Here is a 72089-nt window from a genome sequence, read left to right on the forward strand (position 1 = left end):
ATTAAATAAATGAGATTTTTATAAATGTGTTGTGAGAATTATATGATCTTAAATGAAAATTTTGTTTTAAAATTTACGTTGTTACACACACACATACACACACACTCTCTCTCTCTCTCCCTCTCTTTATATATATATATATATATATATATATATATATATATATATATATATATATATATATATATAATGGATGTCAAAACACTTTAACCAAAATTCATTTAAAATCTAATATTTCAAATGCTTTTTAATAATGATTGTAAAAATTTCAACATGTGTTACTTAATTGATTGATTAATAAAAGTATTCATGTTTTGAAACTCCTAACTCTTAAACTAATATTGATTAATTGGTTAGTTAAATCAAATAATTTTCTTACATAAAGATAATATTTTTATGTTTGGTTAATCATATTTGTTTATGTAATTAGAAAACAAGGTATATATAGAATGATTACGTCAATTTCACATAGGAATCGATACCACTAGAGATGTATGTTGTCTTTAATCGGTGGTAGGAGATTCATATACTTTTTTTAATTATTTATATTGATGCTTAGTAATATCTATTTTATATTCCTATTCATCTTAATTTTTTAGGTATAAATTAATGAAGAGGATTTTCGGCGCACCAACATAAAGTCAAACGTACGCTTTTCAAAATTTGTAATTAAAATTAAATATGATGTATACTAATTGACTTATTTTAAAACTCTTGATGATATTTATGTATAATGATATATTTTGTATGACTTCATTCTTAATTTTAGTGTTTAATCTTTGAAAGTTCATATATGAAACCTTGGATGTTTTGGTGTAATATAAATAGTGTAATACAAAGTTTATTAGTTCAATATTATTTATTAATAGCTCATTCAAAACAACTTATTTCTTATTTTATCCAAAAAATATTATTGGACATAAGAAAAGTAGATTATATTAATGTTATACAAAAACTTATAATATATATTGGATATTATAAAAGTAAAAGTAAAGTTTATAAGGTATAGACTATATTAAATAGTATCAAAATATAAGTTGATGAATTTTTATGTTATTTGCTAATTCGGTTAATGCCCAAAACATAACTAAAAACGTAAATTTCAACATATTTCAATTTTTCCCATAATTATTTTAACCACTTAAATGCATTCTTGCACAATGTGCGAGGTTACGCCTAATTATAAATTGGTTGATAGCGTTAAATTAATGTAAAAACTAATTTTTAATCATAAATTAACTAAACTACAATATTAAAATATCATAATTTACTTCTATTTATAAAATTATGACCTTAATTATGACTTTAAGTTTTTAACATATTATGGTTGACTTATTAGTTTAAATGTATTGTCATATGTGAGCAATTGTCATTTTAAAATCATTATTTTTGTATGATTTATGATTTTATGCAAAATAGGTAAATTATTAATTTCAATATAATGTTAAACGGTTAACATAAATAAAAAAACTAAGTTAAACCTGAAAAAAATCGAGTGACTATTAATCGATAAAAGTTATAAATTATAGTGTTAATATTAATTTCAATATAATGTTAAACGGTTCACAAAAAAAAAACACAGAATTATTTTTTATAATTATTAAGACTTTACAATTAAGTAACTTAAAATAAGAATAGTTAAAAGTAATATTATATAAAAAATATATAATGTTATCTTTAAGAACAAAAACAATGTTTGTTGTATTAAATAATTACAATATAATAAAAAAAATTAATAATATTAATCAAATAAATTTAAAAAAAGTTAAACTTCTGAAATCAAACAAAAATAATTAAGAGTTTAAAATATGTTATTTTAGATAACTTACAACAAAAATAGTTAAATGTAGCATTATGTACAAAAATTATATTTTTACCATTAAAAACAAAGAAAATCTTTGATGTTTTATATAATTATAACGATAGAAATTAAAATCTTAAGAAAATAAACTTTTAAAAATTAATTAATCATAAAAACAACTATATATATTATTAAATGATATATTATATTTGATTTTATTCATGAGTAACAAGTAGGTAGATGACATTGAGACAATTATTAATATAGAATTTTAAAATATATCTACATTATCATATAATTAAAATAGCAATGTTTATACCAACTTATCGTAAGATTTATTATATAAGAGTTAACAACAACTTCATTGATATATTACAAAAACATATAATTTTAAAGATTTTAAATATATTATTGTATTATGTGCAACACACAGGTATACATCTAGTATACACACATACATACATACACACACACATATATATATATATATATATATATATATATATATATATATATATATATATATATATATATATATATATATATATATATATATATATATATATATATATATATATATATATATATATATATATATATATATATATACAGAGAGAGAGAGGCAAGATCCATTGAAAATTAACTTAAAGGAGAGAACCAACAAACTTTTTATCACAATAACTTTTGGTGACAAAACATTTACATGTACATATGCATATCTAAGAGAATTATATAAAAACAAATTATAAGAAAAAAAAAACAAAAATCCTTATATACATATACATATGTTTTTTAAAAATGTACATATGCACAAAAAAAAAAATAATGAGTATGCATTAAAATGCATTTTTTTGAGTTTTTTTTTAAACCTTAATTTTTAAATATAAGGCATATTTTCGTTTATTTGACAAAAAATTATTATTTTTTTATTTTTAATTCTGTGTTTTTTATTTTTATAATTTAGCGAAAATATTTCTTAAATTTTGTAATTAATATTTAAAAAAAACTAATACATTTTTAATGCATATTTATATTTTTAATGTATATACATATAGTTTTAAAAAGTGTATATATGCATATGCACATTAAAAAAAATATTTTTAATGTATCTATATGCATAAGAGTAAGCATAGATATATACATATGAATAAATGAACGCATATGCGTATGAATAAATATATTTATATGCATAAGACAATTAAAGATGTGATTATGTTGGTGGGTATATTTTTCCAACCGTTTTGTTTTCTGGCCATAACTGCTATTTTTGAAAAAAAATCTAAAAGAAAGTTCTTAAAATTTAATTATCTACAAAATAGCATAATCATGAAATTTTGATTATATTTATTTATTTTTTTGTAAAATTTTTTTTAAACAAATCTCCAAAAATCATGAAAATTTAGGGATACTTCTTGAAGATAAAAGAGCTTTTCTTTTTCTTTTTGTTTATTTGATTTTTTTTTCAATAAAAAAATCAATTTTTTAAATAGATATATGCTCGGTTTAACGTTTTTAAATTTGTTTTTTGTTTTTTTTCGTTTATTTAAAAAGTAATTTTTTTTGTTTTTTTTTTTAAATATCTTTACTACATACTTGAAGATAGTAAGTTTTTTTTTTTTTTTTAAATTTTTCATCTTTATTTTTTGATTTTTTTTTAAAAACTAAATATCTGTTTGAGTTTTAATGTTTAACAATTATAAATTTTTAAATAAGAAGAATATTAAGCATCATAATATTTTCCGTTCATTTTTTTTAATCGTAAAATTTTGAATCATAACAGCCATTATGCAACATACATTTTTTGAACATATTAATTTGAATCAAAATATATTGAATGATATAAAGTTTTTTGTTTTTAATAAAACATTTGGATCATTAAATTTTTTGAATCATTTACTTTTGAATCATAAAAAATATAATAATTAAGGATCATTAAGTATTTGAATCAAAATATTTTAGATCATAACAAGTTAAGTATCATAAACATATTGAATCAAAAATATTTTTTAATCATAAATATTTTGAATTATCTATATTTTGATCATACTATGTTAAATATTTTTTTAAAAAACTTTTAATCTTTTAAAATCAAGTTTGGTATCTAAAACACATTATTTTTTAAAAATTCTTTTTACAAAGTTATTAGAATAGTGAGTAGAAATATTCCTTAAATTTTATACTTTTTGGAGAATTTTTTTTTTCTGGGTTTTTTATAAATATAAAAAATAGAAAATAAAAAATAAAAAATAAAACTTTTTCATGATTGTTCTCATTTTGTAGACAAATGAATTTAAGAACTTTCATTTTTTCAGGTTTTTTTCTTCAAAAAAAATGAAAAGGTAACGACCGAAAAACTAAGCGGGTGAGAAAAAAGAACAATTAATTTTTTTGTTTATGTCATTTGTATCCACCAAACAATTAATTTTCCTAAAAGTAATAAAAATCTCATAATTAATTATGAAACTATCATATCATCTCGCGAGATTTTAACGATAAATAAAATTAAATCCTGACCATTTATTTTATCAATCTTAATGTCAAAATTATATATATATATATATATATATATATATATATATATATATATATATATATATATATATATATATATAGGGTTAGATTCATTTGAGACCACTTATATTTTGTGAGACCGTGAGACGCATTTTTTTTATTTATTTTTTTTTTATTTTTTTATTTTTTTTAGTTAATTCATGTTCCGAAAATAATATTTAAAAAAAGATTTTTTTTGATTTTTCCATTTATTTTGCATTTTAAAATTATTTTTAGAATATGTACAATGTAATATTCTATTTAGAATATTTCACGTATTTTTCTAGTTAATTCAAGTTCTGAAAATAATATTTAAAAAAAGAATTTTTAGATTTTTCCATTTATTTTGCATTTTAAAATTATTTTTTAGAATATATCAGTATAATATTCTATTTAGAATATTTCACGTATTTTTCAAAAAAAAAAAGAAAAAACGGATTTTTTTAAAAATTTTTTTTATATTTTTTTTAGTTAATTCAAGTTCCGAAAATAATATTTAAAATTTTTTTTTTTGGATTTTTCCATTTATTTTGCATTTTAAAATTATTTTTAGATTTGGTCTCACGGTCTCACAAAATTAGAATGGTCTCAAATGAACCTTAACCTCTATATATATATATATATATATATATATATATATATATATATATATATATATATATATATATATATATATATATATATATATATATATATATATATATATATATATATATATATATATATACACACCCCATGTGTGACGTATGATAAAACAAATAAACTTGATTGGAACATGATTGATATGAAACGAACAATTGAGAAAAAACAACAGATATAAACTAATAGAAAATCGATGATTAAAATGATTATATATATATATATATATATATATATATATATATATATATATATATATATATATATATATATATATATATATATATATATATATATATATATATATATATATATATATATATATATATATATATATATATATATAACTTAAAACAAAAAAAATCCCCCATCTCATATCCACGCATTTCATCCCTATATTCACATGACTCTCCATGTTTGCCCATATCCCATTCATTTCTCTCATTAATATTCCTTATTTGAACCACGTGAGTTGATAGTAGTACAAGAATAATGAAAAAAAATCTACGAAATCTATTAATTATATTTGTCTAATAAACAACTTTGCTTCTGATCCGAATCTATTGCACAAATGGGAATGGAAATGGAAAACTAACACTTGGATTTATCGAATTACTAGCGGATTTTTATTTTTCAAATATGACGGAGCATGTTGAAGATTATCATATACAACATGTTTATTTTGATTCAAATGTTGAAAAAAGTGCAATTATAATCATATACCGAAACTAAAATTTCAAAACAAAATTCATATAATCATTCGTCACAAATATTTAATAAATTGATGCAATAAATCAACACAACAAAGGTAATCAAATTGAATATATAAGCTTAAAAAACCTAATAAGAAGTTAGAAATGAAAGTTCAACCAACGATTATAATAAAGAATGAGAAACTATGTTATCGAAAATAAGACTTATTTTTGGAAGGTCCTTACAAAAAAATGGTTTTATTTCTAAACATCCAAATATACCACAGAAAAAAAAAACACCTTAAAAACCCTTGATTTTTCTTCTTCAATTTGGTAGAATCAAACTATGCATTCCGGTAAAAGAAAATCTTTTAGAGCCGTAAAAGAAAAACAAAACAAACTAATAAATATATTATAATTACAACATTTTGAAGGTAGGTGATTAACAAGTCTTCCCTTAAGATTGTGTTTTTGGAAGAGTGCACCATTATCTTTTTCGATCCAAAAAAATAAAAAAAATATATATTTCTCAACCCATTCAAATCACTTGTCATATTACTATTTATAATTTACTTTAATAAAAAAATATAAAATTAAATAAGACATAACACTTCCTTAATTAAAAAATAATAATACATATAAAAAATACATGAAAATTAAAAGATGGAAGCGAAAAAAAAAAAAAGACAAGACAATAAAAATAACTATACGATAATAAAAATATGAAAAACCCTCATAAAAGGATCATATGGTTTTCTGAAATCCGGAATATAATCCGCAAGTTTAAAAAATATCACAAATGGTCCATGTAGTTTCAAAAAAATTAACAAATGGTCGTTATGGTTTCAAAACTTTTAACAAATAGTTCATCAACTACATGAAAGACTTATATACCATTTTTAATATATTTTTGTTTTTGTTTTTCTAAATCTATTTTAGAACAAAAAGAAAAAAATTAAATAACTTTGGCCCACATCTCTTTCTCCAGACAAACACAAACACAAACACACACACACGCTAGATCGTTAGCTTACATCATCTTCCTTTTAACTACTATCATCCATACATCATGAATGATGAACCCAAACTTCCTTCTTCAGCCACCGAACCTGCACCACCTTTCAACCACCAAATCGACATTCATCACAAGCCCCACAATATGAATTAACCCAACACCATCATATGCCACTTCCTATCATAACCTTCATCATCTTCCTTATGTGACCATCTCCATCGCGTGGTCTTCATCTCGCCATCACAGAACTACAACTTGAGACCTAGAAGGAGAAAGAGGGAAATCAATACCCATTATGAAATCGAATCTCAAGGAAATCAAACCTTGCCACCATTACATACCTGCAACTACAACTGCAACTTTAGACTTATTCATAAATTTTACACAAGAAGAAGAAAGAGAAATCAGATCTCCATCTTTGTCCAATATTCTTATTTGTTTATTACCACGCACCTACAGATTTGAGGAAGGCAGAACACGCACATAAAAACTCACCTTTTCATCACACTACTAGATTGTGTTCGTCATTATCATCTCTCATATCCTCTCGTTTAACATTGAATGAGAAGAAAATGATCATTGAGAGTTACGATCGAAAACACATACATATACACACACCTATTAATTGAGCCATCTAAGATAAACAAAAGACATTCATGGTTCGATTTCACCCATAAAATTGATTTCATACTGCATTAGGGTTTACCAAGTTTGAATCTTGAGAGATATCTTCAAACCAGAGACTAAATAGAAACAATAGAGAATTGCAACCATATTAATCATGTTAGCTTTATTCCAATCTCCAAGGATAATCTTCTTCCGCATAAAACAAATGTGACAAATTGGAATGAAGACCATCAATATGAGCTCCTTTAAACATATCACCGCCAATAGCATCTTGTATAGCCACATGAAAACCCTTCATTGCCAAAATGAATATGAATGGGAAAAGAGGGTCACCTTAGACCTCTTTGAAGTTGAAATTCATCTCACGGACTTCCATTAAGAAGGACAAATGCTCTAGCAGAAATCAAACAACAAAACCCCAACATTTAAGCCGTAGAGACAAACTTATCAAAGATCCAATATGGTGATCAAAAAGCATCATCTTCATTTATTTTTATTTAATTTAATTGGTTCAACCAAATTCTTATAGAAACATATTGGTATGTTCCATTCTTAAAAATAAGAGTAAATTACTGAAATCGTCTCTATGGTTTGATCAAAATTGAATTTTTTTTTTTTTTTTTTTTTTGCATTCGGATCTTCAATGTAGACGATTTGAGTAATTTACTCTAAAAATAAACATAAAGGTGATATTAAACCAATCCTCTCTCTAAATTGTCACAACCGACCAACTTGAACCTATTCATAAAACATTATATAATATCCATGTTCTCTCTTTCTCTATTTTCTCTTCGTACTATATTATGCGGCTTGGATGAGTAACGTATCAAAACAGGTCAACAATGGACTAACTCTTCAAAGATCAATTTTCTTTTTTTTGGGAAAAAGGTTATACATTTCTCAATATAAAGTAAAAAAAAATGTAAATGCGTTCATTATTTGAGATAGGTCGGTGTGATGGATATAAGTGGGGCCAATGGGAGAATTAATATTTTGTATATATATGTGGATGAGGGGGACAAGGTGACACCATGGGTCATCCCTCGGTGTAAAATCCACCTCACCCTACATGCTAACATGCACCAACCAACACTTGACCAAAACCCAAGACTCTTTTCGTTTCACTCGGTCTTTTCAATCTTATATATTAACTCACCTTACCCGGGAATGACAAAATAGTCAAGTGTAATGTAATAGACAACATGTCAAATTATATTTGATTCATAACGAATAATCAATTGACATAAACACATATGTCGTGTTTGATTTGAAGAATTATAATGCAAATAATACGATTAATATCGTTCATGTAATGAGGATGAAGATAAAAATGTTCTCAAAATATAAAATATTTGTCCAAACCGCAAGAGGAAAGTGGGTTTTGTTCATATTATTGTTTTTCATTTCTATCTCCATTAATACCATTTTGTTTTCCTCAATGTTGCCTCCTTTGTCAGCTTCGTTTTCATCATCAAAGGTGCATGAAGCCTCGAAGGTTTAGAATGGTTCCTAGAAAATCCAGGTGCGTAATAAAACCGATTATATGAGTTATATCCGGATCCGATCCAAATCCATATTGAATGAAACCAGTTTTTTTGGAAAATTGTTAGGTTTGGATTGATGTGACCAGATTTAACAGGATCACATTCAGACAATGGAAACTGACTTATGGTCAGATAATTGGTATCAATTATGAATCGAACCGGTAAAAAACTGAAAAAATAAAATGTTGAAAACCGGATTAGACTATTTACAAGCCAGTTATACCGGTTCATAATTTTATTCCGAAAACCGATTTGAAAGAAAATAAAATTTACATTTTAATTTTATCCAAAAAAACCAACGGCCCATTCTGAAATCCCATATGTTATTGTTGGTTATTTAAAAAAGATGGGTTTCCTAGTGGCCCAATAAGCCCAACCTGGTTGCCAGGCTCAAGAGAGTCTATTTTCTTTTTTTCAAAATTTTACTTATGTAATATTAAGGAAAAAAGAAAGGGTTTTATAAAAAAACCTCTTGTTATTTTAGGAAAGTTTTTTAATAAAATATTTTAAAAAATGGAACAGAAAGTCTCGATTATTTAATATTTTGCTTAAATAAACGAAAAAGTTTTTTTTTTTTTTTTTTTTTTTTTTTTTTTTTTTTTTTTAATTTTAACAGAAAATAACAGATTATGTGATTTTTCTAAAATAATAAGACTTTTCTGATCAAAAAAACATTTAAGAATTTATAAAAAAAAATCCCAAAATAATAGGATTTTTCTATATAAAAACAAAAAAAAAATCTTTAAATTATTCATCATAAAAGTAGTTTAAATTTAAAACAAAAAACCTGAAAATGTAAATTTTAACAGTATGGTATGAAAATTATAACAAAACCAATTATATATAATAAATTGTATAAGCTTTACAAAAATAAATACATCCTATTACATTACATAATAACTGGATAAATACAATTTATCTAAGTAATAAAAAATAAAATTGATTAAAAATTATATGTTTAAGTACAGGTATATGACCTAGTTTTGGCACTCTTATAAATGGGTTTAAAGTAGATTATTTATAGCGTAAAATTTTATTCGGTTCGTTTTAAAATTTATAAACTCAACTTAGTTTAATAGCATTGGTCAGTGTTGCACTGTTACCATCTTTATGTGATCGAGATAAACCATAACTCGACCTGAAAATATTAATATTAATATATAAATAAATCAAAAAATCGTCACACTTTGCATGTTATTATGTTGAATAGTAAAGTAATTATTGATCATTAAAATTTTAAATACAACAACCATATTCGACGGTAGCTAGCGAATGTTTGAGCTCAATATTTCCTATGGAGGGCGGGTGGACTGAAGTTCGCCGGAAAAGAAAATCGGCGGCCAATAACGCAAAGATAATTACGTACTTCGTCACAAATGTGCCTGGAGAAACGAGGAAAGGAGAGCTTAGGAAAACATTCGAGAGATTTGGCAACCTTACAGACATCTATATGGGACAAAAACTAGGAAAGAATGGCAAACATTATGCATTTGTCCGATTCAGAGGAGTTGGAGACATTAAAGATCTAGAAAGAAGATTGGATGGACTGAAGTTAATAGGGGAGACCCTCAGGATAAACATTGCCCTACATGAGAGGAAAGAACCGCCCAGGCAGCATTGAGATAATGAAACAGGAAACAGAGTGATGGGAGGGCATCCATACGGGAACAACAAAGGTGAAAAGGTAACAAGAATAGGAAGCTGGAACCGGGACCACCGAACGTATGCAGACCTGCTGAGACCAAGATATGAAGCTAAAAGTGTCAACTACACAACAGAACCACCTGGTCCTCCTTTGCCAGTCCCTATCACCTTACAACAGGAGCAGGTTACACTCAGCTGGTTGAGAAAGGTAACTTTAATTGGAGAAGCCACGACAATAACTCATCTGGGGCACCTTCCAAAACTCATTCTCAACAAAAGAGATACTACCATAGAGATAAAATACATCGGGGGTTTAAAGGTGCTCATACTCTTCGACAACTCCAAGGCAGCAAAAGAATTCAGGGACAATGTTAGCAGATGGAAAGAACACCTAAAATGGGTGGAATGGGGGGATAAACACAAAGTATATGACGATCGGGTGGCTTGGATACGAATTGTGGGACTTCCATTACACTTATGGGGCCAGAGTAACTTTGAGAGTATCACGCATGAATTTGGGAAGACCATTGCACCATTTGAAGACATTCCTAATAGAGTTGATTTATCCCATGTCAAGATTGGAATACTCACGAACAGAAAGTCACAGATTAATGAGGAGATTCATGTTGCCTTCGAAAGTAAGGTTTATAGACTGGGCATAATTAAGTTTGATGAAGATTGGTTCCCTTTCAATTTTGACCCGTCAGAAGATGTTTATGAAGAAAGCAATGCTATAGAAGAGGAGATGGAAGAAGGGGAATTTCGAATCGAAACACAACGGATAGATGGTGACATGGGAAACGATACAGAAAATCCACCGGAGAATAATATGGTTCCGGCGACGGCAGCCGGGACGTCGAACCTGGAAGATGAACAGTCACATGGGGAAGGAACGAGGATGACTGAACCATCGATGATGGAAGATGTAGCGACTCCTAGAAACATGGACACATTAACTCCTGACGGCTCCAACCACAATGCAGGCCATGTGATAACAAACCCAGGTGCACCGACTACAACCGATCCAACTTTAAAAAATATGGAACCTTCTAATGGGTTCCCCTGTGTGGGCTGTTTTGGGCTTTTTTCACCCATACTGGAACCGAGTAATCCATCTCAACATTTTAGAACCGGTGAGTCTAATGGAAAAAGACGGAGAGTACTATCCGGAGAGAATGGAATCAAAATTCCTTCTATACCCCCAATGCCCAGTCTATCAGATCAAGACCTGCCCCCGCTCCCAGCATCACCGCCTGCAGAACGCTCCAATAGCCTAATCGATCTCAACACCCCTCCGGCAAATCAAGCTATGGTAATGGAAGTTGAAGATGCTGAATCTACCCAGGTATCAGAAAGAATAAAAACTGCAAGAATTGGTAATGAGTTGGGGTTCGATATTGACCCTGATGACCCCATTCTGAGAGAGGTAATGGGAGAAGATGGTGAGAACCTAGTTCCACAATGAACTGTCTTAGCCTTAATGTCAGGGGAATCGGCGAAGTGACCAAAGTAAAATGGGTAAAGAGGCTTAAAACTGCACACAGGATCTCGTTCCTAGGGATCCAAGAAACGCAATTAGCTAACACAGATGAAATAGATGTCGAAGGCTGCTGGGACTCGGACGAATTTGGCTTCTCCACAATTCAATCTTCAGGCAGATCAGGTGGACTTCTAAGTATGTGGGATTCAAACTTGTATGTTGTATCAGACACCATTAAATCAAGACACTTCCTGATTACAATTGGGAAGTGGGAAGGTATTCCGGGCGACACAATATTCGCAAATATCTATGGGCCCCATGATTCAATAGAGAAGAAGCAACTATGGGATAAACTACTCCAAATCAAAAACGAGAAATCAGGTACCTGGGTAATGTTCGGAGACTTTAACACAGTAAGGAGAAGGGAAGAGCGTATCAAGTCTCAATTTTGCCCATCCTCTGCATTCCATTTTAACCGTTTCATATCGGAGGCTGGCCTTCATGACATCAGAATGGGTGGTAACAGATTCACATATCTATGCCAGTCGAATTTCAAGCTCAGCAAACTGGATAGATTTTTGGTTTGCAATAATTTCATAGCTGCATTTCCTTCCCCCTCAGTCACCGCTCATCCAAGAGAGTTATCAGATCACTGCCCGATAGTACTGCAAACAACATTCCTGGATTTTGGAAAACCCCCATTCCGGTTCTTTAATTCATGGCTTAAACGAGATGGCCTCGATATCATTGTAAGAAAGACGTGGGAGGAATTCAGAGGATTTGGTGCTCCTGATTCGTATTTGAAGGCTAAATTGAAGTTCCTAAAAAACGAGATTAAGAAATGGCGAGCCAGTGACTACCCCAAAGAAGTAAAGGAACTGCATGATATGAAAAAGAGAGTATATGATATTGATCTGGCGGCGGAAGAACGCGAACTCACTGAATCCGAGATAGCAGAAAGAAGGGCAGGATTTCAAAGAATACTTGAATTGGAAAAAATGGCTGTCTTGGATATCAAACAACGGGCAAAAATTAAATGGATTATTGATGGTGACGAAAACACAGCCTTCTTTCACGGATACGTAAACAACAAGAGGAGGAAAAGCAAAATTTCAGGCTTATTAATTGATGGAGTATGGGTTACTGAGCCTGAAGCAATAAAATCAGGGATTTTTAGTTTTTACCAGGAAAAGTTCCAAGAAAGATGGGCCTCTAGACCCAAGTTCAGCAGCAGTAAATTTTCTTCTATTGATCCAACCACACGAGATAGTCTTGAAAGTCCATTCACGATAGAAGAGATAAAAGAGGCAATATGGGCTTGTGGGAATGAAAAAGCTCTAGGGCCGGATGGATATACGTTCAAGTTCATTAAAAGGTATTGGGACATCTTAAAAGATGACATTGTGAAAGCATTCAAATATTTTGAACGTTTCGGTGTAATTAGCAGAGGATGCAATGCCTCATTTCTCACCATCATCCCTAAGATAAAGGACCCTATAAAAATCGGCGACTACAGACCAATTAGCCTCATTGGCAGCTTATATAAAATCATTGCAAAATCTCTCTCTGCTAGACTAGCAAGGATCATTGGTTTATGTATCGGAGAAGAACAATCTGCATTTGTGGCGGGAAGTAATATCCTAGACGGCCCCCTAATAATAAGTGAAATGTGTTCCTGGGCTAAGAAGGTAAATGAAAAAATGCTTCTCTTCAAAGCTGATTTCATCAAAGCCTTTGACACTGTAAATTGGGAATATCTTGATCATGTTCAAATGCAAATGGGATTTGGACAAAGATGGAGAGGGTGGATTCAAGGTTGCTTAAGATCCTCACGTGCGTCGATTCTAGTCAATGGTTCACCTACCGATGAATTCGAATTTGGCCGTGGAATAAGACAAGGTGATCCTCTCTCACCATTCTTATTCATAATAGCCATGGAAGGGCTTAACATCGCGATGAAAGAGGCCACAGGAAAAGGAATTTTCAATGGAAAAAACATCCCAAATAGTGCCCTATGTGTGTCGCATCTGTTCTACGCAGACGATGCACTCTTTGTGGGGGAATGGAGTGAGGAAAACATCAAGAACCTGGCTAGAATCCTCCGGTGCTTCCATGTGTCTTCTGGGCTTCAAGTGAACTTCTCTAAATCGAGAGTGTTTGGCATCGGGGTTGACCATCGCGAAGTTGAAATCCTTGCAAAACCCCTCGGATGTGAGCCAGCCAAGCTTCCATTTACTTACCTTGGAGTTCCTATAGGGGCAAATATGAAACTATTAAAGAATTGGAAACCGGTAATCGAAAAATTACAAGCTAGACTGTCTACATGGAAATCGAGATCCTTATCACTTGGGGGTCGGCTAACACTAGCGAAAATTGTCCTTGGCAGCATTCCAACTTTCTATTTTTCCTTGTTTGTTGCTCCTGCAGGTGTTATCAAGACTTTGGAGAAGATAAGGCGAAGATTCATATGGGGGGGGGGAGCAGATGAGAAAAAACATATCAACTGGGTGGCATGGGACAAAGTGATCGCTCCCAAGAAGAATGGCGGGCTGGGATTAGGCTCGCTTAAAGCTTTCAACCTGTCCCTAATTGTAAAGTGGTGGTGGAGGCTGAGATTCGAAAAAGCAAGTTTATGGTCCAAAGTCATAGAAGGGATCCACAACCTTCATAATAAACCTGCTGCCACCATGTCTAAAAAAACTTTACCTGGAGTATGGAAAAACATCACCGGGGTTCAAGAAGAATTGGCAAATCTGGGAATTGATATAAACGATATAATCTTAAAAAAAATTGGTAACGGAGATGACACCATGTTCTGGCAAGACAGATGGATTGGAGATGCAACATTAAAGGAATCCTTCCCAGAATTATATAAGTTGGAATGAAAGAAGCGGTGCAAAATCAGTGAGCGTATCAAACAAGGAGACACCAGCTGGGATTGGAAAGCAAGCCCGACCCTCACGGTGCAGCTAAGCGAGGTTGACACACTCCTCGACTTGGTCTGCAACTTTCAACTAAATTCTCGGAGAGATGAGTGGATATGCAGCATCTCAAATGATAAGGTATTTCATGTAGAAGCACTTAGATCAAAAATTGATGGGAGGAATACATTGACACCAGCAGGGGAAGGTCTAATCAATTGGATTCATGAAGTCCCGTTAAAGGTAACTTGTTTTATGTGGAGGGCATCTATGGACCGTATACCAACTACCACCGCCCTGCTTAAACGAGGGGTGCAAACCGTGACTTCCATATGTTCCTACTGCGAATTGGAAGATAAAGATGTCAACCATGTAATTCTAAGATGCCCAATAGCTGTCAAGGTATGGGAATGGGTATTCATATGGTGTGGGCTTGGTGAAAGAAAATTTGCGACAGTCGAGGAGCTTGAGAAATTTCTATCACAGTGGGGAACATGTCCAGTTAAACGAAAAAACTTAATTACAATATGTTATGGAACGGCTTGGCTCATTTGGAAAACAAGGTGCGATTGGATCTTCAAGAAGATTCGTACCTCCCCCACCAAAGTGGCGGATATGGTGATATCCATAGTATATTCATGGATAAAACACAGGAGAGTCAATTGTAATTATAATTGGGTTGAATGGTGTACTAACCCATTTCTCTGTATATAATTCTCTTGTCTAAAACCTTGTAATTACCCCTATAGCACCTTGCTAGGGGTTTTTTCTTTTATTAATAATATTTGCCGGTTCCAAAAAAAAAATTAAAATTTTAAATTTTAACAGTCCATTCATTTTTCTTATTACGTTTCTATGATTATTTGTTACACTAAAGACAAATATATTAAATATTGACAAATCCTTTTGGTCCCAGTAAGTAGATTTTGGAATTTGAAAGTTGGAACGAAATCCGGAAAAGCATCATTCTCAAAGTCTTTGTCATAGTTATGAAGATGTAAAAAAGCATCATCCTCAAGGTCTTTTTCATAACTGTGAAGATGCGAGAAAGCATCATCATCAATGTCTTTTACCGGTGAACAAAAGAGACATGACAAGACCCCTAGATGTGCGTGGGAAGGATCATTTATTTTTAGGTTGGTTAAGACCGAACGAAGTGGTAGTATTTTTGACATGTTGTCATATCAGATCTTTTCATGCCACATAAGTTAGAGAGTGGTAGTGTGTTAGTTCAATAAAAAGAAACAAGAACTAGCCAATCAAAACTTACTATTTCATTTTCTTTCTCCTCTCTTCTCTGGTATGCAGGTAACGGGTTTTTCTTAACACTCCCCTTAGCACATGGTAGGGGGCGGTGTATCAAGTGCTAAGAATGCTTTGGCGAGAGCTCTTAGCGAGCCCACTCCCTATACCCTAAAAAAACATTCCATTTTTTCATATGAAAACATCCAAAAGGACCAAAACCAAACAACCTTCACGAAAACATCCAAAACCAAACAATATGCATGAAAGCAGTCAAACCAAACAATAAGTACGAAAGTAGCCCAAACCAAACAATTTGCATGAAAGCAAGCAAAACAAAAAAAATGCATGAAAGCAGCCAAAACCAAACAATCTGCATGAAAGCGGCCAAAACAATCAGTTTGCATAAAAACAACCAAAACCAAACAATCTACATGAAAGCAGCCAAAACAAACCAATCTGTATTATTACAACAAATGAATAAGAAATCATGGGATGATAAATAAAGATTAGATATTAGAAAAAATGAAAAACCTCGGATTAACAAATCAAATAGGATGGATTCATATCAGGGAGCTAGAAGGAAAATGGAGTTATAAACATGATCCTTGTAGATAGAGATGTGTTATGTGTTATATCTCATGTTTCATTTGTCATGTGTGTAGACGTTATTACATGAAATGCTTCTGGATCTTGTTTGGCATGGGTGTCTATGACTAGGTCGTGTCGATCAATCTAGATACCAAATGGAAGAAGGTTGTAACCAAATAAACTTGGTTCTATAAAGTACTAAATTTTAGATTGATTTTAGGCTGAATTTGGTATACGAACCTAATTGCATAGGACTTCAAAAAAATTAAGGTTATTTTAAGTTTTTTAGATAGATTATCTTACACATCACTGTTTGACTCTTAAACGTGCATCTTTTGTCTCCAACAAACCCACAACTTTGGTGGCTAATATTTTTAGTAATAAGGATAACGAGGGTAATCATCATTAAAAAATTTATATTCTATCTTTTTGTTTTGGAAAAAATTCAAATTTTTATCTTTTGACATCAATTGTCAGTGTTGAAAAAACAACTCAACTTCACGCATTAGAGGTGTAACATCACATTTTCGCATTCCAATAGAAGTCAATATAAACCGTCATTTATAAAATTTGAAGTATATATATTACTTTTTATACAAAGTAATCATCTTAAACATGTTGGAAACGTCAATACGATTTCCGTAGATATAAAACGCCTGAAACCGACTTTGTATTGAGAAGTTATGCTTCTTCGAAGCTTTGCAATTAAACCGACACAGTTCAGCGTATCCTAAAATTTTTAGATGGGTTGATTATTATCCTGATCAATCAAAATGAAAGTCATAGTAGTTATAAAACCGAGAGCATGCATATAGAGAACGTCCAAATTTAACTTTACATGAGGAAGTTACGATTTTTAGAAGTTTCAGGGTACTAGTGTGGGACACAGAAACCGAAACCAAGATTGGTCGACTGTGAAGAAAAACAATCTAAATGAGAGTTAAAGATCTCATTAATAAGATCCAATCAATATAAAGACAATCGGGAATGGGATTCGTAAGGACAAGTTAATATTTTTAAACGGAGTTTAGCAGTCTAAGCATGTTAAAATATAGTTTTAAAAATAAAGTGATAATTAGATGACAAAGTCTAAATAAAAGTTATAGATATCGTCGATAGCTACGCGTGGATATAAAGAATATCGATAACGGAGCTTGTGTAGAGAAGATGTGAATTTTTAAAGAAATCAACATATTTGATGCACAGCCGCGCGCCCAGAAAAGAGGCGCAACGCGCTTCTGACGCACCATAGGATTCTGACATGTGTAACTACCCAGACAATGCCACATCAGCACCCTTGACCAAGTGCGTAGCGCACACCAGACCATTTGCGCGGCGTGTATCCTGAATTTGCCTATATAAACCACCAAATTCAACCATTTCTCACATCCCTTTCCTCTAGAACATCTCTAGAACTCCTTCGTGTCTCTTGACCATTTTCTCTCTAATTTCCCAACTACTTTAGTGAGGCTTTGCGACATCAGAGAGTTGGAGAAATAGAAGTGTACTCGGTATCGAATTTCTACCAGCGTAATTCCCTATTTTCGCTAGAAACTCTCTGTAAGTTAGGCTACACTTACTACGCTTAAAGTGTGACTTATATTTTTACTCATAGTCATTGTTATGAATATATAAATAAGATTTATCATTAATTCTAGTTATAATGATAATTGATCTACTTACAAGAGATGTGTCTAGAATGGTCATGTTGGCTTGGTTGTTGGATTTCAGAAAGGCTATATGCCGAAATAGTCTTGCCTTCCAACTTCCCGGCCTTGATGATCCTTATTAGATAGAACTCGCGGTATTCTTTGGGATTAGTGATAGAGATCTAGCTTTCATTATTAGATTGTCATAGGAAATGATAAGCTATAGTATTCTAGGTTGATATATGGTAGAAGTGTTACCCGTTACGCCAGAGGGATATCTGTCAGTTGTCAGTGTAATTGTCTAAGTGAGTTCTTCTCACTATATTGTATACTCCAGTATGTATCATCTGTATGTTAGGATATAGTTACCTTGTTGTATGCACCTAGGCAATTAGACTAGGATGGTTAGTTGTCTATTATGTAGATTGTTGTTATATGTGTGTTGATATATATGGAGTTGAGAGCGGGCCAGCCTTGTGTTGAAGGCCAATAGACTCAGGCAGACTAGCTTTATGTTAAAGGACAAGGACAAGCGGACCATCCACGTGTTGAAGGTTGTGTAGGGAGGACCTGTTATATGTTGAAGGCCAAGGTGTGGACTAATTATAAGCTGAAGGCCACTATGTGTATGCATTGTATATATGTATTATGGGGTATGATATTTTGAGGAACTCACTAAGCCTAACGCTTACCCAGTTGATATTAAATGTTTTCAAGTACTCCATCTGATAATAAGAAGCGCGAAGCTCGACTGTACACACGCATTGGAAACCTATTTTCCATGTATTCCAAAATAAGATAAATGACTTTTAAATGTAAAACATTGGTGATTGTCTCGAATAAATGAAATGTTGTTTTATAAAAATGAAAAAAAAATGTTATGAAAAATTGGGATGTTACAAGAGGTTAATAAAGAACGTGATCTTCCTCCTTAGACATTTTATAGATAAATATAAAGAAATAAATAGGGATACCCATATTATGTTCATCAACCTACAGAAGACGTATAATAGTCTTGAGAAGAGACATAAAGGACCTTGGAGCCTATAAGGGTCCTCAATAGCTATATCATGGATATTCATGATATGTAATGTCGATCTACAACCAGTGTTCGGATCTTTGTTAGAGACAAGATGTCATTTTCAGTTGAAATCATGCTTCTTCAGGGCTTGGCTCTCACCCCTTATATCTTTACCTTGATCTTAGACAACATTTTTTTCCAAGATCCAAGGGAAGAGCCTTAGTGTATGCTTTTTTCCAATGACATTGCCTTAGTGGCCAAGTATAGAGTTGAATTAAATGTTTGTTTAGGCATATGGAGAGAGAAATTAGATGAGAAAGAGTTATAGATTAACATTGTTAAAATGAGGTATCTTTGGTGTAATTTTAATAGGGAATCAAATAATAAAGGAGTATATGTAAGTTAAAGGGATCAAGCTCTTATCATGTAGGAGAGGTTCTAGTATATGGGGTCTATCATCCATTAGGGATGGGTGTAAAAGTAGACATCACCTATCACACAAAGACAGGTTGTGCAAAGTAGGAGATGACATTGATAGTCTTGAGTGATAGGAAGGTCCCTTTCAAAATGAAGGATAAATTTTAAAAGGTAGTTAATAGGTCTATCATGTTATACAAATATGAATATTTCCCAACAAAGAAGGACTACGAGAGGAAGATGGAAGTAGAATAAATAAGGATATCGAGGTAGAGTTGTGGTATAACTTTATTGGAGCGACATGGATCATTAAAATTTTAAGGGAAATCAATTAAGGTGTTATGGACATATCCATATGAGGTCACCACCATCTCGGTAAAAAGGGTAAAGTCAATGGTCATTCCTAGTTTGAGGAAGAGATAACATCCTTAAAGGAAGTGATGTGATAGTGCAAGGCTTGACATGGAAGAGCCTGCTCTAAGTCTCAGGTATGAGGGTGTAGATGCTAAACATTGGGTTAGCTGAGTAGTCTCACCCATTTAATATTTTGTATTATGGTATTTATTCCTCATTTCTTGTTTCTTGCTCTCTCTCTCTCTCTCTCTCTCTCTCTATATATATATATATATATATATATATATATATATATATATATATATATATATATATATATATATATACTGTACCTGATTTAGTCTTGTTTTTTACTGCTCCCATTAACTTATTCCCCCATTGTTTTTCTCGTTTGCATCTTCTTGAATCGTTATTTATGTATTATGATTTTTCTCATATTTGTGTCTTACTTGTCACTTTGACTAACATTCACCTTGTTCATATGATTTACAATCTATCGTTGGAATATATCAGATGTTATCAATGTGAAGTAGTCATTTGACCCTCTATAGATGCATAATTATCGACATCTACCTCCCTTAACCCATTGTTATTGTTGATGACGATATTGTTATTTAATATATAACTGATCTATGTTAATGTTTCAAACATGTTAGCAAATTAAAAACATGAATAACAAGGTCACATTGAAAGTGAACGGGAATTGCTTAAGCATGACAGTATTATATTGTATAATTATGAATATTTTCCAGTAAAGGGGTATCGGATAAAGATGTAAGTTAGGTAAATTAGGATGTTATTATTGATATACAATAAAACATTGTTGAATGGATTTTAAATTTGATAATAGGAAGTTCATTGGGAGTGGGGTTGATTACTAAAAAAACAGAGGGAAGTAAGATTGGAAATGGACAAGTGTAAATTATCTATGAACGTCTCTAATTAAGATTGTGGAGATGAGTAATGTGGATGGTACATGGAGAAGATAACATCCTAGAACGAATTGGAAATGATGAAGTTACACAAAACGGAAGGGATTGAGACTTACAATCATAAAAGTAGGCATCCTAAGTCCTCGTTCCTCTTTTTTGTAAGATTGTTCCTTTCGTTTAACGTTTGCACCCCCTTTATTAATTATATTTATTTTAAATAGTTTTGTATCTATCTCCATTCCGCTATATTATCCATATATGTTTTATTTACAAGCATTTTGTATAGTGCTTGCATTGACTTACCCTTTCTCCATCATTTTAGAACATGTTCTCATTGTTTTCATGTCGAAAAATTCCTATAAAATAATCGCTATGAAATGGATATGGGATTTGACACATGTTATTGTTGTTGTTGATGGACATCAACATCAACAATGGTACCTTCAAAAAATTTCTACTTCGAAACCGAGTTACATCATCATGTTACTTTCACCCACATTTGTATATATATATATATATATATATATATATATATATATATATATATATATATGTGTGTGTGTGTGTGTGTGTGTGTGCTTGTATTTTATAGCAATCGACCCATACTGTTGATAGCCTAAACTCTATTTGTGTTTTGTGAATAAATATTTCCATATGGAATGAGAAAGGATTCATGGAAAATTATTTTGTATCTTAGTATCAGATCTACTTTCTTGAAAAAAAAATCTTATATCTTTTCTAATCTCGTAACCCTAAATCCTTTCATAGTCTTTGACCATAATCTCTCTGTAAGAACCCAAAATTTAGATAGATTTGACTTTGAGTCAAATATTGACCAAAAGGGCAATTTGGTCATTATTAAGAATTTTATTAGTTTATGAAGTTGTGACTTCATGAAATTAACCAAGATAAGCTTGAGTCACATTTATAAGATAAACTAAGTGAGTTCAAGGAATAAAAATGCAAGAGATGATGCATTTTGGCCATAAAGGGTAAAATGAGAATTTTAATCTTTTGGGCCAAGTTTGTAACTTAACAAAATAAGACCCATATTAAGTGACTTAATGGATTTGTAGAACTCATCTCCATATTTTCATGGATATAAAGATCAGAGAAAATGGGTTTAAGATGAAGAAGTTATGAGGGTTAGAAGTTGGAAGAAAAGTGTCCCTAAAGTTGGAATGGAATCAACAATGAAGGCTATTGTCATACAACCACCGTTGCGTGGTGAAGAACTTGCCATCGCATAGTGAGGTGAAGCAGTAATTCATACGAGAGTCTCTTCATAAGTAGATGACAATATACTTTGCACCACAACATGGTATATGGGTACCACAGCGTGGTGGCGAAATTAGGATGCTATTTGGGAGAAGCATCGCGGCTCATCAAGAGGCAGACCGCGACCTTTTTAGATGCACCACAGCTCAGTGAACAGATTACCTTGGCACATTTACAAGGTCAACACAAAACTTATAACCTGTTAAAAGCTCATTTTCGATCATTTCTTTAGGGAATCGATTGGAGAGCTTGGAGATGACGCTTTTAATGCCAAAGTTGTGCCAAGAGAAGACAAAGAATGTGGATTGCTATGATTATCATCCTCTCCACATTAAGGTAAAATTTATCCATTTTATTAAGCTTTGAGCATTAATGGTGAATTTATTAGTTTGGTTAGAATTGTTGAGTTGACCAACCTATAACTTGATTATAATGTTATTGGGAGTGTTTAAAAGCTTTGAACAAGCTTTGTATGTGATTTTCATTGTGAAATCCATATATGTGAAGTTAGGTTTGAAATCCTAACTAATGAGAGTGGTAAATTGATGCAGTAGATTAGAGTGTAATGAATTATGTAATATGGGATGCTCAATTAATTGGGTGGAATAGATTTAGACACAGAAAGTGAGTTGTTGGACTTATGATCATCTAAGTGATCATTTTGACATAGAGAGTAGATTATCTCTTAATAGGCTAAGAAAAGCTTTAAGAAACTTGATGTGTTGTATGAATACGCCTTGAACAAAGAAGAAGGATCAAGATCCCATCAATTAAAGATTGTAGCTAAGGGTAGTTAGCTTTCACTAAATAACAAAGTGAGTTATAATTCACTCTTTCTCTAGATTATGTATGCATGTCTTTATGCCTTTATGTTATTATGTATGCATGCTTGTATGTTTATGGTATCGTGTCAAATACCCACAAGACAAGATAGCAGGTGAAGATAGAATGTGATTATATAAGTTGTAATCTTGTATATAATTAAGTATGCATGATTAGATGTTAAAGGTATTATCTTTAATACCTATAGATTCATATATCAAGATAGAGTCTGATTATATGTACTAAACCTTACACGTGATTATGTGTGTATAAGTAGATGTAGAAGGTATTATGTTAAATATCCAAGGTATACTAAGTGTAGATAAAATGTGAATGGTATGATTAAATGTAGAAGGTATTATGTTAAATACCTTCAAAAAGTTAGATGGGGATAGATTATATGTATGCTTAGAGTGTGTATGTATCGTTGAGAATACAATATGTATGTGGGATGGAAGATATAGTATATATGTTTAGTTGAGAATAAAGTAGGTATGTGGGCTGGAAGATACAATATGTATGTGTGGTTAAGAATAGAGTATGTAAGTATGGTTAGATATTGATGGTATTGTGTTAGATAACCATCATAGATTAGATGAAGATTGAGTTTGGAGGTATGGTTAGATGTCACGGGTATTGTGTGAATACCTATATGTAGTATATAAAGATTTAAAGTACTTACTGAGTTAAGTACTAAGTTATAGTTGAAGATCTCTTAGTGAAGACATGAGATAGATTGTTATGAGACATGTTATAGCATTCACATGAAAGATTATTATAAAGTAGAAAAATGATTCATTCAGGAATGATGATTGATGAATTCCTTTGGAGAATGTAGATAGATGATTCCTGCAAAAATCCGTGAGGGATTAAGTGTAGAGGATCCGCAAGGGATCAAAAATAAGAAGTTTCTTTAAACGAGAACATTTTCAATTTCCAACATTATATTATACATCTACATCTGTTACTGCAAACTAAACAATTAATACTCACACAAATCAATATTTACAATTGCTAGAACATGATTTCTAATCTAAGCTATATTTGACTTCAACCAATATCTTCTCCAAATGTCATTGTAAACCCTTCTTCGGAGAACCTCTGTAATACGCCGGCAAACTAGCCGGAAAAAACATTTGCCTCACTCCTTCCGCTTTAATAATCGGAAAAATAATCCCACATGCACTCTATTTTCCCAAAAAAAAAATCCTTTCATTAAAAAAAAAAATTGTCTTAAACATATGTCAAATTTCCAATAATAATTACTCACCAAAATCAACCTGGCTGCGATCCATAGCCTGTTAGGTGAGGGTAGAGGTAGTAAAAGACGAAAAACCCCATATACAGCTACACCAAAGAAATGAAGGACCAATTGAACCGGACTCGGGTTTAACCCAGAAAGTAACCCGACCGGCCCACTTGCACATCCACCTCCAAGGCTCAAATACTCAAAACAAGCTTCCCTCATTTCCTTCATCGCTTCATCTGAAGAAGCACAAAACACCCTATACAAAGCCCCCGCTAACGTATTTATCGTAGACGCCACCGGCTACATAAATATATACATAAAGTAAAAAATTACAATAATACCCTTCTTCTCCTTCACTAATTACAAATATTAATCGTCTTACCTTACGTAACGTGTAGAACGATTCGATGTTTTTGGAAAGTGAGTCAGCATCGGTAAAATCACGTGACGATTTAAGAAGGTCACGTAACACAACAATATCAGAAAGTGCAACAGTCATCCCGCCACCTGTCAACGGATGACGCATGTTGAAAGCATCACCCATTAGAAGTGCGCCACGTGTAAGAACGGGAACAGCTGGCATGGTCCTGTTTGGCATTGTTTTTATGTTCCCTTTGTTAACAGCACCCACAAAAGCGTTATGGAGTTGAGTGGGTAGCTGAGGGGCAACAATGGAATTTAAGTATTTTGCCATGTCACCATTTGCAAGAGAAGGAAGCTTTTTCCCCGGTATATCAACTAAACAACGAACTTCGGTTTTGCTGATTGGATACAAGAGGATAGGGGAAGGGTTTGCTAAGATGACATGGCCATGATTTGGATATGGAAGATCACAGTTCTCCAATACAAGACCCACAAAGCAAGAAGGAACATCAACCTACACTTAATGGAACTTAGAAGGGTAGAAATGTAATTTGACAAAATGTAAACACTGGTAAAAAGTCAAAAAGTCAAAACATACCTGTGGTTTGCAAAGTGATCGGCGCAAGTTAGAGAAACAGCCATCACAGACGATTGTAAGAGGTGCGAATGCTTTGATTACGTCACCGGATTTGGTTTTGTATTGAATGCCTCTAATGGTTCCTTCATCTTCAAGAAGAGATGTTACTGTGCCTTGTTCCAGTTTTACACTGAATGTTTAATGAAAATGTTGATGTACAGAAAGAAAAAATTAAAAAATTAAAGAAAATTGATACTGACTTTGGGAGAGTGGCAGCTTTGTGTCGCATTTTTTGTATGAAGCGTCCATTGTGAAAGCTTCGACCAGATACGTCTGAATGAAAGTTCTGTAAGGGGTAAGATAGTTTGGTGCTTTTTCCATCTTTGAAAAGTGCATATCCATGTATTCTTTGAGCGTCTATTTCCTCCACACAATCTGCATTTGCAATAAGAAAATTGAGTCGTTTTCTTTGAGTTTATATTGTGATAGATGAATGGTAGGTAGAGAATATATGTATTACCTTGGAGACCTAGTTCAATTAGCTTAAGGTATCCCCCTGGTTGTAGCAATTCACCTACGATTCTGTCTGGCTCTGTTAAATCTCTCTCAATTACTACAACTTTGCGTCCTTCCTGTTATAGCCAGTTGAAGAAGATATGTTTAGACTAATAGTAGTGATGTTAATTAGTGATTAAATAATTCATCCAATTCAATGGTCAGAAGTTGCACGAAGTTTCTGTGTGCTTCAAAGATCAATAACTTTGATATCAATAGTTATAATATTGAAGATTGTGTCATGGTTTTCCTCCAAAATTTGATAATATATATATGTATATACATGGTTGGATCATAGAAATTACAAGTTGGATAAAGTAGATGTTGAAACTTATTAGTGTTTGAAGGTAAGATTGATTTAGGAACTTCTTTCTCAGCCTTATCGAATGCACCAAGATTCAAACAGCAAAATATAGGGAATATCACAATCGGCTGATGGCTTGTGAGCTTGAAATTTGTTCATGAACCGAATGTAACAGCTAATTAACTTTTGTATCGGAAAATGTTCATTGGAAGTATCACCGATTTTCGAGAAAATTATGAATAAATTATTTTCTACCCTCGTCATACCCATCCAAAATCCAAAATCCAAAATAGATAATAAATTAAGAATCATCTCTCCAAATCACATCAGGATCAGCAGCAAAGAAACAAATAGCTACGTAAAATTAAATATTAATATTCAATAAAGTGAAAATCGAATCTCACCTTGCCAAGGGTATGAGCAAGGGCGGCACCGGCGACACCAGCTCCGACGATTATGACGTCAGCATCTGCAGATCCATATCGGTGATGGAACTCTCCACGCGTCAGATCACTCCGATTCTTAAAACTGTTGTTATTACCAGAAACATTCTTCTTAGAGTAAGGTACTGAGTAGCTGATACGGCGCCTTAGAACCGATAGACCAACAAAACCTAAAAAGGAAACGAAGAAAGTGCCAACAATGTAGCTGTTATCAATCGTATTCTCCATGATCTTCCTCTTACTTCTCAACACCCTTGTTGACGATGTCAATTGAGGCGCCGACGAAGATGAGATCAACGGCGGCGGTTCCTGACTGTGGTGGTTGATTGATCGGTAACTTGCGGTGGTTAAGATGTTCTTGTGGTTTTTATGTGTGTAATGAGTGACGTGAGGACGATGACCGGAGAAAACCAGGGAGATGATGGGGAATGTGGCGGGTTTTATAGGAACCATCTGTTAGTTGTAGTTCCGTTCCGATCTGAGTTGACAGCCGTTAAGTGTTGTGGCAACATTTTGAGTTTGCTAAATTACAAATTAGGTCCCTGTACTATTCGATAAAGACAATTACGTCACTCATTTAATAATCTTTTATGCTTAGCCTATGGACGTTCAACAAGATGGTCCATGCATTTTGCATGAAGGTACAAGAGTGAGAGGTGTGTTAATTTATTTTAATCTATTTCTTTTTCATTTTAAGTACAAACTTGCCCCTAGCATTATAAATTTTGTGATTTACATCTAAAATCCATAATATTTATTTTAAGGATGTTATATATGAACATTATATTAGCATAATGTCATAATGATTACGCATGGGTATAGGTGGGGGTTATTGTTTATCTTTTTGTGATCAAGACTCTATATCTCACTTTTGGATTTACTAATATTGTGAGCGTATAGTACTTCGCCTAATGTTGTTGTGCATGAGACTATAAGTGCTACACGATCTTTTTAATGTTTTGGACTATTTAAATTTTATTAACCACTAACAATGAGCTAGAAATAAAATGTTGCAAAGTAAAAAAATAACTCAACTTGAGTTTTGTAAACAACTACTACGATTGAGCGTTCATCTTAGAGCTTCTATTTTCCAACAAAAACTAAGATCGAATCACAATCTTATCAAAAACATAATTAATTTTTGGTTATTTAGTTATCGAAGCAATTAGTCCCACCTTTCACTGATTAATTTCCAGCATGTAAAGAGATAAAAGCATAAAATATAAAATGACTCTTTTCACAATGTACAATTTCAAAGATCATTCAAAATCATCGAACTTTGTAAATTATGGTGTTTTTGTTATTTTCACAAGCAAATTAATTAGTCAAACACGAAAAACCAATTTTGTTTTTAGAACCATAATAAATAACGTTTACTGCTTCAAGGTAAACGTATACGATATCTAAGATATTATTATCTTCTATTGCTAATGTCGTCAAAGCCAGAAGTGGAAGAAATGGGTAGAGCAAATGCGAAGACAAGTGTCCCTTTAAAGGTTAGATTCCAATTAAACGTGAAAGCTATTTTAAAGAAGACCCTAGTTTTACAACTCGTTAAAAACATTTCAAATTTGAACCTCCAAATTCAAAATTTCACGCATGCTTTTTAATATTATTATCAAGATTAATTCATTTACAAGTAATTTGAATTGTTTGATATAGTTTCTTAGTTTGACTTGATCTATAACGTATCCTTTATTGCAAATAAAATTATTATTATAAACAATCCCATATCTATATGATCAATTTCATTAAATAATAACAAGTTTCACCAAACGAAATGATATAAGTAGGAAATGCAACTTACGATGATCATATGCATAACTCATACCAAGTGAATCAAATATCAAATCATGAAAATTACTTTTAAATTATTTATTATTACATGATGTACTAGAAATGTATTATTTATTGTTAAGTGTTGAATTTTCATGTTTTAGAATATTTATTTTGAATTGAATAGTTAATAGATGGATTAAAATATATTTTTCATGTTTTAAACTATTTTGGGGCTAATGTCATAAAAACCCTTAAGTTTTCAGGTTTTTCTCGGTTTTGTCCAAAGTTGAATTTTATGTCCGTTTTTACCCTAACATTTTCCAAAAAATGTTCGGTTTTACCCTTTTACCGATGATAACAGGTTACCATTATATTAACTTCGTAAATAAAAATAAAAAAAAAAAAAAAAAAAAAAAAAAAAAAACCCTTTAAGTTTACAGTTCTTTTATGTTTTTACCCTTAAGTTTATAATTTTTTTTAACACTTTTACCCTATGTATTTTTTTTTCATATTATATGTATTCAAGCAGAAAAATCATATTTATAAACGAAAAAAATTTAATTAAATATTGTATTTATATTATTTAATGTTAATTCTTTGTGTGTGTATATATATATATATATATATATATATATATATATATATATATATATATATATATATATATATTTGTGTGTGTGTGTGTTTATGAGTTTTTTTTTCTTGGATAAACCATTTAAGATATAAAAAAAATTTAATATGTTTTTAGAACTACAAATACGTATTTTTATGTATTTAAAAATATACACATCAATAAATAAAATTGTTCATTCATAAACATGTTTATATAAGTATATACATATATTTTTAGAAGTGTAAATATGTATTTTGATATATGTTTTTTTTAAAGTATAAATATATTTTTAGAAGTATAGATACATATTAATATATAAAAATGTAAAAATATGTATTTATACTTCTAAAAACTATATCTATAAAACACATATTCTTAATTCTAAAAATATTATTTATCTTTTTAAATGGTATAACCATGCAAAAACACAAATACACACAAGCATATATATATATATATATATATATATATATATATATATATATATTAAAAAAATATAAATACAATATTTAATTATATATTTTTTCGTATTAAAATACGATTTTTCTGCATGAATATGTATATTATGAAAAAAATATGTTTAGGGTAAAGTGTAAAAAAAATTATAAACTTAAGGGTAAAAACGCAAAAAAAAATGGTAAACTTAAGGGTTTTTTTGCGAATTTAATATAATGGTAACTTGGAAAACCTGTTATCACCGGTAAAATGGTAAAACCGAAACATTTTTTCGAAAATGTTTGGGTAAAAACAGACATAAATTTCAACTTTGGGCAAAACTGATAAAACCCTGAAAATTTGAGGGTTTTTATGACATTAACCCAACTATTTTCGGTAGGATTTTTGGATCCCAGTTCGATTTTACAAACACGGTCTTGAAAAACCGGGAAAAAAAATACTATATATGATCTCGGTCTTAACAATTTTGGGTAGACTATGATTTCAAATCAGAATTATATTATTTGAGGATAAACCCTCTAAACCTATGACTATGTCCCATTCTAAATTTGGACATTTAACTGTTATAAACCTATGACTATGTCCGATTCGAAACCTAAGACAGCCCCTTTCGATATTGTGTCGCATATCTTTCTACTAATCAACCCTTTGATTCAAACTCCTAAAGTTTGAACTTGAAACCTCCTCTATGGGATGCCCAAGTGTTATCCAATGAGCCTTAAAAGGTTTTGGTTTGTTATAAAGTCATTAAATATTTAAATGCTATCTTGTTCTTATAAAATAAAAACAATATTTAACCAAGATACCATTTATTTAAACCCAAAAACATCGCAAAAATATGTAATTTTGTACTGCTCCTGTTCTTCATTAACATATTATAAATTTTACTCAAGTTCAAGATTTTTAATACGATTCTTTGGACTGCTGAAAGCATTCCATCTATATATATATTTGCTCCTCGTGATTAGCGAAGTATTTACATTGGAGAAGTGATGGTGATAGATGTGATTATAACCCAAGTGCCAAGTTAGAGCATATATTAACATTTTAAGTAGCAAATGTTTAGGAAATTATCATGGAAATATCAGACATGACATCATTTTAAAGCATCGAATTTATAGACTATTAAATTTATCATTATTTTACTATTACATGCATGTCAATCAACCTGTTTCTAAAATGTTTAACAACTTCATTTTTAGTTGTTTCAAGTGTTGTAAAAGTTTCGAATTTTTATTAGAAATTTGTTATTTTGGTTACAAAATCTACGCTTATTTTTTTAAATGACATGAAAATTGATTTAAATAGTAATATCATAAAGTAATAATCAGATTTTAGTCATTTTACAACGGTTCCATCTAGCTTACTCAAAGAATTTTTAACGGCTTAATTTATAATTTTGTTTCAATATATAAGTATTTTGAAATTTGTATTTGTTTTTCAATAAATTTGTATTTGTTTTTCTGTAAAGATATATTCGTATCGTAATTATACAGAATCTTATTGGATTATTGGATTATGCATACTTAGGACAATAGGACTTAATAGTTATAACCATGCACAAACGCCACTTGTGGGATAAAAGCCTAACTCGGCCCAACTCTAGTGGTGCACAAAAAAACTAGTTCACGATCCGAACCGGTGTCCGAACCGAAAACCGGTTCACCTCTGAACCGATCCAAGCTAGAACCGATCTGATACCGAACCGAACCGGCGGTTTGAACCAATTCGTATTTCCGAACGACGGGACCGGTTTCGAACCGGTTTACAATGAACCGGACTTCCGAACCAGTTTTTGAACCAATTATGAACCGGTTTTTGAACCAATTATGAACCGGTTTTTCGAGATGTTTAAGATGTTTTTTTTATGTTTATGTTTTTATGTTTGAAGATGTTTTATATACTTCCAATATAAATATCCAAAAAAAAAAAATACCCACGAAAATTACTTCAAAATGAGTCTAAATTCAATAGATATGCACAAACCAAATTTGATACACATTACATACATACCTATGTTAAGTGGGTTTTTTAATTTTAAATTTTTTTTTTTAATATGTCAACTATTCAAGAATTCTAACCAATTGGCCACACATATATAACCTATAATATCCCAAAAAAATAAAACAAACAAACAAAAAAATATACAATTTCTGCCGGGTTTTTTTTAACATGTTCGAAGAACCGGTTTAAGATGATCCGGTTTGAAGTGAACCGGTTTGTATAGGATCAGATAAATTTGATGGTAAACCGGTTTGAAACCGAACCGGTTTAAGGGTGAACTGGTGTTGATTTTGTTGACTTGAACCGAACCGGTCCGAAAAAAAAAACCGGTTTGTACACCTCTACCCAACTCCGGTTTAGGGAAAACTGTTTACTATTTTAGGATATTCTTTTACAAGTTTAATGATGCACGTGACAACATGTTTCACATGAAAATCACATTAACAGATGTATTATTTTTTTACCGTTTGGTTGGCTAATGTTTAAAATAATAATTATTATGTTGATGTTCATTATAAAATAATTTTTATATAAAACTACATGTTTCACATGAAAATCACATTAACACATATATTATGTTGATGATCATCTATAGGTTCATATCCAAGATCATATGCAATTTTTAATAAATTTGTTTCTTGTTATTTTTTAGTCTTTTTTAGGCATTCATAAGCTTTTTGTTTTTCGTTCATTTTTAGTCTTTTTTGGGCATTCATAAGCTTTGTGTCTGTCCTTTTGATATATCCAACATTTACAATCTTTTTTATTCGATGGGTAATAATTTGTTTTAGGTTGATAAGTTTATTTTTTTTTCCAAATTTTCTTTTTATATCGTTGTCTTTTATTATCCTTACAACCATATTGATTAACTTTATTAGAATGAGCTTCATAACATAGATTAATTTTCGCATCTTGTGTTGTTTTTTGTTCTAAACATTTATTTTGCATCCATGCTTTTAGTATATTTATTCGTGCTCCTAAAATATCTACAATTTTATTTTATTGTAAAACTTCTTGGAAATCTTTTATTACACTTTGACTTACTAATGATGGTAATTTTTGATAAAACATGTCTAATATTATCTTTTTTCTAGTGAAATCTAGATTATAATGATATTCAGAATACTCACATATAAATGAGTCTAAATAACACATGTTACAGATTCGTAGGTTAGTTAAATGTCATAACGATTCTAATTGAAAAGCTTCCTTAGATGTTTTATCTTCTATTTGTTTTCCTATGAATTATTGAATAAACCGATTTAATACATTTTTAAATGTTTCCATAGCGTCAGTAGTTTCTATCATCATTGTTTCGGTTTCATCAAGTGATGAAAGGAAACAATATGAATTACCTTGTGTTTTATGTATGATACAATTAAGAATTTTTTTGGGGTGTAGATTTCTTAATTCTTTAGTTAATTGGATTTGAATTTCCATTTTATTACTCCATTATTGAATTTTTGCTTCAGGATTTTGATCACAATGAATAAACAAAATATATGAATTTGTTGGAAATGTAAATAATTTAAGTATGTATTGTGGATGTATTTTTTCTATTTGTTTTGTTTATTTTTAACCATTCATTGTCGATATAAAAAATTTTCTTCTAATGAAGGTGGTCCGTAAATATATTGACTTTGATAATCGTCTTCAACATATGATTGTTTCCGTTTTAATCCAAAATTATTTTGTGATTCTTTATATGGATTTGAATAAGGGTTTTCATCATCGGATGAAAAATCATATAAAACTTCCGCATCATTATTATCTAAATTATTTTCTATTTCTGTAATATTTTCTTGCATTTCGGATGAAATTTCTAGTGCTGCAAATAATTTAGTTAATATTTCTACTTTTTATTGTAAAGTTTCCATATTAATAAGCTTTGTTGGTGCTAACTTTTAGAAAACAAATCTTTAGTTTCTTTTTATTAATGGAGTAGTTATTATTAGTTGAAAATTAGTTTCATTAAATATTCTATTATTAGACATATTTGGTGATTCTAGTGATAATAAAGGGGTAAATAATTTATCTATATAAAATTTATCTTCTGTTTTAAATGTAATACTATGATGAAAATTTGTTAATGCATAATTTATTTGATATGTAATAGTAACGGATGATTACCTTTTAACATCAAATTTTGTCTTAATAATTTATATCGTACGGTAATACTATTAATTAGATTTTTATCTTTAGGACTTAATCCTAGTTGAATATTAATATTATATTTTATTTTTCCTTCAATTAAATTACTTTTTCCTTTTACAATAATACTTTCTTTATTATTAATTATACGATCATTTCTAATTTTTAATTCAAGCAGAGTATCTAAATCACTAAAAGTATTTTTTTAATTATTTGAATAGTTGATATATATATATATATATATATATATATATATATATATATATATATATATATATATATATATAAAAGCGATTTTTATTCTATCTACTTCTATAATATTATATAATCTATTTCTAATTTGTTGTTTATTTATTATGGGTATAATAATATTTCCTTGAGTTGATTCTATAGGTATTGGTTCTTCCCCTATAATTCTTCCATAATATATAATATTTTTTTCTAGAAAACAATTTTTTTTAATGAGTTACTTCTAAAATTATGTTTTTCTGATAGTGTAAAATTTGATTTTCTTGTAAAATCTTTATTAATATTATTTTTATTAATTAAAACATCAAAGATGCATCCAGATTCATTTTTTCGTTATTAATAATGATTAATGAATTTTCTATTTTCTGAGACATATTTAACAGATTAGTTTTGTTATTTTATCTTCAAGATTTTTTATTTGTTCTTATATCCAATTTATACTATTATTTACTATATGTATTGCTTCAGTATTAGATATATAATTAATTATTGATATGGTAGAATTTATTTTTAAATCTAAAAGAAATTTTTTAGATTGTTTCAGTGTTTTACGAAAAAAATTTAATTCTTGTTTATTAATATTTAGATTTAAAAAACTCATGATTAAAACTTTTAAAATCAAAATGACTATTTAGCTTTTCTTTCAAAGTTACGACTACAAATATTAGATTTTAATAGGATTGTGGGGTTTGTTATTTATGATATTTATAATGGTGATTATGATGCCAAAGTTTCCATACAAAGAATTAAAACTTTTTTTACGAAATATGTTTCTAAATTGCAGGTACATAGTAATAATTGTTTTAAAAACTTTTTGACAAATTATGTTTAAATTGTAGGTAGATAGTAACAATTGTTTTTAATATTGAATTTATGATGATAAATCATAACGATAAATATTTATAATAATATTTATGATGATGCATGATGAACATATATTTATAAAAATGAAAGATTTAACATTCATAATCATAATAAAAATGATACTTAGCCCTGATACCAAAATTAGCGACATGATGGATTCAATGAAAATTAGGATATGATTATAGGTGAATGATGTGTTAGGATGATCTTAATGATAGATTGTTTATGAAGGATTATATGTATGGGTTGGATAGGGCTCTGCTGTTCATAAATAGAACAATTATTTCAACAGAGGGCTCTACTATTCAAAAATAGACAAACTATTTCAACAGAGGAAGAACTTTGAGATTCAACTCAAGTCTTAAACACTCAAAACATCGTTTTTATTTCATATGGGCAAATGCCCTATTTATAAGCTCAAGAGAGTCGGTTACATTACACAATTGTAATCGTATGATTGCAATACGACAAACTATTTTACAATTTAGCCCCCTAGACTATAGAGGGACTAACACTTTATATTACATCACATTCTAATACTACTGACAACTATTAAATTATTCTACTGATACTTTTAAATAATTACATTCATAAAATTTACAATCCCTTTCACATTGAAAGGACACGTGTCTTCAATAATTATGACTTTATATGTCATTGCTTGCGTCCCCCCCCCCCCCCCCCCCCCCCCCCCGATCTTGTATGTGAATATTTGTTTAAAGAAATCAAGAACCAGGGACAAAGACATGGGCGAGGGCGGGGGCAACATTAACCCCCCTGGGGGCAGGGGTGGGGGGAGGGGGGATTTTAAGGGTGGTGGTGGTGGGGGATGCAGCCCCATCCCGTTTGCCCCCGTTGACATCTCTACTTTTCTTTGTAATTGTTTCTTTTTTCAGTTCTCTGTTAGATCGTTAATATAAATTCTATTATTCTATAAAAATATTCTTGATCATATATTAATGAGACTAAGACTTGTATAAAATCCACATCTAAAATTTTTATTATTTTGTAACATCCCGACTCCCAGATATAATATTTAATTAAATTATATTTATTTACTCAGGGCAACTCGACGAGTTGGAGGCCCAACTCACTGAGTAGTGATTGAGATGGCCGCGTGATGTTTAGAGTCTACTCGACGAGTTGGGGGGACCCGAATCGACGAGTAGGAGCTGAGTGTGAAAACCCTAATTTTCAAGGTTTGCACCCTATTTAAAGGACTTTAAGTCCATTACCTCGCCTCCCTCACCACCTTAACACACTGAGAGGAAACCTAATCGAGTTGTTATCATTTGAGAGAGAGAGAGAGAGAGAGAGAGAGGAGAGAAAGAGAGAGAGAGAGAGAGAGAGAGAGAGAGAGAGAAAGAAAGGCTAATATTGTATGTTTTAGTGCATTCTTGGAAGGAGATTGAGGAGCAAAAGGCTTGGAACGAGAAGGAGCCCTTGGATCTAGTGTTCTTTCAGTGTTAGTTGCCACTTGGAGGTAAAAAGCTATTACCTTGACTATTTGTTTGTTAGATCTCTTTACTAGGGAGTTTATGGCCATGTTCATCTTCTCTTTGAGTCCTTTAGTTGTTTGAGCATGCCATGAAGTTGAGATTTCAGATCTGGACATTATGAGGTCCATTGGGCCTAAAGATTCAAGCTTTATCAAGATATTAACCAACTTTTATGCATTAAACCCTCTATTGAGCTTTGGGTGGCAAACTTAGCCCTAGATGTCATGCATGAATGTAAAGCTTGTAGCTTTACGTGGTATTTCAGCCTTAGAAGGCTAGAGCTAGAGTATAGGTGTAACGCCCGTAGATCCGGGCTAGTCAATTTAGAGGCAATAGGGGTCGAAAATGACTTTTCAACAAAAGATTATTTAGAATAAATAATCTTAACCAAGTTTTAGAATATGTCACAAGGTTTCCGTACATATAAAGAACGCCGAAATCCGAGTTATAACGAAGAAGTTATGGCCCGTCGAAGTTTCGCGACGGAACCGGTACGACACCGGGAAGCGTAAATAGTGAATTTACGATGGAGGACTTTTTAGCCTTAGTGATCTAAATGAAATTCGTAGAATATGTTAAACTAAGACCGTCGATAAAAAGAACGCCCAAATCTGACTTCGTATGAGGAAGTTATGATTTTTCTAAGATTCGGCTTAGCAGTATACAACCCGAAACTCGAATTTTAGTTCGAGCGGTTTTTGGATTACGCGACCTAAATGAGAGTTGAAGGTCTCATTAATAGGAACTAAACGGTAAAAAGACAGACGAAAACGGAGTCCGTATGAAGGAGTTATGATATCTTCGCGGTCATTTAACAGTCTAAACGCCTCCTACTGTTAAATTTGAGATCGGTCGAGAATTAGCCAACAGAGTCTAAACAAAAGTTGTATATCTTGATTTTACCTACGCGTGGATATAAAGAACGTCGAAAACGGAGCTCATATGCGAAAGTTATGATTTTTCTAAGTTTGAAGGCTGATACGCGATAGGGGGTGACGTGGCACCACCAGAATTGGACACGTGGCACCACCAGAAGGCCACCACATGGACCAACTCGGCGAGTAGGTCCCCCCTACTCGGCGAGTAGACCAGTCAGCACCCCTATAAATAGAGGTGTCGGGTTCCATTCATTCTCACACCTCAACCCTCTTCTTTCTCTCTCTAAACTCTCTCTCTAAGCTCCCTAACCCCCCTAAAGCCTAGGGTAACTCCCTAGCACGAGGCGGAAGCCCCGGAGCGCCCGACGGCTCCGAGAAAAGAGCCTTTCGGCTCGGGAAACGCTGCTCCAGCGAAGCCCGGTTTTGCGAAAAACCCGCTGTAAGTGAGCTACGCCTACGCTAGTTTTAATATAGCTTCTAATTATTTATAGTAACATTATTAGGACCTTAAAATAATTATTTGGGCTATTATTATGAGTTATATTGAGTGTTATTTAACGCTTATATAATAATAATAATAACTACACTATTAATTAGTCGCGGTTAATGTTAGACTAAACCCTAGTGGTGTTGATACTAGGTTTTATCGAAGGAAATTGTGTTGAGAGTATCGAAGCGCTGTCCGATTGTTGAGTCACCACCTATCAAGTGAGTGCATGGTCTATTTCATCTTACACATAGATATGAAGTATTTATTATATAATTTACGTGTTGTGAGTGCATGGTCCCTTTCATCTTACACATAGATATGAAGTATTTTATATAAATTACGTGCTATGTGTGCATATTATCTGAATACTTGTTGTCTATGCTGGATGAATGTTTTATACATGTTTTAAAGGATTTAAACTATATACGTATTTTATATATACGAATATATTGGGTATGATGATGGGTAGATGAATAATGAGAGATAGAAGATGACGTGAGTATACATTGGCAGCTATAGACTTAGTGCCTACGGGACAAACACCGGTAGCTATGGACTTAGTACCTATCAGACGTTGGTAGCTATGGATTTAGTACCTATTGGGAATTGGTAGCTATGGACTTAGTACCTATTAGTTAGATACTGGTAGCTATGGATTTAGTACCTGTAGGAATTGGTAGCTATGGATTTAGTACCTGTTGAGCGTTGGTAGCTATGGATTTAGTACCCGATGAGTAAGATATAGCAGCTATGGAATTAGTGCTTTACGAACGAACATTGGCAGCTATGGATTTAGTGTCAGTCCTATAACCCTGGAAGTAAGGGACTTCGGAATAAACGAATGCAGGATAGACGAATCTTAGGTTAAATCCTTAAAGAGTAAAGAAGATAATGGGGATGTGTAATTGGGTTGATTGTTTGATTAAACATAATAATTATATTATTGTGGGTTGAAAACCCTATGTACTCACCAGGTTTCCCAACCTGACCCACTCAATTTATGTATATCACAGGTGACGAAATGAAGTGACATTACACTGAGAGATTTAAAGAGATGTAGATCACTAGTGTAAATAATTGTAAGTTCTGTTTATGCTTATGTTTCTGTATTAACGATGACATCCCAAACGTTTTAAGATGAATAAAAATACGTTTCTTTGAAAATGTTTTAATAACGTATTTATCATGTTTTTCTGGGAACAAATTCCGCAACCTTTTTATAAAATGAAGTACTCTGATTTTCATAAAGCATAAACAAAATCGGTCTTTTCTGGCCGTGATTTTGGGGATGTCACAATAGGGCCTTAGTTCTTCTTAAAAACGTCTGAATGATAGAATTGACTGAAGGGACTCGACGAGTTGGTTAGGGTTTTCCCGGATGGTATGGACGCGTTATAGACTCCGCGAGTTGGTGAGATAACTCGACGAGTTGAGCTAGATTTTCCCGATTTTTCAGAAGAAACAAAGGAACTCGACGAGTCGCATATATGCACTCGACGAGTTGGGTCAACATGGACTGTTGACTTGAGTGATAACTTCTGTTAACTTTTAGGGTTTAGTCAAGTTATGGATTATGGAGACCATGGAGGGGTAAAATGGTCTTTCACCATTTCCGAGAGTTAGAAAAGGGGTTAGCTTAACATCTTTAGAGTTGTTGTTATAAAGTGTTAGTTAGAGATGATTGTGATATGTAGGTGGAGTCTAGACCGATCGTTGAGCACGAGACCTACTTGCTTACGTACGAGATGAGTCTTCTCACTATACTTATCTGAGTGGTAATATTGTGTAACCAAAGGGTCTTATCAGAGTATTCACCGGAGGGTCTTATGTGCTTATACTGAGTTATGTGATATATTATGCATTATGTCTTTGTGATTTATGATGCATATTATTCTGTGCCTTATGAAGTTAGGACTGGAGGGTCCAAATCGAGCTGTGAGATCGGAGGGTCCTCACTGATTTACCAGACCGGAGGGTCCAACCGGAGCTGTGAGACCAGAGGGTATTCACTGAGATACCAGATCGGAAGGTCCAACCCGAGTTGTGAGACTGGAGGGTCTTCGCTGAGACACATGACCGGAGGGTCCTTATCGAGTATAACTATGAGAGATTAATTAATTGTGTGTGTGGTATTTTGGGGAACTCACTAAACTTTGTGCTTACAGTGTTGTGTGGAATGTGTTTCAGGTACTTCTCAGGATCGCAGGAAGGCGCCAACTTGATTGTACACACCAGCTAGAGTTTATATTGTTTTGAGGATTCTGAGATATTATTTAAACATTTTGTTGTCTTGTGTTTTAAACAACCTATACATTTGGGTTTTGAGAAATGTGAGATTGTGCTTTACATGGTTTTAGAAACGAAAAAAATTGTTTGAAAATTTAGATTGTTACATATTCGATATAAGTTCTCATAAATATACAAATGTATTTCTCGATTCATTGTCTTTTAAAGTTTCCTAAAGCTTGTTTTAGTCATTTCAACTTGAGTTAACAAAGTTATCACGATTGTTAAATACTAGTTTCCAAAGATAATTCCGTGACTCTAAGGCTAAATAGATATATCAAGAATTCTTCCAAAAACAAAATAGAAGCAAAAACATATCAAGAAATAGTAAGATGACTTATCTATCAAGGAATTTAGTCTGACCAAACATTTATTATTGATCAATCACTTATTCATGGAATGTCACATCTTTTTATAAAGTATAAGATCATTAAACAACATTATTCAACTATATAAAAGACACCAATAACCATAACGACATCCTCATATCCGGAAATATGGTATGTTTTGATTTCAAACTTCACGACTTGTTTCTCTTTTATTGTTCTTTACTTCTTTTCATAGCATCCAAAAGCTTAAACAAAAATATCTTCCTTCAATATTTGTGTGGAAGAATATATGATAGCGATGGTAGTCAAATCAAAATATTTCTTTCTAATTTACAATCCATCACTCATATTTTTTTTAGTTGCACCACCAGACAATCCCACGGCTAAGTGCTTCTTCCCTACCCTACAAAGACTCACACAAACACAACCTCTCACTTTCTTGAATTTGGGTTTTCTGCAATCCTTCCAAGAATCAGCCTTTTTTTTTTTTTTCTTTTTTTTTTTTTGGTTTTCAAGAAAATCATCAAACAAGATAAAACCCAGATGAAGAATCTTCAAAAAGATGGTTAACAAACAAGAAATCGCCAAAATTTAGGTGAATTCCAAGAAAATAAATTAAAAAAGATGGTACTTTAAGCAAACCAATCTGCAAATTTTACAGAGATTTCCATTTCCATTTCCATTTCCCCCAATTTATCAATATTCAGGCATTAACTGACTGATTTTGCCTTCTTGTTCGGCGGCCATTTTCTTCTCCGTCACTCTCAACCAAACACAAACCACCGTGAAACTCAACACGAGACTCAACAATCCACTCCCCAATCCAATTCCGACAATTGCCACCACCGATAACCCTTTACTCTTCATCGGACCCAACGGGTACCCGTAAAGATCCTTGTTACCTAAAAACGAGCTCGCATTGAAACGTGGCAGGTTTCCCGTTCGGTTTCCGAGGCTCGCCGGAATTGGGCCGGATAACTTGTTGTTGGAAACATCAAAAACCGACAATCGTGCTAAGGAGCCGAGCTGAGGTGGGATTGTGCCGGAAAGGGTGTTGTCGTGTAGGTCAATGACGTTGAGGTAAGCGCACATGGCGAGCGAAGGTGGGATGGTGGCGGAGAGACGGTTGGAGGAGAGGTTGAGGACGGCGAGGTTGACAAGGTACTGAAGTTCGTTGGGTATTGGTCCGGTGAGAGAGTTGTTTGAGATATCTAACGCCTGGAGGTTAGTGCAATTGGAGATAAACGGTGAGATTGAGCCACGAAGGGCGAGGTTCGGCAGGGAAAGCTTGTAGATGCGGCCGTTGTTGCAGGTTGCTCCGGCGAGGTTCGAGAGGAAGCCTGAACACGGGTTTTCGAAGCTGGGTTTGGTCCAATTCATGAGATTATGATTCGGGTCTTCCATTGATTCAAACAATTTGGTCAAACAAGATTCATCGTTGGGATCTGGTGTCGATGGTGGCAAGAACACAGACATTAGCATCCAAACCAGTATCAATCTGGAAAACCCCATGAAGAATGAATTGGAAACAGAAGAAAATAGGTGGAATTGAAGATGAAGAAAGGTGTGAGTTTGATTAGGGAATAGGGAGTGCGCATGTGAAATGGATAATGAGTAAATGTTTAGAAAAAGTTGGATTTGAATAGAAGAAGAGGGTAAGGTAAAGGGGTAAATTGTTTTGGGGCCATGTGAAAAGGGAAGAACGATGACTTGTAGGTGTAGGGGGGCACTAACTTAAAATTTGGGAAACTAATTGGAAAGAGTAACTGGATTTTGGAATGAACGTATAGTTGCATTCTCCTAAATCGAGGCAATAATTGTAAGACATTGTCTTTTGAATTCAAGATTTTGAAGACCATAGTTTTGGTGTTTTCACTTTGCACTTTACTTGTATCTTCAACAGGTTCCAATTCCAAAGATAACCTTCTAAATTAAGAATGGATGAAGAGTATTGTTGCATTTTGTTCTTTGAATATTTGTTTTAAAAAATAGAGATAATGACTTAAAAGGGTAACGAACTTTCGATTTTTGTCACATTTAGTCACTAAACTTTTTTTCGTTATCTATTTGCCATTGAACTATTGAAACTGTTCACATTTTACCCTTATGACCGGCTGTTACCGATTATAAGGGTAAAATGTGAACAGTTTCAATAGTTCAATGGCAAATAGATAACGAAAAAAAGTTTAGTGACTAAATGTGAACAAAATCGAAAATTTGTTTCCCTTTAAAAAGTTCAATAACTAAATGTGAACAAATTTCCTATTGTATTATGTTTTAGCAAAATTATTTATTTTTGTTTAACTGTAGCAACATTTGTTGATAAAGAAATATATGAAATAAAAAAACAAAATGCAACATCCGGATTTCCAGGTATCATAATTTAAGTATTTTTCTTTTGAGTTAAGAAGAGAGACTCGGCGAGTTTGACGCCTCAACTCGTCGAGTAAGGTCGCGACTGATGACTCGGATTAATGAATGGACTCGACAAGTCGGTGAGGCGACTCGACGAGTCTGCGCTGTCGGCAGAAACCCTAAATCTTTGGGCCCGAGCCATATTTAAAGGCACTTATGGCCTTCAATTGCCACTACCTTTCCCATAAGTGAGAACCCTAGCGAGCTTGAGTGTGTAGAGTGAGCGGAAGAGCTATCTTGAGCTTTTTGGTGTGATAGATCTGGACCCTTCTAGGTTCAGAGAGCCAAGAATATGAAGCTTTAGTAGAGTAAACCTTGGGGTTCGAAGTTAGGAAGCATTTGTGGGATTTTTATGGTAGATATGGTTACTTTCATCTTACACATAGATACGAAGTATTTTATATAAATTACGTGATATGTGTGCATATTATTTGAATACTTGTTGTCCATGCTGGATGAATGATTTTATACATGTTTTAAAAGATTTAAACGGTATATTTATTTTATATCTACAAATATGTTGCGGATGAAACATGGGTAGATGAAATAGTTGGTGTGTGATGAAATAAAATGATTAGAGATATGTGATGATAGAAAGGTGATGATAATTAGGTATATAGATGATGATGAATATGTGATGTAGGATGAAAGGAGATACCATAACCTTAACTAGCAATGTGGCGATGTAGTCATCTACCAAAGTATAGATGGCGATCACGGACTATTCTAGACAACACAATGGAAACACCAGCATGCCCATAACCTGTAGGTGATGAATTACGAGTTCAAGCGATGTTGTAACTACGTATTCATGCGATGATACTCTAACCCCTTACTATGAATTACGAGTTCAGATGATGTTGTAACTACATATTCATGGGATGTCACAAATTTCGCATGCCAAACCAATGGTCATAATTCACATCAGTGAGAATGGTTCATTTTTTTGTAAAACCAAAATCAGATTGAAAATTTTGATTTTTTATTTTGGAAAATGTCAAACCATTGGTTTTGTATTTCGGTTTTGGTTTTTTGTTTTTTTTAAATATATTTTCAGGGTTTTGTTTTTTTTGTTTTTTGTTTTTGTTTTTTTTTTTTTTTTTTTTTTTTTTCATATTTCATAGATTTCTTCATCAACAAATGTTGCTACAATTTAATAAAAATAAATAATTTGCTAAAACATAATACAAGAGGAAGTTTGTTCACATTTAGTCATTGAACTTTTTAGAGGGAAACAAACTTTCGATTTTGTTCATATTTAGTCACTAAACTTTTTTTCGTTATCTATTTGTCATTAAACTATTGAAACTGTTCACATTTTACCCTTATGACCGGCAACTAGATAACGAAAAAAAGTTTAGTGACTAAATGTGACAAAAGTCGAAAGTTCGTTACCCTTTCAAGTCATTATCCCTAAAAAATAATGGTTTATTTATAGCTAAAAGATCAAGTAAGATTGATGTTCAAGAATTTGAATAGATGTGTGTGCACATTTTCATGCATGTTTGTACAAGAGTTTGGAACCATCTTGAGAAATCAACATAGAAGTACTTCTATCGTGTTAGTTTGGATGTATCTATCACCAACGATATTTGTAAAATATTCTTTCAACGATGTTAAAAGTGAGACCAAGATATCATTTATTTTATCCATAAATTAATTCATATACGATAACAATAACCAACCAAAAGTACTTTAACTTCACAGAAAATTACGAATCTAATTAATATTAGGTATTTATTTGTAATTTTTAAAAAGTAACCACGTATTTTTTTTTATTTTTTCAAATTGATCATGTACTTGGGTACATGACATTTCAGTGTAGAGTCCAACCGCACAACCCAAACTAATATTTGGTATTTAATTGTAATTTTAAAAAAATAGCCGTTATTATAGAGATTTTGGAATCTACACCGAAATACGGTAAATTTTAGAGATATTTTTGAAAGAAAAAATAGAATACGATTCTGATGAGTTGAATGTTTTACGGGTAAACTTTTGGTTCATTTACTTGTATATTTTTTTTTAATTAATAACTAAATATGTTAGCCTAAAATGTGAAGAACATCGGTCAAATGTGAAGAACGTATTTGAAATGTAGTGTTAATTCATATCCAGTGTCTTAGATAGCTACTTATTTAGCCACATTAACACTCATAACACTAGATAACTAGTTAGGTTTATCCTAGAGAGAACTTCATAAGCATTCCGTACTTAGAATACAAAAAACGAGTCTGGAATACAAACAACAATCCATAATACGAAGAGCATTACAATCCGGAACGCCATAAAGAATTTGAAATGATGTTTAAAGTAACTTTGAAACTAAATAATTTATTCGTTTGCAGCATAAATGTATTTTCGATGTTTTTCTTACAATGTTTTACAAACATGTCATTGGTGCGGATATTCTTGATAAACTTAAGAACCGACCGACCTGCGAGACTATCTATCAAAAGACGTATTTAGATAGGTGGTTAGATATTTTTGTGACAGTAGAAAGGAGGCCATTTTCTTTTGCATTGTATTTTCTGCGAAGAAGTTATCATAAATCCTCGAAGTAATGGAGACGAAATGTTATATATATATATATTGGAGACTTTGAATTGACCTTTAGGAGGAGGCATATATGTCTTGTTACTAGCTTCCAGTTTTGTGATTTTCCCTAACCTCGGATTCTGGTTACGGCTTCCGAGTACATATGTTTCATATAGTTGTTTTGAGTGACTAGTAAAACTGGAACATAAAAGAACATCTTTTATAGATCTCTTGATGATGATGATGTGGACATGTGGTTTGAGTCTGTCTGATATATCTGTTGGAAAAGAAGGTTCAACATCCGGTTAGTTCGTCGGCCTGTGAATGAGGAGTTTTTAGGCTTGGTGTCAAACTTTAAGGACTTTCACACGTATCATATTATTTACCGTGTGTAGTTAATTTTTAAATGTCATTAGTAATTTTTTGATGTGAGTAACTGTATTTTTTTGGTGACACATATATCCTTAAGACATGATAATGTAACGGCCCAAAAATCATGATAAATTTTTTCATTTTTCAACAAGTGTTACAATTATCAAATTGATCCAAAACCATTACATAGTAACAACGTCAAATTATCAGAGTAACAATATCAAAAAGTGCAGAAAATAGTGTGGGGAGAATGTTGTGCCATTACATCGGACCCTTCCTCTTAGTACCGAAAATACCTGAAACCATAAATATAAATTGTAAGCAAAAAGCTTAGTGAGTTTTCCCAAAGTACCATATATCATACATAAATAAGTTAGTGATATGAGCCAAATCATAGTCTTACAAGTAATGCCTTCTGAGGGCCAAATCCCGGTCTTCCAGACTGGTGCTAGGGGCCAGATCCTGGTCTTTCATTCAAATGTCAGGGGCCACATTTTGGTCTTTCATAACTACCAGGGGCTAAATTATGGTCTTTCATACACATCATAAAGATAGCTAGCATCCTATATCACAAATAATGGGTTGTTCTTGGTTCCTTCGACCCATTGATACAGTGAGAAAATTCACATCAGTCTGTTGATAAATAACTGGATTCTCGACTACAGAACTGAAAGATCTCACACTAAACACAAACAAATAACCGTAATCAAAATAAAGTTATAAACGATAATCGTGGGTCTAAATCCCAAACCTAAACTCCTAGGGTAAAAGACCATTTTACCCTACCCATAATAGGCCTACCCAAACTTGGCCCAATAACACAATAATGGCCCCAGGTCCCAAAAAGGCCAAACTCGTACAACTTAAGGCCTAATAATAAAATCCTAAGGTCCACTCATGCTTCAAACAATTTAAGGCCTAAATCTTAACTAAGGCCCAAAAGTCCAAAACCTAACCAGAGATCAAAAGCCCACAAGGAGCCACTACAAGTCATACACTCGATGTAAGTGATCACCAATATGTGCAACGTACCACTATGTACGCCCAACGTACTGGGCTTCTTGCCACATTAAGCCATTTAGTGTGTAATCCATTCAACCCTAAGGTCCAACACTCAATTCTCTTCCATTTTAGGGTTCTAATACATAAAGTTTGCAACTTTAACCCGTAGCATGTCTTAATGGAACCCAACATCCACTTTTGTCTAACAATGCTCATAATAAGACTTCAAACTCATGCATGGACCAATAACAACCATCAAGATGCTATTTTATGCATTATGAACAACAAAGAGGATGATATCTAACATATCTAACTCCTAGAGCCGCTCAAACTCATAAAGAGAACCCATGGAACAAAATAAAGCTCACAACAATCCCTAATATCAAACTATCAAATTGAATCATCAAGGTAAGAACTTTATACCTTCTCTAGCTCGCAAATGTAACATGCTAGAACAGGATAAATTTTTTCATTTTTTAAACAAGTATAAAATTTGTTCCAAAACCATCACAATGTATAAATGTCACATCATCAGAGTACAATATCAAAAATGCAGAAATAACGGGAGAGAATGTTGTGTCATCATATCAGGCCCTTCCCTTTAGTACCGGAAGTACCTGATACCATAAACACAATCTGTAAGCAAACGCTTAGTAATTTTCCCCCAATGTACCACATACCAACATACAAATTAATGTTATGGGCCAAATCATAGTCTTACATATAATTCTTGCCGAGGGCCAAATCCTGGTCTTCCATACAATTGTCAGGGGCTAAATCTTGGTCTTTCATGCAACTTCCATGGGTAAGATCCTGGTCTTTCATGCAACTGCCAGGGGCCAGATCCTGGTCTTTCATACAGCTTCCAAAGGCCAAACCCTGGTCTTTCATAAACATATCATACAAGTAATTTGTATCTTATAATACAAATAATGGGTCAGCCTTGGTGCCTTCAACCCATTAGTACAGTGAGAAAACTTACCTAAATCTGTTGGAAACACAAGATGCTTGACTGCTGAACAGAAAAGTCCCACACTATCACAAATAAATAGCCCTAATCAGAATTAGGTCATAATCCCAAATCATAGGCCTAAACCCTAAGTCCTAACTCCTAAGATAAGGACCTAATTGCCTTTCCCATAATGGGCCTAATTATTCTTGGCCTAAACGAAAGAACGGGCTCCAAGGTCCAACTACACCACTTAAGGCCCATTAGTAGAAGTTAAAGGCCCACCTACTTTAAACAGGTCAAGGCCCAAAACTAAATAAGTCCCAATGACCCAAAAGCCCAACAAAAGTCCAAAAGCCCACTGGGAGCATACACGCGGCGTAATCTCAGTACGCTTGGCTTACTTGATCGCTATGCAGGACGCATTCCGTACAACTTGGTATGCTCAATGTACTGAGTTTCTCAACAACTTAAGCCATTTGGTGCTTAATCCATGCAACCACTTAATCTAACTTCCATATCTCGGTCATTAAGGGGGACCTAGGGCATAAAGTTGACAACTTTATGCCTTAACATGTCTTATGGGGGTCCAACATCCATTTTTGTTCATCAAAGCTCACATAAAGGACCTAGATTCATGCATGGTTTCATATCAACCACCAATATAACATTTTTATGCTTCTAACACGCCAAAAGGGACTAAGATCTAGCATTTCTAACTTCTGGACTTGTCTAAACTCTGAAAAGAGAACCCATGGACCCAAAATGAGCTTATAAACAAACCCGAACTCTAACTATCAAAAGGATCAACAAGGTATGAGATTTTACCTTCAAAAGCTTCCTAAGATGGCGTAGATTCAAGATCTTGAAGCTCAACCACGTCCAAAACTTGAACATCAAGTTCTTCTTCTTGCAAACACACCAAAAAGGCCACCAAAGTTACTTCAAACACAAAAATCACTCTCAATCTAAAACTAGGGTTTAAAGGACGTTAATAGCAGTGGAGGCTGACAAGGGTGATGGTCCAAAGGTCATAAGTGTATTTAAATAGGGTTATGCCCTAAAAATACGGTTTTAACTTTTGGCTACGTACGCCACATGTATGCTTTGTACGCCCTGCGTATGTGGCTCAGATTCTCGATTCAGCATGCCTATGTACGCTAAGTGTACATTGACGTACGTCCAACATACGAGGGGACATATTTCACAATTATATTGTTATTTCAAGGACTAAAAAGGAAAATACCTAGATTCAAGTGTTACAACAAACTTGATGAAGACTCTGGATCTAAAAGCTCAACTTCAACAAATGCTTGCTCTCCAAGTTCCTTCTTCTTGAATACAGACAAACATGTCCCACAATTACTTTTAAAGATCAAGATCACTCAAAGGATGAATTAGGGTCTCAATGGGACGAAATGAACAATGGAGGCTGATAAGGTTAGGTGTCCAAACACTATAATGATGTTTAAACAGGGTTCAAAACCAAAAAACTAGGGTTTGATCCGGGTACCAGTACGCCTCGCGTACACCATGTATGCCCAACGCATGTGGATAACCCCCCTCATGTGTGACCAAAAGATCTTGTACACTAAGCGTATCAAACGTACGCCCAGTGTATGAGGGACCAATTTTGCCATTTATCTCAACTTAAGGGACAAAAGTAGTAGTACCTGGAATCAAATGTTACAAATCTCACCCACTTGAAATAGACTTCGTCCTCGAAGTCTGTTGGTGCAAACATATATGGTTAGTGCTCTCTTATCTCTCTCTCCGGCTCCCATGTCCACTTAGATCCCATTCGGTGTTGTCATTACACCTTTACCAGATTCAACACCTTATTACTTAGAGTCTTAGTTTTCCTATCGAGAATCGCAATCGGCCTCTCCACATAATTCAAGCGCTCCTCCACTTGAATATCATCCAAAAAAATCACTGAAAGGACCATTTCCGCAACTGAGACACACGGAGAGTGTTATGGATCTTACTGAGCTTATCTGGTAAATCCAGCCGACATGAAACCCTGCCCACCGGGCAGTAATCCTGAAAGGACCAATAAATTGGGGGCCCAACTTGCCCTGCTTCCGAAACCGGATGACACCTTCAACAACACCAAGTCCCCAACCTAAAACTCGAGGTCCGAACGTCTCCGATCAGCATAACTCTTTTGTCAGCTCTATGCAACCCGCAACCTGTCGTGCACCTGTTGAATCAACTCTGTGGTCTTAAGCACCACATCGGTGCTTCCCATGACCCGATAACCAACCTCGCCCCAAAAAACTGGGATCCTGCACCTCCTCTCATATAACATCTCAAATGGTGGTCGATCAATACTTCCATGATAGCTATTATTGTAGGAGAACTCAACCAGTGGAAGTTAAGTATCCCAACTCCCTCCAAAATCCAACACACAAGCCCGAAGCATATGCTCGAGCATTTGAATCGTCCACTCGCTCTGGCCATCGGTTTGAGGGTGGTATGTTGTACTAAAATGCAACTGAGTACCTAACTCCTCGTGAAACTCCCTCCAAAAGCTGGAGTTGAAACGAACTTTTTGATCCAAGATCATCGACACTGACACCCTGTGTCGAACTACCACTTCCCAGACATAAATATCAACTAGCTTCTTTACAGATATGCTCTTGGCAATCGGTATGAAATGTGCACTCTTGGTTAGTCTGTCCACAACGACCCAGATAAAATCAACACCATGTTCCGTCATTGGAAATTTTGTGATGAAATCCATAGTGATTTCCTCCCACTTCCACATGGGAATGGGTAAAGGCTGCATCTTTCTGTGGGGTCTATGATGCTCAGCCTTGACTTTCCTACAAGTCAGGCATCACTCAACAAACCAAGCAAGCTCCTTATTCATACAGGGCCACCAATAACTCTACCTAAAATCCTTGTACATTTTTGTGGCCCTCGAATGAATGGAAAACTTTTACTTATGCACCTCCTCAAGAACCGTCTATCTCACCCCACCTGATACCTTGACCTAAACTCTACCGCACTGAGTCAACAATCCTTGGCTTTCTGTAACGCCCGCAAATCCGGGCTAGTCAAATTAGAGGCAATAGGGGTCAAAAACGACTTTTCGACAAAAGATTATTTAGATTAAATAATATTAACCAAGTTTTAGTATATGTCACGAGGTTTCCGTACATATAAAGAACGCCGAAATCCGAGTTATAACGAAGAAGTTATGACCCGTCGAAGTTTCGCGACAAAACCGGCACGATACCGGAAAGCGTAAACAGTGAATTTATGATAGAGCGAGATTTAGCCTTAATGATCTAAACGGAAGTTGTATAATATGTTAAACTAAGAACATCGATAAAAAGAACGCCCAAATCTGATTTCGTATGAAGAAGGTATGATTTTTCGAAGTTTCGGATTAGAAGTGTACAACCCGAAATTCGAATGTTAGATCGAGCGGTTTTTAGCCGACACGAACTAAACGAGAATCGAAGATCTCATTAAGAGTAGCGTAACGAGAAAAAGATGGGCGAAAACAGACATCGGATGAAGAAGTTATGAGAATTTAACGCACCAATCCTATCCCTGCCTGTTAATAATATAAAATTTAAAATCGAGTCAAAATTAGCCGACGGAGTGTAAATGAAAGTTGTAGAGTACGTTCCCACCTTCGCGTGGATATAAAGAACATCGAAGACAGAGCTCGTATGCGAATGTTACGAATTTTTAAAGTTGAAACATGAAATTGCGAAGTCTGTTGCAAATCCGATGACGTGGCTTAATCCTGACCGTCGCTTGCTGAACACGGAGTTGTACCTGTCTGCCTTATCTGATGCTACGCCCCACGTAAGGGCATCGGTACGCCCAGCGTACTCCGAGGCTGAGGCCTATATAAGGGAGGCGAAGCCTCTCGGATTTTTCACACCTTTCCACCCTCTTTCTCTCACTACTTTCTCTCTCTAGGGTTCCAAACCCCTCCTAAACCCTAGGTAAACCCCCTAGCTCCCGAAGGAAGCCCCGATGCTTCCGGAGTCCCAAGAACAAGAGCCTTTCGGTTTTGAAACGCTGCTCCAATGAAGTTCCGGTTTTCGATAAAATTCACTGTAAGTGTGCTACGCTTACGCAGTTTTTAATATATCTTTCAAATAATTATAGGAATGTTATTAGGTCCTTAAAATAATTATTTGGGCTATTATTATGAGTTGTATTGAGCGTTATTAACACTTAATAATAGTCAGACTAATTAATTTGTCGCGGTTATCGTTAGACTAAACCCTAATGGTATTGGTACTAGGTTTTATCGAAGGAATATCGTTTTGAGAGTATCGAAGCGCTGTCCGAGTGCTGAGTCACCACCTACTCAGGTGAGTGCATAGTCCCTTTCATCTTACACATAGATATGAAGTATTTTAATATAAATTACGTGCTATGTGTGCATATTGTTTGAATACTTGTTGTCTACGCTGGATGAATGATTTATACATGTTTTAAATGATTTAAACTGTATAGTTATTTTATATCTACAAATATGATATCCGATTGAGTCCGACTACGATGAATAGGTTACATGGTTTAGAGAACCAAGTTTGATGTAGCGTCCGACTTAAACCAAACGGTTGAAATCAAAGCGATCAATAGAAGTATCGCACTCGTTGTTAAAGAAGTTGGTAGCTAGAAATGCCAAATGTTAAAGTGTGATTATATCACATTAGAACATGAAGGAAGGCATAGCTTGTTTAAATCTAAGAGACCTAAGTCTAAGTGTTGCAACATACGATGATAGGTCATTAGAATATGACACATCGATCCATAGTAGTAATAAAAGAAATCATCTCAAGTTCGTATCCAGTAAGGATTGAGATTGTGACTTGAAGGTCATAATTGGGAATCTAGCATGTGGTAGAGAGCAGGTGCATGATCGAATACTCTTACAGTCAATGAGATTAAGAGATAGACTTGAAGGAATGTAGAAGTTATAATTATTACCTAGGATGAAGAGATGACGCATGGAGTCATTATACGACCCTGTTTCGTTGATGATTCCGGGACGTAATCATCCTAAGGGGGAGATAATTGTAACGCCCGCAAATCCGGGCTAGTCAAATTAGAGGCAATAGGGATCAAAAACGACTTTTCGACAAAAGATTATTTAGAATAAATAATCTTAACCAAGTTGTAGTATATGTCACGAGGTTTCCGTACATATAAAGAACGCCAAAATCCGAGTTATAACGAAGAAGTTATGACTCGTCGAAGTTTCGCGACAAAACCGGCACGATACCAGAAAGCGTAAATAGTGAATTTACGATAGAGCGAGATTTAGCCTTAACGATCTAAACGGAAGTCGTATAATATGTTAAACTAAGAACATCGATAAAAAGAACACCCAAATCTGACTTCGTATGAAGAAGTTATGATTTTTCGAAGTTTCGGATTAGAAGTGTACAACCCGAAATTTGAATGTTAGATCGAGCGGTTTTTAGCCAACACGACCTAAACGAGAATCGAAGATCTCATTAAGAGTAGCGTAACAAGAAAAAAATGGGCGAAAACGGACATCGGATGAAGAAGTTATGAGAATTTAACGCACCAATCCTATCCCGGCTTGTTAATAATATAAAATTTAAAATCGAATCAAAGTTAGCCGACGGAGTCTAAATGAAAGTTGTAGAGTACGTTCCCACCTTCGCGTGGATATAAAGAACATCGAAAACGGAGCTCGTATGCGAAAGTTACAAATTTTTAGAGTTGAAACATGAAATTGCGAAGTCTGTTGCAAATCCGATGACGTGGCTTAATCCTGACCGTCGCTTGCTGAACACGGAGTCGCTTCAGATGATGACACGTCGCCTTCGCATTACGCCCAGCGTTCGGAACCGGGTACGACCAACGTACTTCGGTCTTGTGTGGTCCGAGAAGCGAACACGTAGCCCCACCCGAAGAGCACCACCTGTCCGCCTTATCTGATGCTACGGCCAGCGTACTCCGAGGCTGAGGCCTATATAAGGGAGGCGAAGCCTCTCGGATTTTTCACACCTTTCCACCCTCTTTCTCTCACTGCTTTCTCTCTCTAGGGTTCCAAACCCCTCCTAAACCCTATGTAAACCCCCTAGCTCCCGAAGGAAGCCCCGAGGCTTCCGGAGTCCCGAGAACAAGAGCCTTTCGGTTTCGAAATGCTGCTCCAATGAAGTTCCGGTTTTCGATAAAATTCACTGTAAGTGTGCTACGCTTACGCAGTTTTTAATATATCTTTCAAATAATTATAGGAATGTTATTAGGTCCTTAAAATAATTATTTGGGCTATTATTATGAGTTGTATTGAGCGTTATTAACACTTAATAATAGTCAGACTAATTAATTTGTTGCGGTTATCGTTAGACTAAACCCTAGTGGTATTGGTACTAGGTTTTATCGAAGGAATATCGTTTTGAGAGTATCGAAGCGCTGTCCGAGTGCTGAGTCACCACCTACTCAGGTGAGTGCATAGTCTCTTTCATCTTACACATAGATATGAAGTATTTTAATATAAATTACGTGCTATGTGTGCATATTGTTTGAATACTTGTTGTCTAGGCTGGATGAATGATTTATACATGTTTTCAATGATTTAAACTGTATAGTTATTTTATATCTACAAATATGATGGGATAAAACATGGGTAAATGAAATAGTTGGTAGGTGATGAAATAAAATAATGAGAGATAGGTGATGATAGGAAGGTGACGATGATAGATAGGTGATTATGAATCGGTGATGTAGGATACTACAACCTTGTTCGACAATTTGGAGATGTAGTCATCTACCAGACTATAGATGGCAACCACGGACTATCATAGACAACCCCATGGAAACACCAGCGGGCTAGTAACCTGTAGGTGATGAATTACGAGTTCAGGCGATGTTGTAACTACGTATTCATGCGATGATAGTCTAACCCTTATTATGAATTACGAGTCCAGGTGATGTTGTGGCTATGTATTCATGTGATGATAGACTAACCCTTATCATGATTTACAAGTCCAGTCGATGTTGTGCTGCGTAATCATGCGATGATACCCTAACTCTTGCTAGACACATATTGAGGGAGTAATCCCTGGATTAGTATTGTCTATGAAATGTAGGCGATGATCCTTAGGTAAAGTTCGTAGGAACAATCATATAAGGAAATACGATGTAAGGAGATGAGAAGTAAATATGATATAGCAGATGACCCTTGAGATAATATCTTTAGGGAAGACTAAAAGAAGATAATGGGGATGGGTAATTGGGTTGATTGTTTGATTGTTTAAACATAATAACTATATTATTGTGGGTTGAAAACCCTATGTACTCACCAGGTTTCCCAACCTGACCCACTCAGTTTATTTACATCACAGGTGGCGATATGAAGTGACATTACACTGAGAGATTTAAAGAGATGTAGATCACTAGTGTAAATAATTGTAAGTTCTGTTTATGCTTATGTTTCTGTATTAACGATGACATCCCAAACGTTTTAAGATGAATAAAAATACATTTCTTCAAAAATGTTTTAATAACGTATTTATCGTGTTTTTCTGGGAACAAATTCCGCAACCTTTTTATGAAATGAAGTACTCTGATTTTTATAAAGCATAAACAAAATCGGTCTTTTCTGGCCGTGATTTTGGGGATGTCACAGTTGGTATCAGAGCATTAGTTTAAGCGAACTAGGAATATGGATTTATTTCTAGACTTAAACTTAGAATGCTAAGCGATGATTGTGAGGTGTGAGCACTAGCTTATTTTAGGAGTTATGCCTAAAATGCTTTTATGTGCTAAATACTTGTGCTTGATATGCTGTTAGTTGTTCGGATCTATGGTCTGTTGCTGACCGGATCTAGAAACCTTATGTGTTTAGGATTCTAAACGTACGACTACGATATTAGAACTAGCATATAAACGTTTCGGAGTGATAAGGATGATTTAACCATCAATCCTAAGTAAAGATCTAGATTCACCTTATTCGGTGTATAGATCAAGATGGCAAGAACCCGTAGCGGAAACGTGAATGCAAATGGGAATAGAAACCAACCCCCAGTGATTGAGCAAATACCGGTGATGGAAGCCGCTGCTGAGCCAGTCTCAATGGGCGGAGTGCAAGCGATGATCCAAGCGATGGAAGCCGCTGCTGAGCCAGTCTCTGATAATACCCTACGAGACTTATGAAACTCCGAATCTTAGATACGGTCCTCAGAACCTCCCAATGCATCGCAACCACGATCTTGGCCAGGTAAACCAAGATTCCTTTTTGGTTGACGATGTGCCCCAGAAACTGCTCCTCGCGCAACCAAAATTCTCATTTAGAGAATTTGGCATAAAACCTCTCCCTCCTCAGCTTCCAACACCTCTCGCAAATGATGCTCGTGCTGATCCTTGGTCTTGGAGTAGACCGAAATATCATCAATGAATACAATTATAGACCGATCCAACATCGGCCTGTAAAGCTGGTTCATGAGGTCCATGAACGCTGCTGGTGAATTGGTGAGCCCTAATGGCATCACCACGAACTCATAATGACCACAACAAGTTCTGAAGGCTATTTTTCTGCATATCCACATCCATGATCCCCATATGGTGGTATCCTGACCATAAATCAATCTTGGAAAACCAAGATGCACCCTAAAGCTGATCAAACAAATCATTAATCCGAGGAAGTGGGTAACAGTTCTTCACCATTAGCTTATTCAACTCTCGATAGTTAATGCACATTCTGTGTGAAACATATTTCTTCTTCACAAATAGGAGCGGTGCTCCCCATGGAGTACTGTTTGGATGAATAAAACCCTTGTCTACCAGCTCCTACAGCTGCGTAGACAACTCTTGCAGCCCAGGTGGTGCCAGGCGATACGGCGCCATGGATATCGGAGCCATACTAGGTACCAAATCAATCCAAAACTCAACCTACCTCTCAGGAGGCACTCCAAGAAAATCCTCGGGGGAAACATCACGAAAATCCCATACAATAGGTACCCTGCTCAACTCCATCGTGTCCTTATCCCCGCGTGTTAGAAACATAACCTGTTGCATATATCTCTTGGCCTTCGCAGCTGAACAGAGACATGGCCCATACGAGGCTCTCTCACCAGAAATAGCCAGTTCTCCCCCACTTAGGGTTCAAACTCTCAGCAACTATCGCTCACAATAAATCAAGACCCATAGGGGCCCAACCAATCTATCCCGACGATAACCTTCGATCCTCTCAAGGGAATCAACACCAAATCAATAGAGAGCCAAGCGCCAAATCATATCCTTACAAGTAATACATGCTGATGGCCAAATCCCGATCATCCAGATAGGTGCTAGAGGCCAGACCGTGGTCTTTCATACAGATGCCAGGGGCTATATTTTGGTCTTTCATATAGTTGCCAGTGACCAAATTATGGTCTTTCATACACATATCACAAAGATAGCTAGCATACTATATCACAAATAATGGGCCAGATTTGGTGCCTTCGACCCATTGTTAAAGTGAGAAAACTCACCTCAGTTTGCTAGTAATTAACTAGATGCTCAGCTATGGAACCAGAATATATCACACTAAACAAAAACAAATAACCCTAATCAGAATTAGGTTATAAACCATAACCATAGGTCTAAATCCCAAACCTAAACTCCTAGGGTAAAAGGCCAATTTACCGTTTCCATAATAGGCCAACCCAAACTTGACCCAATAACACAATAGTGGCCCCCAAGGCCCCAAAAGGCCCAACTTGTACAACTTAAGGACTGCTAACAAAATCCTAAGGCCCACTCAAGCTTCAAACAGGCCAAGGCCCAAATCCTAACTAATGCCTAAAAGTCCAAAGCCACACCAAAGATAAAAAGCTAACAAGGAGCCACTTCAAGGCATACGCTCGGCGTACGTGACCACCAGTCCTCGCATCGTACCATTGGGTACGCCCAACTTACTGAGCTGCTTGCCACCTTAAGCCATTTAGTGCTTATTCCATTCATCCCTAAGGTCCAACTCTCTTATCTCTTCCATTTTAGGGTTCTAATACATAAAGTTTGCAACTTTAAACCATAGCATGTCTTAATGGAACCCAACATCCATTTTTGTCCAAAAATGCTCATAATAAGACCCCAAACTCGTACATTGACCAATAACAACCATCAAGATGACATTTTTAGGCATCATGAAAAAAAAGAGGCTAAGATCTAACATATCTAACTCCTGGAGTTGCTCAAACTCACAAGGAGAACCCATAGGACCAAATAAAGCTCACAACAATCCCTAATCGCAAACTATCAAAATGAATCATCAAGGTAAGAACTTTATACCTTCTCTAGCTCACAAAGTTGATGAAGACTCTGGATCTAAAAGCTCAAGTTCAACAAATGTTTGGTCTCCAAGTTCTTTCTTCTTGAATACACAAAAAAATGCCCCACAATTACTTTCAAAGCTCAAGAGCACTCAAAGGATGAATTAGGGTTTCAATGAGACGAAATGAATAATGGAGGTTGACATGGGTAGGTGTCTAAAGGCCATAATGATGTTTAAATACAGTTCAAACCCTCCCCCTCCCCCTCCCCCTCCCCTCCCCTGACCAAAAGATCTCGTATATCCAACGTATGAGGGACCAATTTTGGCATTTATCTCAACTAAAGGGACCAAAGAAATAGTACATGGAATCGAATGTTATAGATAATTGAAGAACAATGATACAGTCAACGAAAGATGATATTTACAAACCTTCTATACCTTATTCCTTCCATTAAAGTTAAAAAAACCTAAAAATTGATGTATATCCTAAGAGGCTTTATATAAACTTTTAAGGTAAAAAAATATATCAATTGTATCATTTTAACCTTTTTTATTTGGTAATATTGTGATACTTGTATTTGTCATATATAAATTCTAGAGGCTTTTCCAGTAAACATTTTGTTTAGTACTCGATAACCAAATTTGATTCCTCATGCCATTACACGATTCAAGCTTAAACGGTTAGTAAAGAGTAATTACGATATGGTCGTTAATATTTTTCCATGAATGATTTTTATTTAAATTGGCACCATTTAGACCCATACACATGTGTTGTTAACAAGTGATGTCAAATTGTATTCAGACAATAATTATAATTTTATATATAAGTTAGAGTCGATACTGGAGGAGAGTTGTGTTATGTGGTGCTCTTATAGCTTTGTATGGATTGATCGTGATGAGTTACCTTTGTTATCCAATAAGAGGGCATCGTCGCTTACATCATCACCTCGCATGTCACCTTATTTTTGAGTTGCCACAAAGCATGCCCGACAAGATGCCAACCAAGGTTCATCTACATAAGACCCATGACCACTACCAGAAACTAGACCCATAGAGAAAACAAATAAGGACAAAATCATATTGGAGTTGTAAAAGCTTCTTTAGGAATGTTAAAGGCAACAGTTGGCACATGTTATACATATTTTTTGATTAGAGTGTCTAAGGTCTTAACTAAATAGGCATAATCGTAGTGAATAAAAGTAAAGTTATTTTTGGGTTGCTCACATAACCAAAAAATAGTTAGGATTCATAATAAAAGAGAGAGAGAGAGAGAGAGAGAGAGAGAGAGAGAGAGAGAGAGAGAGAGAAATGATTTGTTAATATATTACATGATCAATATATTAATTAGAAATAGTTAATAATCATTTAAGATTTAATCAGAATTAATTGATTAATCAAAATTAATTAAGGTTGTAGGGATTGAATTGCAATTGTTCAATAGTTGAGTAAATGAGACAATTATAGAACTCCCCTTATTATGGACGATTTTGAGAGGTTCTAGATATATTCTAGAAGCCACCAATAGCAGATAAGGAAACATATTTATCTCAAGTTAAAATAGTATTTGAGAAATTAAATTGCCTACTACCTTTTATACCTACAAATATTCCTACCCATTAACTTTATAACACGTGTCATCATTCCTCCATTCAATTTAATTTTATTTGATATATTCCTACTATAATCTTAATGAGATAGTTAAGTAAATATGGAATGATGACACGTGTCATAATGTTAGTGGGTATGAATATTTGTAGGCATAAAAGGTAGGAGTCAATTTAATTTCTCAATTTTTTTTTTAGTTTTTAAATTAGTTTCTAGCAGTCATAAATAGGGATATACCCTAGCTAAAATCAAACCCTACACATCTCATAGAGAAATCAATTTTATTCTCCTCATCTCTCCAAAATTTTCATCTTAGGGTTTTCTAGGGTTTCGGTGTGAACCATTAGAGGCATCCACAATATTGATGCTTGCTTTCTACGGAAGAAATCAAGAGGATTGTTTGCATTTTTCATTTTTTTTTTTTTTGCAAAAAACGTGTATTCTAACTATGTAATTTTCTATTACAATAGGTTAGAACTTTGTTTCATATGTATGTTGTTATAACTTGAGAAAAATCCATAGAGTTCTAGGTTGCATGTGCCCAAAAGTGTTTATGTCAAATCCGTTGTGTAAATATTTTGATTGTAACTTAGAAAATCCATCAGTGGTATCAGAGCTTAGGATTTTTTTGTAACTTGTGAATATATGAAACTGGAAATAAATATTTGAAGAAACCGAAAAATAACTTGATAATCATAGGGCACAACACGCCTTGTCCGTGGTGCGACGTGCTTTTGGATACAGTAGGGTTTCAAGATTTACTTGCTTTTTATGAATTATAGGATAGTTGTTAGATCTTAAATGTTATTTACTCTGATTAAATCTGAACCTTTAGTCTAGATAATTATGAAATCCTAATTTGAAAATTGATAAAGTATAAAAAAGAAATAATATTATCTAATTATAAGATTAATTAAGATAATCATTTAATCATTAAAAAGATTTAATACAATTAATTAATTGTTTATTTAAAGTATAAATATTAAATCTAAAATTGGTTTAATATTAATTAATTAAATGTTAATTAAGTTAATTGAATTTAAACATTGTATTATTAAAAGGTTTAAAGTACACTCTTATATATATATATATATATATATATATATATATATATATATATATATATATATATATATATAATACTATATGTATGAGATTAATAAATATGTCAGTCAAACAAACACTAAGCCTCATTCATGAAGCCATGTTATAAGAGATGTATAAGGAAACAACCTATAAAATGACCATTAACTAGATGACTTTTTCACCCACCGCTTATTTCATGGTGGATTAACGTTTGCTGAAAGGGTTATGATAGGACATTAAGCACATTAAAAGTATAATATAGTGTGACATCCCCAAAATCACGGCCAGAAAAGACCGATTTTGTTTATGCTTTATGAAAATCAGAGTACTTCATTTTATAAAAAGGTTGTGGAATTTGTTCCCAGAAAAACATGATAAATACGTTATTAAAACATTTTCGAAGAAACGTATTTTTATTCATCTTAAAACGTTTGGGATGTCATCGTTAATACAGAAACATAAGCATAAACAGAACTTACAATTATTTACACTAGTGATCTACATCTCTTTAAATCTCTCAGTGTAATGTCACTTCATTTCGTCACCTGTGATATACATAAATTGAGTGGGTCAGGTTGGGAAACCTGGTGAGTACATAGGGTTTTCAACCCACAATAATATAATTATTATGTTTAATCAAACAATCAACCCAATTACCCATCCCCATTATCTTCTTTACTCTTTAAGGATTTAACCTAAGAGTCGTCTATCCTGCTTTCGTTTATTCCGAAGTCCCTTACTTCCAGGGTTATAGTACTGACACTAAATCCATAGCTGCCAATGATCGTTCGTAAAGCACTAATTCCATAGCTGCTATATCTTACTCATCGGGTACTAAATCCATAGCTACCAACGCTCAACAGGTACTAAATCCATAGCTACCAATTCCTACAGGTACTAAATCCATAGCTACCAGTATCTAACTAATAGGTACTAAGTCCATAGCTACCAATTCCCAACAGGTACTAAATCCATAGCTACCAACGTCTGATAGGTACTAAGTCCATAGCTACCGGTGTTTGTCCCGTAGGCACTAAGTCTATAGCTGCCAATGTATACTCACGTCATCTTCTATCTCTCATTATTCATCTACCCATCATCATACCCAATATATTCGTATATATAAAATACGTATATAGTTTAAATCCTTTAAAACATGTATAAAACATTCATCCAGCATAGACAACAAGTATTCAGATAATATGCACACATAGCACGTAATTTATATAAAATACTTCATATCTATGTGTAAGATGAAAGGGACCATGCACTCATAACACGTAAATTATATAATAAATACTTCATATCTATGTGTAAGATGAAAGAGACCATGCACTCACTTGATAGGTGGTGACTCAACACTCAGACAACGCTTCGATACTCTCAACACAATTTCCTTCGATAAAACCTAGTATCAACACCACTAGGGTTTAGTCTAACATTAACCGCGACTAATTAATAGTATAGTTATTATTATTATTATATAAGCGTTAAATAACACTCAATATAACTCATAATAATAGCCCAAATAATTATTTTAAGGTCCTAATAATGTTACTATAATTAATTAGAAGCTATATTAAAACTAGCGTAGGCGTAGCTCACTTACAATGGGTTTTTTCGCAAAACCGGGCTTCGCTGGAGCAGCGTTTCCCGAGCCGAAAGGCTCTTTTCTTGGAGCCGTCGGGCGATCCGGGGCTTCCGCCTCGTGCTAGGGAGTTACCCTAGGCTTTAGGGGGGTTAGGGAGCTTAGAGAGAGAGAGTTTAGAGAGAGAAAGAAGAGGGTTGAGGTGTGAGAATGAATGGAACCCGACACCTCTATTTATAGGGGTGCTGACTGGTCTACTCGCCGAGTAGGGGGGACCTACTCGCCGAGTTGGTCCATGTGGTGGCCTTCTGGTGGTGCCACGTGTCCAATTCTGGTGGTGCCACGTCACCCCCTATCGCGTATCAGCCTTCAAACTTAGAAAAATCATAACTTTCGCATATGAGCTCCGTTTTCGACGTTCTTTATATCCACACGTAGGTAAAATCAAGATCTACAACTTTTGTTTAGACTCCGTTGGCTAATTCTCGACCGATCTCAAATTTAACAGTAGGAGGCGTTTAGACTGTTAAATGACCGCGAAAATATCATAACTCCTTCATACGGACTCCGTTTTCGTCTGTCTTTTTACCGTTTAGTTCCTATTAATGAGACCTTCAACTCTCATTTAGGTCGCGTAATCCAAAAACCGCTCGAACTAAAATTCGAGTTTCGGGTTGTATACTGCTAAGCCGAATCTTAGAAAAATCATAACTTCCTCATACGAAGTCAGATTTGGGTGTTCTTTTTATCGACGGTCTTAGTTTAACATATTCTACGAATTTCATTTAGATCACTAAGGCTAAAAAGTCCTCCATCGTAAATTCACTATTTACGCTTCCCGGTGCCGTGCCGGTTCCGTTGTGAAACTTCGACGGGCCATAACTTCTTCGTTATAACTCGGATTTCGGCGTTCTTTATATGTACGGAAACCTTGTGACATATTCTACAACTTGGTTAAGATTATTTATTCTAAATAATCTTTTGTTGAAAAGTCATTTTCAACCCCTATTGCCTCTAAATTGAGTAGCCCGGATCTACGGGCGTTACATATAGAGTACTAGAACCTTCTACAAAATCATACTCTAGTTACTTTAAGAAAACTGTGAAATTATATGTTAATCCATGAAAACAACATTGTTTCTTTGTTGGTCGTTAGTGGAGCGTGTGTGCTTAACCAACATAGTAATTTGGGACAACAAAGTTGAAATAATGGTACAAATCAAAATTTATGATTGTTGATGGAGCATGTGTGGTTAACAGAAATGTCAATGTGAGATCATAAATTTCACACCCACGAATGCGGGCTAGACATTTAAAATATAATAAGTGATAATTATTTCTAAATAAGATCTTCGAATAGGATAATTATTCATCGTATGCGTTAAGAGCGATAAATAACATATTAATTAGAAGGTTATCTAGAAGGAATAATTTTTACTAGAGATACAATAGTTGCGATGACAATTTTGGAGATATAAGGAACACTTAAGTGTGACTTCATATGAAGAAGTTATGTTTCGTCGAAGTTTCACGTTCAACTCTATATGACAAAGGTTGTTGTAAATAGTTAATCAGAGATGGGTTTCTTATTAGACTAAGTAATCTAAACAAAACTCGTAGTAATAGTAAAAAACGAGAGCGTGCATACAAAGAACACCCAAATCTGACTCGTATGAGGAAGTTATGATTTTTCGAAGTTTCAGTACAATAATGTGCAACATAGAAATCAAAATTAAAACCGGTTGATTGTTAGCCAAAACAATCTAATCGAGAGTTAAAGATCTCATGAAAACGAATCCGTTGATATAAAGAGAGTCGAGAACGAAGTTCGTATGAAAGAGTTATGATTTTTGCACAGACTTTAACAATCTAATTTCTATTAAAATATGAATTTGAAATAGAGTAAGAATTTGATGTAGAGACCTATATAAAAGTTGTAGAGCTCGACGAGGGGATTCTATGGATATAAAGAATATCGAAAACGAATCTCGTATGTAAATATTATGGTCGTTTGGAGATTTCAAGAAATATATGTTATGATGATGTGGCAACACCAGAGTGCAACACGTGGCCGAGTGTGAGTCAGAGTCTTCCATAACGTGATGAGGCAGAACAAGTTTTTTAACACATGGCAACATAATAACTTGACACGTGACAACTTCTATAAGGTTGTGATGTGGACCAATGCGATTATGACATGTGGCAGGATTCAACAGGATCTGTGTATCCAAAAGATGCGGAACACCTATATATATATATATATATATATATATATATATATAGTGCGGCGTGCCCCTTGTAATCTCTAGAAATAGCAGCCGGAATCCTCTTGTTTTCTTACACAGTTCCTCCAAACACTCTTTAATACTCTCAAGTTCTATAGGTCTGATTTTAGGATATTTTATGAGTCAGTATGACGGCTTTGAAAAATATTTAGGAGCCTGACGAGAAGTAGCTTTTGAGTCGATATTCTGCGCGTAATGCCTGAAATTTCGTTAGAAACTCTGTAAGTTAAGCTATACTTATTAACCAATAAGTATAACTTATGTTTAAGTTCATTATCGTTATTATGAACCTATAAAAAAATATTTATCAATGATTCCATGTCATAATATTGATTGATCTATTTACGGGAGTGATTTATAGACTGTTGAATCTATATGCTCAAGAATCCTTATTGAGTGACATTGCTAACAATATATGATCCTATAGGGTCGCAACTTTATCAAATTTTCACATTTTGTATATTTATTATTAATGGGATTATTAATAAATAATATCGATTCTTATATTCTAATTAGGAAATAATTATTGTTTTATGTAAATAATAATAATAAGAGAGTATAATTAGTTATTATTTTATATGGTATGAATTAATAAGTCATGCACAATATTTTGGACAAGTTGGTTTCTTTTTTCTTTTACCTAAAGACAAAGTTTATATTTTATAAACTTGAAGTTTATAGAAAATAAACAATCCATCCTCTTATGAGAGGTATGGCCTAAATATATATAATATTATGGAGGTTGCTTGTCAACTTCCATGCCTTGTCCATGCTTCTTGAAATAGGAGAGTTACTTTATATTATTTTAATGTAAATCCCTTACCTTCCATGGTCTATATAAGAGATGCATGAGGAATGCATTTTAGCTAAGTGAAACACTCTCTTCTTCTCCTTCTTCTCCTTTTTCTTCTTTTTCTTCTTCTTCTTCTTCTTCTTCTTCTTCATCATCATCATCATCATCATCATCTTCTTCTTCTTCTTCTTCCTCCTCCTTTCTTCTCACCAAAATTACAAGTAGCAAAGTGCTACTCCACTTGCTTTTCTTTTGAAGATCATTCAAGTCTTTGGTGGTTCAAAGTGCTTCTCCTTTAGTGCTTATTTGAGTTAAGCACTTAAAGGATTAAGAAGTTCCTTATACAAGAAGGAGCTAGCATTCCAAGTGTCTTAATCTTGATGGTGGATACTTGTAGAGAAGATCATGTTGTTTGATCTTTACATCTTCATCAACACCCCAAAACCAAGAGGGTTCAAAGACTTCAAAGTTTATCTCTAAAACATCCTATGGTTGTTTTTGTTTCATTCTAACCTCTATAAATGGATCCATGATGGTTTGGTTTTGTTATGAACTAAAAATAAACTTATTATTTTGAAGTCTTTAGTTGCTAGTTATTGTGAAAAACAAACTCATATTTCGTATCAAAACCCAACATCGGTGTCAGAGCCATCTTGTATATGTTAGAATGATTTTTTTATGTTTGATAATCTTTGGTTTTTGGAAAACAAGCATGAATTTCTTTTAGTTAAGAAAAATCCATATTTGTCTTCCTCGACAACTTTTTGGTTAAAATTGCTTATTTTCATATATAACTATTTTTGATGCATTTTGGTTATATATATATATATATATATATATATATATATATATATATATATATATATATATATATATATATATATATATATATATATATATAAGCTGCCTTAGAAAAAACAAAGAGTTGTTTGTTATAATATTTGATATGTTGTTATGTATAAACAAGCCATTTGGACCTTTATGTTTTGTTTGGTTGATATTTATTTATTCATAAGATATAATAGATAAATATCTAATTTTTCATTTGTTGATTTGTTGTAATAAATTAGTTAGACTAGTTGTATTCCTTCTAAATATAAAAAGATGAGGAAATGACCTCCTTGAAAATTACTTAACCATTTAAGACCATAATCCCAACCACAAGCTTCTACTTTTGGTTTTGGGCTTAATTATAGTCTTAATGATTTAAGTATTGCAACTTTCACAACATGAAGATTTGAAGTCCTTTTGCAAGCAAGAGTTAACTTGGCATGTGGGATCTTGAAGACCTTTTGAAGTGTTTCTTAAGTCCTATAGGAAAGAGTTAATAATTTTTGTGATGACTCACAAAAACTATTACTAGACCTGGCTTGGTGTATACACATTATAATGAATGATTTTGATGTTTATATTATGTTAAATGTATCCTATGTTTTATGTATAAAAATGGTTTTTACATGTCAAATAACACTTTTTCATAAAAGAATATCACTTGGAGTTTGAATAAAAAATATTTAAAAGATAACATAAGATGTTTATAAATGCATATTTTTAAAAATGTTTTACAAGTTATCGGTTACCGGTTAAAACTCAAATTTTTGTTGAAAATAGTTTTATTGTAAAACTTATAAACACCAAAACTTCAAAATATTTGAAATGGCTTAAAAGATGTTTAAACTTTATATAAACTCCATATATTTATAATAAATAATGAGTTTTTATTAAAAAGATTAAAATTGGTTTATAGGGTTATAATGGCAAATAATAAAACTAGAGATTAGTTTTTGTGTCGAAACTTAATATATGATATTGGTGTTTTAAACATAACGCAACATGTTGATATTATGTTTTATACATGCTAAATGAGATTTAAAACATAAGTATCATCACCTAAGTTTTGGTTTATCAAAATATGACTTTTATCATAAGATGCATAAAATTGAGTTTATATAATAAAATACGTTTATTCTATAAATTCATTAAGTCATAAGTTTTTTGATTGTTAAAAGGAGATTTAAAATAGTGATTTTATAATTCATCCAAAACTCCAAGTCTTAAGTATAGAATATAGTTTTATTAAGGCTATTACCTATAACACATTTTCCAGGTATTAATTAATTTAGTTAATTTCAGGGGGGGGGGGGGGGGGGGGTTGGTGCATAGAGTCGATGAGTTGGGAGTCCAACTCATCAAGTAGGGGCATTTAATCATGGACACAGATCGGGACCAACTTGGCGAGTCGGAAGACCCGACTCGGCGAGTTGGAGTTGTAAAGAGAAAACCCTAATTTTTGGGGTTTGCTCCTTATATAAAGATCATTAGCAGCCCTTGTGGCCTCCCTTAGCGCCTTACCTCCCTATAGAAAGTAGTTTTCGACTATAAACACCCTTAAGTGAGAATAAGAGCGGTTGTGAGTGATTTTGGGGCATTTGTGAAGGATCCTAGAGTTGGAAGAGGAAGGAACAACATGAGGAGCAGTAGATCTGGAAGTTACTCTGTGTTGGCCATCATCCTAAGGTAAAAAGTCACCATCTTGATCTCTAGTTTCTTGGTTCTCTTCTTTCGGTAATAGATGGCTATTTTATTCAAAATAGGGTCAAAACTCAGATATGAACCTATCACAAGGGCATGGTTCCAGATCTGGACATCTTTAGGTCCCAATGACATAAAGTTGTTTCCATTAGGCAGTCCAATCCCTTTCCATGCATTAAAACCTTGTATAAAGGCTAGTTTGGTGTTATGGCCATGTGAGGCCTTGCATGTATGTAAAGTTTGCAACTTTACGTGACATATAAACTAGGGAAGGCTAGATCTAAAGTTTAGGGCTCTAGATCCCACTGGAAAAGGCCGAAAACGAGAAGGACTAAAGGAACTCGCCGAGTCCTTTAACCCAATCGACGAGTTGGCCAAGGAGTTTGCGGATAAGGAGTTTACAACCAAAGACTTTACAGCCAGGGGTTTGCGGTTGAGAGTTTGAAGCTGCGAACATTAAGGAACTCAACGAGTCACTCAAGTGACTCGGTGAGTTGACGAGTTAAGCAAGGAACTGGACGAGTGGTTGGTTATACTCGATGAGTCAAAGTCAACATGGACTGTTGACCTTGACTATGGACCTTGACCTTGACTTTGACCAGGGTTGACCTGAGATTATTTATGGGATGGTGTTAAGTTAATCACTTGATGATTATAGGCAATTAAGAAGGAGCAGTGTGTGATATATATTTGACTTTACCTTACCAGTTTAGTATTCGAGAGATGCGTCTTCTCACCATACCTATGGGTCTAAGGCACCAAGGCCGACCCATTATGTAATTATGGTTTATGTGTTAGTCATTTCTGTGATTTGATACACTATGTGATTGTGTGTTATTGCATGGAAGACCCCGGGGGAGCCCGTGGCATTTGATGTAAGACCATGTGGGGTATGCATGGCATTCATAGGTAAAGACCATGAGGGGTAGCCCATGAAATTGGATGTAAGACCATGTGGGGTTGCCTATGAAATTCCTAGGTAAAGACCATGTGGGTAGCCCATGGTACGAAGGTGTAAGACCTTGGGGAAAGCCCACGACATCCTTACAGGTTTATGTTTGCATGGCTTATGTGTTATATGTAGCTTTTATAGCTAACAGGATATGTGATATGTGTATTGTGTGTGGTATGCTTTGGGAAACTCACTAAGCATTAACTTACAGGTTATGGATTTGTTTCAGGTACTTCCGACTCCAAGGGCAAAGGCAAGGCATGATGGCATGGCATGCACTCTCTCCTAGGCGTTTTTTGTGGACACTCTGATATTTGGGATAAAAGTTTTATTTGACGTATGCTTTGAAAACAACTATGATTGGATTTCTTAAATCATGGAAATGTATTTGAATATTCAAAAATGAAAATTTTCTTTGAAAATTTGGGTCGTTAGATTACCGGTTCTTAAAAGCGATCTACGACTAAACTTTAAAATACCGGATTTTAGTTTATAATTGATCGCAGTTAATGTCAAATAAAATGAAGTTTTATTTGGCACCTAAAGAACCTCATAACAAGTGATATGAATTTTACAAAAGGGTACATGAATTATTGGATGCATGTAATATTCATGAGACCATGTTTTTATAAATGTGAAACATATATAAAACATTATCTAAAAATGCAAGTCATTGCCGTACTTTTGAAGAACACTTGTTATCATTTGAGGGTTTTAGTGTCACGAGGTCACCTAGTCACTAGGATTGGATTTTGATGTTCAAAGTAATTTTGTAATTTCTAATTTCTAAAGTTTACCTTGTTACTGGTTAGTTACAATGCCACAAGTTTTTTCAAGTAGGATGAATTGATCAGAATCTTATGTGATAAAGGTAACCTAAGCATGAGAGGTCCCAGGCATATATGGGATAAACATGACAAGCTAAGAAATAGTTGTTTAGGATCCTATAATCTAGGAGTCACATATCGTATGCAATTGGTAATCGCTTCCTACCGAGTTTGATTAAGTTTATGGGATAAAGGTCACCTAATCATTTACTTGTTTCGATACTTGGATCCTAGATTTTAATAAATTAATATTTTAAGAAACAATAAAAGACATTCGTTTTAAAAGACTAAATATTAAAAATACTAAATGAAACCTTGTTAAATTATGTTGATAACTATCAATAATTTTACGCCTTGCAAAATCTCTCTGTTGTTGAGTTTCAAGAGATAGTAACATTTGATGGTTATAATTTCTATAACTGGTATAATATCTTGAGGTTCTACATTTAAGATAAATAGAAATTATATATATATATATATATATATATATATATATATACACACACACACACACACACACTGAAAGATCCCATACCTGGATAACCTCTGTAACCAATTAGTCTGATCATGATACTTTGATGGGAGTATTATTGTGATGATATTGATGTGGCTCACATCATACCGAAGAAATTAACCATGACTTACAGAAAGTCTTGGATAATTATGAAACATATCATATGTTTCATCAAGTAAAGCAGATATTCAATAAGAACACTTAAAATAGCTTTAAGTCTGTTCAAGCATTGAATAAAATGAGGTCTAAGAGATTGTGCGCTCATACAGGCTTATAGTACAGTTAAGGGAAATGCGTCATAAACCCATAAATCAAGAAAAGACCAAATGATTAGTATTGTTTCTATTGTGGAAGAAACTGGACACTAAAGGAGGAATTGCTCATCTCATCTCATCAAACTGAAAGTCTGACTTGGACAATACTTCATATATCTATATGATAGAAGTATTTATTTTTTCCACCATTCACTTGAGTATGTAATACTTCATGTGATACTAATAATTGATATTATGTGTTGATGTTTGGAAGAAATAATCAACTGATGACAAACGAATGGTATTTCGTGTAGAAGATATAAAAGTGTTGTTATAGTCTTTTATTTAAATAATAGATGTATTATATCTATCCTTATAGGGACATGTAATAGTTGTAATTTATGAATGAATCTAGATTTACTTATCGTTTAATGGATGTTCACATTCATGTTTTGAAACGATGTATTCCATGTTAAAGAATATTTTCTCATAATGTTATTTATGAAGTAAATCTATAATCTTTCATTAAATTAATAGTTCTGATCATAACACCTATATAATCAAATGATATTTTATTGGAAGTTATCTATGTCTTAATCATCATGACAATGTAAATAAGACATACATATATCAACTTCAAAATGATGGAATTTTTAAAGGCAAATGAGCTTGATTCATTTGATATATGTGAATCCTATTTATATGGGAGGATGATTCACATGTGTCTTTATCTATTAGTAGTTAAAGAACAAAAGGATTGACAAAGAGTTATACATACGTGATGTATGTAATCTTTTTCAATCGATGAATAGATTTGGTGATAGATGTTTATTCAATTTCATTGACGAATTTTATTTGTCATTGTTGAAACCTTTGATTTGATCAAATGGTTTATAGTAAAGATTGAAATATATCATAATGAGACCATCATTAACCTTTCGTTGTGATAAATAAAATGAGTTTTGTAAAAGACCCTTACTGGTAGGTCTATAATTTCGGAGTGTATACTCCTAGGGTTTTATATAATTGAGATTTTATAGACTTAGAATTGGTGATCTACGCTCTGTTTCCTGTTCCTTTTTTGGTTGTTGTTTTAGAGTAGGGTCACTTATTCGAAGGTCTATTTAATCTTAAATTATATACAACTTGTATACACTGCGTAATTATAGAAGGACCCGGTAAGGATCACCCCATAATGTTACACTTAATCTCATAGATTCTTTAGACACTACAATTCTCGCACGACAAACCTAGAGAGATGTAACCACTCCATCATAACAGTCAGCAGAGGAGTCAAGGAGGTTTCTGAGAAGGGATCAACCAAAGAGACCAAACATCTTATGCGTCACACTAATAACTAATAAACTAATATAACCTAGTGAGTTCGTGAATACACTACTCACACTATGTGGTAGGTTTATTTCATATTTTGTAACAACTTGTAACAGTTATTCAATTCACAAAAAATCATTCGAGAGTAGTCACTACTAATTCATAAGTTTACTTTGTATAGACTTCCAGTATGAATTGTTTTCAGAACACTATGAAAGTCGGAACATGATACACTCATAACTAGGCTAACTTAGTTTAATCAACACCTGACTTCTAGCCACTACTATAGACCTATCACCGTTTCATATTTTCATCATTATAGAAAAGATGCCTTGCGGTAGAACTATAAGGCGCGTAGTCAACAACACAACAAAAAATCCACCATTGCCTCCACCACCACAACACGATCCTGCTGTTTTCTAGGCAGCAATAACAGCGGCAATGACAGCCGCTATAAACCAAATCCGTGCAAG

General features: G+C 33.6%; 2 protein-coding genes across 2 annotated transcripts; both read right to left on the minus strand.

Moving 5' to 3' along the window:
• Nucleotides 1-24110: 24110 nt before the first annotated feature.
• Nucleotides 24111-27178, minus strand: LOC145031968 (squalene epoxidase 3-like). The gene is made up of 7 exons (XM_078980626.1): nucleotides 26672-27178; nucleotides 25929-26040; nucleotides 25669-25843; nucleotides 25430-25598; nucleotides 24851-25345; nucleotides 24490-24768; nucleotides 24111-24406 (listed from the first exon to the last, which is right to left on the minus strand). The coding sequence occupies exons 1-7, from the start codon at nucleotides 27161-27163 to the stop codon at nucleotides 24293-24295; spliced, it is 1836 nt and encodes a 611-aa protein (XP_078836752.1). The 5' UTR covers nucleotides 27164-27178; the 3' UTR covers nucleotides 24111-24292.
• A 13720-nt stretch (nucleotides 27179-40898) lies between these two features.
• On the minus strand, nucleotides 40899-42099 carry LOC145031970 (receptor-like protein 44). Its single transcript, XM_078980627.1, has one exon. It carries the CDS (start codon nucleotides 41818-41820, stop codon nucleotides 41005-41007), a length of 816 nt encoding a protein of 271 aa, XP_078836753.1. The 5' UTR covers nucleotides 41821-42099; the 3' UTR covers nucleotides 40899-41004.
• Between the last annotated feature and the right edge of the window lie 29990 nt (nucleotides 42100-72089).

This window comes from Lactuca saligna, chromosome 2, assembly GCF_052625555.1.
Source record: "Lactuca saligna cultivar CGN05327 chromosome 2, ASM5262555v1, whole genome shotgun sequence".
Taxonomy (NCBI): Eukaryota; Viridiplantae; Streptophyta; class Magnoliopsida; order Asterales; family Asteraceae; genus Lactuca; species Lactuca saligna.

What these genes read in the sequence shown, in the direction of transcription:
- LOC145031970 (XM_078980627.1), bottom strand. Translation starts at nt 41,820, where the DNA reads ATGGGGTTTTCCAGATTGATACTGGTTTGGATGCTAATGTCTGTGTTC.
- LOC145031968 (XM_078980626.1), bottom strand. Translation starts at nt 27,163, where the DNA reads ATGGTTCCTATAAAACCCGCCACATTCCCCATCATCTCCCTGGTTTTC. An exon ending in TTGCTCATACCCTTGGCAAG is followed by an intron (nt 26,041 to 26,671) that starts GTGAGATTCGAT and finishes TGGCTATAACAG; the next exon opens with GAAGGACGCAAAGTTGTAGT. An exon ending in TCGCAGCCAGGTTGATTTTG is followed by an intron (nt 24,407 to 24,489) that starts GTGAGTAATTAT and finishes TTGGGAAAATAG; the next exon opens with AGTGCATGTGGGATTATTTT.